The sequence below is a fragment of the Hylobates moloch genome, unplaced genomic scaffold (assembly GCF_009828535.3).
Source record: "Hylobates moloch isolate HMO894 unplaced genomic scaffold, HMol_V3 SCAFFOLD_12, whole genome shotgun sequence".
Classification (NCBI taxonomy): Eukaryota; Metazoa; Chordata; class Mammalia; order Primates; family Hylobatidae; genus Hylobates; species Hylobates moloch.
Genome location: NW_026652287.1, coordinates 100398441 through 100470529, shown reverse-complemented (window position 1 = coordinate 100470529; position 72089 = coordinate 100398441). Strand labels below are relative to the sequence as shown.

Here is a 72089-nt window from a genome sequence, read left to right as displayed (position 1 = left end):
TTTAACCATCTGTACACCCTCCTTGTCAAAACTAGATATACCTACATTTTACAAATTATAAGAATGTTTTAAACTATGAAGCACATTCTCTGAAATTTCTGCAATCAAAGTCCTTAAGATCAAACAAGATATTCAAGTAGAAATCAGAAAGTGCGAAGAAAATACAGGTAAAGCCCTTTCATGTCCAAACTGATGAGCAAAGCAAAACCTGGGGTCAGGGGAGATGTCTTTGTCTAAATGACCACAGTGCTGGGGAAACTAGAGCATAGGAGAGTGAGGGCGACACCATTTAGAAATCAACTCCTTCTTAAAACTAGCAAGGCACAGTCCTGGCCGGTCACCACCCTGGTTCTAAGATGTTTGTGGCTGAGGAAGCAGCTTAGCAATGCTTGCAAGACAGACTCCTATGAAAGCAAAATGTCCAGATGCCCAATATCCAAAGCAATAGATGCCTTCAAGATAATGATAGCTATGCTTTCCTGAGCTACACACTAGAATGTCAAGGAGAGTTTTCTTTAAATCAACAGAACACTAAACATTGTCATGCTGTCAGCCCACCACATGTAGACACAGCTTAGTTAAATCTTCACATGGAAAAGACTCTATATCAGAACCACTTAAAAAAAAAAAAGATGGTGCATTTTCCGGTCACATTCTGAGGTCGCCCTACTCTGTAATGTAGTAGCTCTCAGTAAAATCTCTCTTCTCACTGTTCTCTGCAACTGGCCTGGAGTTCCTTCCTGTGTGAGAACAAAGAACCCTCTCCTGGGGTCTCCATCGGGCCTTTTTTTTTTTTTTTTTTTTTGCCACAATAACATGATTGAAAAAAGATAAAATGTGGGGGAAGTGCTCAGGTCCATGGAGACAGCTTAGAGACAGAACAACATGAGATTACAAAAATGAAAAGATGGAAACGATAAATCAAACAATAAGTTGCAGCAGATGAAAAAATAAATAGAATCCAACAGGAAAACGTGTTCTTTATTTGAAAGCAGTAGTAGGATACATTACCATGGGTGCCCATAGAAAGATAATAAAATGTATCTTCATAGATCATATTAGGAAAAAGAGAAGACAATACCGCCATGAAAATACAAAAAAAAAAAAAAATGATCAGGGAATGCTACGTTGGGGACAAACACATTCAAAAATCTAGAATAAAGTGTGCTTTCCTCTTCAAAATGCAAATCACCAAAATCGAGAGGTAAAGAAACATTTTTAACTACGTATTTAAGTAGAACCATACTTTATACCACCATTATAGATTGGCTGCTCACAGCCTAAGTCTTGCTTGGCTTAATCTATGTATAGAGGCTCAGGGCCCTGAATTTTTACTAGCTCCTAGCAAAGGTCAATGAGTATACGATACAAAAGATAAGTGAAGAAATCTCTTATTTAAAAGCCCTCCGTCAAAGGCACCAGGTCTCCATAACTGCTCATCCAGCACCCACACAATTCAGGGTGCTGGGTGAGCATTCCTTGCAAACGTTGACCTTTATATGATCATTAAAATCTTGTTTTTAATATTTTTCGTTTTATTTTCTGTTTTTCTTCTTTTTGTTTTTTTAATATATATTTTTTCCATCATTACAATTTCTGAAATGTTTTTTGAATCAGGCTCTGTCTTAAGAAACACTATTAAATTAAGTAATCTTTACCTCGACATCTAAAACCACCCACTACAGAGTTTTCTCACTCTTCTATTTCTCCTGTTGGAATAAACCAAGGCCCAAAATTGTAATGGACCCACCTGTTGTCTTCCTTCCCTCCAGCGGTCACTCAGATAAGTGCACACCCTCTGCAAACACTACTCCTCACAGTGGAGCTTCCGCGATGAAGACAGCAAAGACCACTGAGGGGAAGATCCATTCTCCTGTTGGCATTTATACTGCCCCAGAGCCCCACAGTCACTCCCCCTGGCTAACCTAATCATGATGTAATCACATCTCATCTAATTGCCTCTCCCTCTTTCTCCATTTCTTAGTTATTCTGTTCCTAGCACTTTCATTTTATCACACATGTGTATATCTGAAACAAATAATATAATTTGCTGTTTGCCCTTCCCATAATTTTTTAACTTAACCTAGAACTATATATTTTGAACAACATACACTATTTTCTGCATGTTTAAAATGTTCATGCATAAGCCCAGGCTGTCTCATTCTGTATCTCGAAAGGGGATGGGCAGCTCAGTCTCCCATGGCAGGGAGCTCAGTGGAAACCAGGACTGGAGATTCTGGCCTTTGTGGGGCCAAGGATAAATGAGGTCTAAGAACAGCCTGGCTCACTGTGAGTCCAGGAATGGACTAGAGTATGCGGTGTGGCTATGGGGGATGGGTCACCCAAACTCTCCACGTATCCATGGAATTTTTAAAAGCCTACCTCAGATGGGGAGAACTGCAAGAAGCCAACTCTCAGTTCCAGGGACAGCTCCTGGAAAGAGTCAGTGGCTCTGATGGGAACAGGAAGGCAGGCACAGCTCCAGGGTGTGGACAGGAGCTCAGCAACTCACCAGGATTTAAAGATCCTGAGGTCTGGGCAGCATTTGGGGATTGGAGATGGAGTGTAGACTCGCCTCTCTGCAGAGACGAGATGGGAGTTGATATAGTTTGGATGTGTGTCCCCGACCAAGTCTCCTATTGAACTGTCATCCCCAGTGTTTGACCTGGGGCCTGGTGGGAGATGATTGGATCATGGGGGCGGTTTTCTCATGAATGGTTTAGCCTCCTCCCCCGTGGTTGTGTCCTTTCCAGAGTGAGTGAGTTCTCATGGGATCTGGTCATTTAACAGTGTCCAGCACCTGCCTCCACACTCTCTTGTCCCTGCTTTTGCCATGTGAAATGCCTAATCCTCTTTGCCTTCCACCATGAGTAAAAGCTCCCTGAGGTCTCCCTAGAGAAAGATGCTGCAATATTTCCCGTACGGCCTGCAGAACCATGAGCATATTCTTTCTCTTTTCTTTAATGTGACCCAGCCTCAGGTATTTGTTTATAGCAATGCATGGAAGGGCCTGATAAAGGAGTGTTCCCAAGAATTCTCACAGAGATATCAGGGTGTGGGGTCTGTCTGGCCTATTCGGGTGGGTTTCTCACCCACAGGCTTCCTGAACCTCTCCTGTGACAAAGGACAGAGGGAGAGGTTGCCCTTTCTACATTTCAAGTTCCTTCTGCCCGTGGGTGCAGTGGTGGTGTGGGGAAGAGAAAACGAAGTTAAAAAGGCATATTCTCAAAATTCACATGGGATTTCCCAAGATAATCTTATCTGAGGAAGAAGCCCTGGGAATGAGGGAGAGCAAGAGAAGGATTAGGAGATAGGAAAGGCGTGTTCTCAGGTAAATGTCCTGTCCTGGGTCAATTGCTGTGTTCTGTCTCTGAAAACATCATGGTTTTGTTTTGTTTTGCCATCAATAAGAAATTCACTTGCTTTCAAAAAATCCAAATGCTCATATTGTCAGAAAACTGAAACAGGTTAAATTACCATTTTTATGAAGGAGAACTGCTAAAACTTCTTCCCTGAAACGTCTTTGCTTGCATTAATCCTTTGACCGCCACTGCATTTATCTTAAAAATTCATGCACAGTGAGAAAGGAGGAATAATTTTTTAAGATCTATGGCACCGGATGATGACCATAGTTCATAATAATGCATATTGTAAATATACACAATTACTAAGAGAGTGAATTTCAAATGTTCTTGCCAAAAAAGTGATACCTATGTCAATAATGGATATAAAACTGATTGACTTCATCATTCCACAACATATACATATATCAAAGCATCACAATGTACTCCGTAAATATGTACAGTTGTTATTTGTCAATTAAGTTTATGTTTTAAAAAGTCACATACCCTTTTAAAACAAAAAACTACCTGTAGCTGACTTCTGTACCCAATTCCTCCACCCTCAAGTGTGTACTATGTACCTTTTGACCCCATGCAAAAATAAAATCTTAGGTTGAGTAGTTTCAATGATGGAAAAAATAGTTTTTTTCTTAGAAAACGATGTTTCCAATCATACTGCATTATTTTTATTGCAAATGTGTAATAGATTCAAAAAGTTTTGGGGTGCCTGCTATTTATATTTAATTAATTAATTTTTAAATTGACAAATAATAATAGTGCGTACTCATGCATTCTTTTCAATGATAAAATATTATTGATTTCTTTACCCACTTCTTCCTCCCACAATCATATGCTACATACTGTCTGACCCCATGCAAAAATAAAATCTCACGTTCAGCGTTATCAGTTACAGGAAAAAAGTATTTTTTTTTTCAGACAAAGATGTTTCCAATTATAGTGGATTTTTTTTATTGCAAATATTTAATAGATTCAAATAGATTTCTAAGGTGTCTATTACTTATATGTATATTTAATTTATTTTTAATTGACAAATAGTTCTTGTGCATACTCACAGGGTACGTGGCGATCCTAGAATAGGTTTAGCCTAGTGATTAGATCAGGGTGATTAGCATGTGCATCATCTCAAGCCTGCTTCATGTCTGTGTTTGGAGACATTCACTCTCCTCCCTCTAGCTACTGGAAACCCTGCGTTATTGTTAACGATAGCCATCCTGCAGTGCCATGGAGCACAACACAGTGGATTCCTAAGTGCGCTCTCCAACCTGGGCGCGCTGGCGGCATCTCGTGGCAGGACTGAGCCACGTGGGCGTGGACTGCACGGGGTCAGTGGCTTCAAAAGCCTCACCCAGACCCTCTGCTCTTACCCCTTGCAGAGGACCGTCAGCTCTGCTCTGGAAGCGCGTGTCTGCTTAGATGTCCTGAGCAATTTCTTGCACCAGGCGCTGGAAGAGAAGCTTGCAAATGAGTTCAGTGGATTTCCTTCTTTCTTCCTTCCTTCCTTCTCTTTCTTTCTTTCTTTCTCTTTCTTTTCTTCCTTTTTTTTTTTGAGACGGAGTCTCGCAGTGTCGCCCGGGCTGGAGTGCAGTGGCGCTATCTCGGCTCAGTGCAACCTCTGCCTCCCGGGTTCACGCCATTCTCCTGCCTCAGCCTCCCGAGCAGCTGGGACTACAGGCGCCCACCACCACGCCCGGCTAATTTTTTGTATTTTTAGTAGAGACGGGGTTTCACCGTGTTAGCCAGGATGGTCTCGATCTCCTGACCTCGTGATCCGCCCGCCTTGGCCTCCCAAAGTGCTGGGATTATAGGCGTGAGCCACCGCGCCCGGCGAGTTCAGTGGATTTCTAACCAAGTCCCGTTTCACGGAGAGCGCAGTCCCGCGGGGACCAGGAGGTTCCTTCCCGCTCCGGGAGAGGGTGCTCCTGCCCGGCGTTTGTAGCGGCGACTTCCTGGCTGCTTCCCAGCGTGGATTTGCGCCCCGTCGATTTCCTGCGGGTGGGCGGTGCATGACCCTGGTTGGAATCCTTGTTTACCCCTCTTCTCTTTGGGCTGGAATTCCCAGAGCTGGAGGCAGTGCAGCCACGCTGCGAACTCAGCACCAGCACGTTCTTAGAACTGGAAAATCCTTTCTTTAATGTTCATGCCTGAGTTTTTAAAAACTACTGTTTTTAAAAAAAATTTATTCCAAGTGGCGGGCTCACTTGAAAAGATAGATGTAGATACTTTTTTGTGATTTTATGCATTCATGTGTGAAACGCATTTAGAATGATAATCCAGTGTGCAGTAAATGTTAAAAATTTTTGTGTTTTTCACTCCAATTTGAAACCGTTATTTAAAAAAAATTTCTTGACTCAAAAATCATGCATTGACTATTTCCTCAGCACTTCAGCTCCTCGGGTTGGAGAAGCACGTTGGAAAATGAGTGAGTGTGCTTTCAGCGCTATCTGCATTTCTAGAACAGCATTTACTTTGTACATAAGCATGTAGGTTACAGATACACAGGACGATTTGGGGCGGGACCTCGTGCAGCGCATGCGCTCTGGGAAGTGTTGGCCTAAGGGCTGCAGGTGTGGGCCTGTGTCTTGCACCGATGTGTGGGTGTGCGCGAGAAGCGCCGTTAAAGACAGAACTCATCCTGTTAACTCGTCTCTCTCATCCCCCCCGCAATCTGAGCTTCCCAGATTCCTCAGGTCCCATAATGCCCGAGTTGATGCGCTGAAAGAGCAAGGAGATCAAAAAATGAAAGGTAGGAGAACTGCGCCGCACATTAGTTGGGATATTAGGTTTTACAGCCATTGGCGAAGGCAGTTTAGCAATTATTCAACCATAGAAATAACGTGCAATCACGGTGGAGCAGCAACACATGTGTCAGAACCACCCAATAATCTGCATGTTCGCACATCAGTGTATTCAGCCACCTACACTCCCTGCAGCGTTTCACAGCAGGAGACAGACAAGCACATGCGACTCTGTACAGGGGTAAACAGGAGCGATTCAGTAACATGCTTCATTCATACGCACCAGGAAATAGGATGCAATGTTTCCAAGAAGGCGGTATAGAAACATCTTCCACACTTGTCACTGACTGGGTGAAGCAACACGAACAATAAGTCCAATATGAACATATTTATATGAATTTTGAAGGAAGACAAAATGCCTTAATAATGTATATGTGTATGTATGTATACAAATAGACCTATGTATATGTCCATCTATACAAACATATATGTGTGTCTACATATTTATCTATATTTGTATCTATGTCTATCTCTATAGAGCTATGTCTCTGTAACTCTACATTTAGATATAGATACGAAATATAGATCTATATCTGTCTATATATAAGATCTTCATACATGTATCTCTATATATAGAGAGAGATGTATTTATAGAGCTATCAATATATAAAGGAGGATACATCTCAAACTGATAACAATTGTTATGCCTGGGATCAGCCTTGTATATTTGCTGGGGTATTTATAGCTCATTTTATTTAACTGTTTAAACAATTTGTCATTACATTTGATCCTGTACTTATCAGTTTCCCATGACTTCACCATTACACAAATTCAGCGCCTTACAACAGCACCCATTTATTTTTTCCCCATAGGTCAGAAGCCCACAGTGCTTGGCTGTGTCCTCCGCTCAGGGTCTCACAAGGTCTGAATCTCGGGGTCAGCTGCCTGGGCTTTTCTCTGCAAGCTTGGGAGAGAATCTGCTTCCACAGGGGAGAATCTCTGCTTCCATGATCATTTAGGCGGCTGACAAATCCCCTTTTCTTCTCATGATTTCCACCTGCCTATCCTCTTCAGAGCCAGCAATAGCCTGTGAAATCCCCCTCTTCCTTCCAAGCCACGACTTCCTCTTTGGCGGTGTCTCTAACTTCTTTGTCTGCTTTAAGAGCTCAGTTGATTACATTAGACTCGCCTGGATCATCCAGGATAATCTCCTGAGTTCATTTCAGCTGATTGTTAATTACACCCACAGAGTCTCTTTTGCCTACGTGGAACTTAACATAACCACACAATAACACCAGGGGTTGGAGAACCAGCCAATGCATTTTTTGATGATAAAATATTATTGAAAAAATATTCTCAATGTATCAGCAAAATGATTACCACTCTTTACCTCTTGCGATGGTTTCCAGTGACAGAAAAGCCAAAGAAAAGAGTGCTCAAACGTTGAATTCTGTATTTTATTTTCTTAATATGCTATATTTTAATGACATATTAATAATATGCTATTAATATGCGTGTGCTATATTTTGGAAATACCATAATAAACAAAAGAAGCTCATACTTTTGAACTTGGGACACAAAATAAACTCAAGACATCCACAGAGCCAGGAAGGGGCCTTCCAACACCTCTTTCTATCACCAAGCACCAGGTGCCAGGAAACAGCCTCTCCTGCCGGACCCACTGCAGTCACATTCTGTACCTGGTGTCCTGAAGGAGAAGAGAAAATGCTGTGGCCTATTGCACATCCCAGATGCTCCCTGTGGCCCTCTGCGGCATGTTAACTTTTAAGCATTCTCGGGGGTGTTTTAGAGAATCATAATTTGCTCTTCATGAACTGAAACTAGAGTCTATCCATGACTCAGTTGTGAGTCCACTGTAAATGAGACAGATGATGAATGCAGAATGAATTAGTGGCCTCCAATCTTCCCCAGAGCCTTCCGCCGCCCCAACCTCCATGTACTTCCTCCCTCCTCCTTCATCTCCCCTGTGGCCTCCCTCTCACCACCATTATGACCCTTGGTCATCACCCGGGCCTCCACATCAATCCGCTCCCCTATCCTCCTGACAGCTTTAGGCTTCTACATTGGACCCCGCCGCTATCTCATGCCCTTCTTGGCCTCCATGCCTCCAGCACCTCTGTACCATCCATTGTGGGGAAGTCAGGCAAGCCCTCCCCACCTCCCACTGCCCCCACACTCTCCACCTTCCATGTCCTCCTTCTCCTAAGCCCTAAATCAATCCACATTCCAATGATCTCAGCCCATATTCCATAATCTCTGTGCCCTTCTCCTTCAAATGTCCCAGCAATCAACCTCCTGATGTCCTCAGCTTCCCCAGCCCTCCAACCCTTCTCCCAGAACTCTCTAGTCCCTTCCCTCTTCCCCCAAACCCATTGGCTGCTCATCCCCATGACCCTTCCAGCTCCTCTCAACACCCTGCTCTCATTTTCCTCCCAGGCCTACGACATATACGTAGTTCCTTCCACCATTCCCATCCCCATCTCCACTTTGGGTCACTGACCACTCCCAGGACCTCTGCACCCCACCTGTTACTTTCCTTCCCCTCATTTTCTTTAACCTTGCATTGACGTTAAGTCGCCGGTGCCTTGAACCCTCTCCTGCTGTTTACCCACTTTCCCTCATTATCTCTACCTCCCCATCATCTGCTTTCATTCCATGACCCTGGCACCCCTTGTCCCCACAGCACCTAGTATCCCCCATATGCTTAGCTCCTTGTATGCTTTTCCCCTGTGCACCCTTAAAACCTGCGGCGTCCTCTACTGTCTGGAAATTAACCTCCTTGTCCCTTTTAAGCCTCTGTGCTCTGTCTCCTGTCCACTATCAATCTCCTACATTTACAGGTGCTCTGGTTCAATAGCGTCCTTTCCATGAGCCCCCAGATTTACCCTATGTCACAAACTTGTGCAATGTCACACTTTCTGTCACACACCCACGCAATATCAGACCCTCTGTCATACACCCGTGCAATATTGACCCCGCTACTCCAACTTTTCTACTTAATGCCTTGGACCAAAGTAGCAATCTGCACATCGTTTTATACATTGCACATGGTGATGTCATCATCATGAGTGGTGCAAAGTGGGAAGAAGTCTAAAGGCTGAATCACAATAAAGGCATGACTGCCGCTGTTCTCCAGATAGGAACCTGGTGTCAAGATACAAATGCGTGTGCTGACTCTGCGAGCGTGGTGTTTAAAGGTGAGTGGGACTGTGTGAGTCTGTGTGAGTGCTGGGCATAGTGAGCCTATTTGAATATGAGTGTGGGTTTGTGGTGGGTGTGTGGGTGGGTGTGAGCCTGTGGTGGAATGTGTATGTGAGGGTGAGTGTCCAGTTGTGTGTATGTATGTGATGTTCCTTTGATTTGTGCTGCTGTGCATGTAGGCATGTGTTTGCATCTGTGTGTGTACATCTGTGTCTGTGTGTATGGTAGGGGTTGTTCACCTTATGGCTCTAATCCCTGACATGGAAACTGAGATGCATGGAATGGAGGGCCTGAATAAAATGAACATTTGTTTGTAGGAAAAACCAAAAGATTAACTTGAATTCACATTTTATATTTCTTAATTTATTACAAGAGCAACCAGTGATCATTACTGAACATTCAGAAACACACACACACACACACAAATGTAGAGGACTGTGGCAACCATCCATTGCTCTTGAATCGAGTAAGCAGTATTCGCTTCCCTGGATTGATCAAAGAGTGACTTTTTAGCCACCTGATCCACATCATCTAGATTCCAAATTAATTGGCATTGAGCGGTTGGCATCCTGTTGGTCCTTTTACTCGTATCCCTTTGAAAATCCTTCTCAGGCACTCTGTCTGGGTTCATTTCCCTGCACATAATCTAATGATGCTGCAGCTGAGTGGCATGAAGATTAGGAAAGAGCTCACTTTTGGGCAGAACTTCCCAGCAAAGCGGAGCATCCGGGGACACTCGTCCCTCACGGTGAGTGTCTCACAGGTCAGAACTCAGCGCTTCCTGCTCCCTCCATGGAAGACCGTGTCTCTCCAGGGGATGGAGACGAAAGAGCTTCTCCCAAACACTCCTCATAGTCTCTGAAGAGATGCTGGCCAGAAACTTGTCATTGCTTTTGGTGATTAGCCATTGGGAAGAAAAGTTGTTCTGAAACGTTCTCAGCTCCCCAAGGCTGCACTGTCGTTGCCACTGCAGGTGAAAAGATAATTGCAGTTCTGAGGGGAGGGGAGGTCACAGAACCACAAAACCAGATCTCAGGGTCTGGCGGCTTCCCTCCCACACGATCCTGGCTGTGGCAACCTTTTATGTAAGTCCTTTAACTTTCATCTTGGCAATATTAGCACATTAAAACACTAACCTATTTACCATCTCCCAGTTCTCTAAATTGTAAGATATGTGCACAGCTCTATGAAATTTTAAAACCTGAACGCATCTCCTGTGCATCTTCTAGATGAAAAAACAGGCTATTCCTGGAACCCAAGGTGTCCCTATACACTCCTTCCTGTCACAACTCCCAAGGATTCAGCACTATTCAGACATCTCATAGCATCGATCACTTTAATCTGTTTTGCACTTCCTGTAAATGGAATCATACAAAATAACCTATTCTGTATCTGGCATCTTGTATTGTATATGTTGTTTGTGAATATATCTGTATTTTTGCAGGTGGTTGTGGATCATTCACTAGCATTGCTGCATAGAATTCCATTGTGTAAATATCTGTTAACTTAATCATTCCATTCTTGATGTACATGTGAGTAGTTCTCAATTTGGGGCTATTATGAATAATGCTGGTATATAAATTCTAGAACTTGTGTTTTGGTGACACATGTCTGAATTTGTTTGAGATATATATATATATATATATCTTGTGGTTTGGTGACACATGTATGAATATATTTCAGATATATATATATATGTATATACAGTAGTAGAATTGTTAAGTAATAATTTTGTATCTGTTAAGCTGTTTCAGACACTGACAAATAGTTTTCCAACAGGTTTATACCAATTTTCACAACCCTCAGCAGTGTGAGATCATTCGTTTATCCACATCACGGTCAACCCTTGGTATATTCTGTCATTTTCATTTTAGCCTTCTGGTTAGTGTATTTGGGTACTAGTTAGTAGTTTTATGTGTATTTCCCTGAATACTAAGGCAATTGAGCATATTTTCTTTATTAGACATTTGGTAACCCCTTTTTTCACTAAGTTTTAATTTGTAATTGACACATAGTAATAGTACATATTTATGGGGTATTATGTCATGTGTCGATACATGTATACATTGTATAATAATCATATGGTGGTAATTACCATATTAATTGCTTTAAACATTTATCATTTCTTTGTAGTGTTGGGAATGCAAATTAGTGAAGCCATTATGGAAAGCAGTTTGGAGATTCTTCAAAAAATTAAAAATAGAACTACCATGTAATCCAGCAACCTTCTTACTGGATATATGTGCAAAGGAAATGAAATCAGTATGTCAAAGAGATATCTACACTCCCATGTTTATTGCAGCACTATTCACAATATTCCAGATATGAAATCAACCTAAATGCTCATACGAAGATGAACAAATAAAGAAATGTGGTATATATACACAATGAAATACTATTAGGCCATAAAACAAAATAAAATCCTGTCATTTGTGGCAACATACATGAACTTGGAGGACATTATGTTAACTGAAATAAGCCAGACATAGAAAGACAAATACTGCATGATCTCACTCATGTGAAATCTAAAAAAGTTGATTTCATAGAAGTAGAGGGTAGAATAGTGGTTACCAGAGGCCCGGGAGGGAAGGGGTGAGGGGACTGGTGCTGGGAGGTGTTCATCAATTGGTACAAAATTAGACAAGAAGAATAGGTTCTACTACACAGTGAGGTGACTATAGCAAATCACAATGTCATGTATGTTTCAAGATAGCTAGAAGAGAAGACTTTGAGTGATAACCTCTTTTTTGAAGACTTTATTAGCTTACTTTGCAATTTTATTTCCTATTATGTGGTTTGTCCCTCACCAGAAAGCTCCCCCAAGCCTTCATGTCTGAATTTTTTATCAGGCTTTAATTACCTAGGCATGGTTGATTAATTCAATGGCCATGAGCTTGAACGCAATCTCTAGCCTCTTCCCTTCCCAGTGGTCTGGTGGCTGAAAGTACTTCTAATTACATAGTTGGTCTTTCTGGTGACCAGCTGTCATTTTAAAGCTATGTAGGGACCCGTACCATGAGTCACCTCGTGAATATGACAAAGGCATTCATCACTCAGGAAATTCAAAAAGATTATGAAGCTCTGGGCCAGTCACGGTGGCTCACACCTGTAATCCCAGCACTTCGGGAGGCCATGGCAGGTGGATCGTCGGAGGTCCAGAGTTTAAGACCAGGCTGGCCAACATGGCAAAACCCCGTCTCTACTAAAAATACAAAAATTAGCCAGGTGTGGTGCTGTGCACCTGTAATCCCAGCTACTTGGGAGGCTGAGGCAGGGGAATTGCTTGAACCTGGAAGGTGGAGGTTGCAGTGAGCCGAGATCACGCCACGGCACTCCAGCCTGGGCAACAGAGCAAAACTCCGTCTCAAAAAAGAAAAAAAAAAAAAAAAAGATTTCGAAGCTCTGTAACAGCAACCAGGATGAAGACCAGATATATATTTTTTATTATTCCACAACTCCCAGTGACCAAAGCTGCAAAAACTTAAGTAACAAAATTAATTCCTTAGCATTGAATTATATAACAAAATATAAATATCAATGAGTTCATGTTGATATGAATAAATAATTGAACAAACAAATAAATGAAGGAGAAAAGACATATCTTCCTTACAGAAGGATGGCAAATAATCTATGTGGATACCTCCCAGCAGGTGAAGGTTAATTCAATGCCCCTTCCACACAAACAGACATACTCACTTTAAGTGTGTGTGATGGGCTCAGAAACTCCCTTCCAAAGACTAGAGTGTGGAAAGGAAAACACAGTAACCATATAGTGAAGAAACTTGACAAACACTATCTTAACTAACTGATCAAGATTAACATCACCAGAGATAACTCATCCAAATTTCCTTAGATTTCTGACAGTATATGACGTGACAAGTGTGCTCTTCTTCCCCAAAACCCATAAAACTAGTCTATCCATGAGAAAAACAACAGACAAATTCAATTTTAGTGACATTCTAAAAGTAAAACAATGCTCTTCAAATTTGTCAATATCATGAAAAAGAAATACAGAGCAAAACAGGCTGGGGAGGCAAGATGACTAAAGATAATGTGATGTCCTGGACTGGACCCTGAAAGAGAAAAAAGACTGTGTTAAAACGGGTGAAATATAAATAAAGTCAGTTAAGAGGAATGAACCAACATTCGTTTCCTAGTCTTGACAAATGTTTCATGGCTACATGTTTACATGAGGGACAGTGGGTGATGGATATTTCAGAACTCTCTGTGTTATACTTGCAAATTTTCTCCAGATCTAAAATTATTCTAAAATAAAATGTTTAATTTAAAAAATTATAACCATTTATAATTTACAGAGGATCATATTAAAATATTTCCTATGTTTGAATTAATATCCTTTTTCTTTTTTTTTTTTTGAGACAGAGTCTCGCTCTGTCGCCCAGGCTGGAGTGCAGTGGCACAATCTCGGCTCACTGCAAGCTCCACCTCCTGGGTTCACGCCATTCTCCTGCCTCAGCCTCTCCGAGTAGCTGGGACTACAGGCGCCCGCCACCACGCCCGGCTAATTTTTTGTATTTTTAGTAGAGACGGGGTTTCACCGTGGTCTCGATCTCCTGACCTCGTGATCCGCCCGCCTCGGCCTCCCAAAGTGCTGGGATTACAAGCGTGAGCCACCGCGCCCGGCCTAATATCCTTTTTCTTTCTTTCTTTTTTTTTTTTTTGAGAGAGAGTCTCGCTCTGTCGCCCAGGCTAGAGTGCAGTGGCGCGATCTCTGCTCACTGCAAGCTCTGCCTCCCGGGTTCACACCATTCTCCTGTCTCAGCCTCCGCAGTAGCTGGGACTACAAGCGCCCGCCACCATGCCTGGCTAATTTTTTTGTATTTTTAGCAGAGACTAGGTTTCACCGTGTTAGCCAGGATGGTCTCAACGTCCTGACCTTGTGCTCCACCCGCTTGGCCTCCCAAAGTGCTGGGATTACAGGCGTGAGCCACTGCGCTTGGCCTTATCCTTTTTATTTCTTTTGAAGGTGTTCATTTTGCTTTCTTGGTGACTTTAAAATCAATATAAAACTCTGCATTAGGCCAGACACAGTGGCTCACACCCGTAATCCCAGCACTTTGGGAGGCCTTGGCGGGTAGATCACCTGAGGTCAGGAGTTCGAGACCAGCCTGGCCAACATGGTGAAACTCTGTCTCTACTAAAAATACAAAAATTAGCCAGGCATGGTGGCGTGCACCTGTAATCCCAGCTATTCGGGAGGCCGAGGCAAGAGAATCACTTGAACTCAGGAGGCTGAGGTTGCCTGCCTCAGTGAGCTGATATCGTGCCACTATACTCCAGCCTGGGTAACAGGGAGACTCTGTCTCAAAAAAAAAAAAAAAAGTTCTGCATTAAAGAAAACAAATTCACGTATTTTGTCTCCAAATTGGTATTTATCTGCTGCTCCAAGGCTGATGAAGTTTATTCCAAAAGCTTATCTAAAGTTGGAAATGAAAAAGTCCATCCTGAAACCTACTTCTTGCCACTATAGCCAGCTCTATCAAGGCTTACCCAGAACAATCTACCTTTTGAATATCTCAAAAATCCATTCAATTTCTTTCCCACCTGCCAAATCTCTATTTACTTGTTGTCTCCTATGTGCACCCTTTGCTTGTTTTTGAGACAGTCTCAGTCTGTCACCCAGGCTGGGATGCAGTGGTATGATCTTGGCTCACTGCAACCTCCACCTCCTGGGTTCAAGTGACTCTCCTGCCTTAGCCTTGTGAGTAGCTGGGGTTACAGGTGCGTGCCATCATGCCAGGCTAAATTTTGTATTTTAGTAAAGACGGGGTTTCACCATGTTGGCCAGGCTGGTCTTGAACTCCTGACCTCAGGTGATCCGCCCACCTCAGCCTCCCAAAGTGCTGGGATTACATACAGGTGTGAGCCACCATGCCCGGCCCCATCTGCACCCTTTGTAAAAGTGAGCTGACACAGCTCCCTATATTCCTTTTTGTCTCTTATGGATCATTCTTCAAATGTTTACCTGGAAATATTTTAATATACTAATCTTTATCAATAAACATTATCGTATTTCAAATGTCCACAGTTTTTTCTGGGATGTAAGGCATAATTTCAAAATGAGATTTCAAGAGGTCAAATACCCAAACCATAACAACCACCCACATGCTATGCCCATTTAGGCAACTGCTATGCTCATTTATACAATTCCAAGCTCTAGTACATCTTAGGAAAATTTAATATTTCAGATTGGACGTTACACATTCAAAGATGTTTTCAGTATCTATACATTATTTCAGGACTATTTTATGGAATCTGAAGTTCTTCACTGCAATCATTAATAAAAAATACAACTATATAAGTACTCACATGTTAATTACATAAGATTTCATTTACTATGGCTGTTATTTAGTATTTCACATTGGATAAGTATCTGTCTTATTCACCCCTCTCTCTGCAGTGAAATTGGCTGATAATCATTCTTAAGATCCCTTGAGGTCTGAGTGCATCAGTGGCCGAACATAAACCGACAGCCAATTCACATTTTCCTGAAATCATGAAAGAATCATCTATTTCTTCTGCAGCAGATACTGCAGAGCCTGGATCTGCTGGGGTCACGGCACATGAGAACAAAAGGGCTAATAGTTGGAAAACAGGCAGTGATTAGTGCAGCAATGTTCACTAGCCACCAACTGGAATTATCAAAGAGAGCTAAATAAACGTAGGTGATGAAGGAAAGGGCATAACATGATACAAAGATGCTCACCAATGCAAGGATGCTTTGGATGGCTCTGTTCTCAGGAGAAGAGATGGGGTAGAGATTGTTCCTATGGATGTGTAGTACCCACTGTTTGTGCCTGTACAAGACCAAAGCGATGGAGCTGCTGACCCAGAGCATGAGCCCCAGACACAAAACATCATGGAAGGATGTCAATGCTGCATATACTGACTTTGTGACTTCATCACTAAGTGGGGCGGAACAATATCCCAAATCTCCTTTCTTTGTGATGATATTGCTCCATTTGCCAGTTGTATAAATAGGAAAAATGGCATTTACCAGCATGTGGAAGGCCCAGCACAGGATATTGGAGAGGCCGATGTATGTTGGGGCTTTTACCTTCATCTCTGCCCACCTGGAGTTCCTAGGGTTGATGGTGATCACCTGGAAGACACTCAAGAGGCAGGTGCTTCCAATGGACACACCCCTGCCTACCCTGTGTGCATAGAAAAGAACTTTGCATTCAAAATAATTGTCAAAATGTTTCAACCCAAAAGTTGCCATGGTCTCTGGGATTCCTCTAGAGAGGATAACCAAGGAGTCAGCTATAGTCAGGTGCCTAAGAATCAAATCTGTGGATCTTGGCTTGTATCTCCTAAAGGAACATATAATAATATAAGAGTGAAAAATTCCCCAGGATTCCAACAACTACCTGGAATAGTGTAGGGTCCAGCCCCACAGGGTCGATGGGTTTCTCCCCCTGTGCAGAGACGAGAGCGTGTAGAAATAAAGACACAAGACAAAGAGATAAAAGACAGCTGGGTCTGGGGGACCACTACCACCAAGACGTGGAGACTGGTAGTGGCCCCGAATGCCAGGCTGCACTGATATTTATTGGATACAAAGCAAAAGGGGCAGGGTAAAGAGTGTGAGTCATCTCCAATGACAGGTAAGGTCACATAGGTCACGTGTCCACTGGACAGGGGGCCCTTCCCTGCCTGGCAGCCAAGGCAGAGAGAGAGAGGGAGAGAGACAGACAGCTTACACCATTATTTCTGCATATCAGAGACTTTTAGTACTTTCACTAATTTGCTACTGCTAACTAAACGGCAGAGCCAGGTGTACAGGATGGAACATGAAGGCGGACTAGGAGTGTGACCACTGAAGCACAGCATCACAGGGAGACGGTTAGGCCTCCGGATAACTGTGGGAAAGCCTGACTGGTGTCAGGCCCTCCACAAGAGGTGGAGGAGCAGAGTCTTCTCTAAACTCCCCCGGGGAGAGGGAGACTCCCTTTCCCGGTCTGCTAAGTAGTGGGTGTTTTTCCTTGACACTAATGCTACCACTAGACCACGGTCCACTTGGCAACGGGCATCTTCCCAGACTCTGGCAGTACCGCTAGACCAAGGAGCCCTCTGGTGGCCCTGTCTGGGCATAACAGAAGGCTCACACTCTTGTCTTCTGGTCACTTTTCACTATGTCTCCTCAGCTCCTATCTATGTATGGCCTGGCTTTTCCTAGGTTATGATTATAGAGTGAGGATTATTATAATATTGGAATAAAGAGTGATTGCTACCAACTAATGATTAATGATATTCATATATAATCATGTCTATGATCTAGATGTAGTATAACTCTTGTTGTTTTATATATTTTATTATCCTGGAACAGCTCGTGCCCTCGGTTTCTTGCCTCGGCACCTGGGTGGCTTGCTGCCCGCAAATAGGAAGATCATTCCAATTTTCAGATCCACAGAGGCCATTCTGTCATTTTCCAGCACTCAGTATTCAGTAAGCAGAAGGTTCTGCATGGCAGCATGAGTTGTGGGCCACATTTTCATGGAAAATAACCTTTCACTTATGATGATTTCTTCCCCCTGAATATTAAAAGTGAAATATATAGAGAGATATATTGTTAAGAAATTTCCCAAGTTTCGTGTATTTCTTTTTACAGCACCTACAATGTATGAGTGACTTTTATAAATGCTGTACCTATTCTAACATTTAATATTCACAACTCCATGAGTTAGGAATCCATATTATTCTCCTTTCACCAACTCTAAAAGAGTTTAAGCACAAGAAGGTTAGGTGACTCATTTAAATACCAGAAGAGTGAAGATTTGAACGTGAGTAGCCTGGTTGCAGTAACATTGGTGTTCGCTACGACGCTATACTATAATAGTTGCCTAGTTGTGTTCTTTATATATCTATACACAGATATATATACATACATACACACATACATACACACACCTACATATGTATAAATATTTGTCATGTTCACTTTATAAATTTGGTTTGATAATTTCCTATTTTTGTCAAAGTATTTATTCTACATATCAATATAACTTATGAGTGAATATTCGTAGGTCTTAATAAGTTATAATAAGCACTAAATAATTTTATATGACCCAATGTATTTAATGTGGGTAGATGTTGGATACCAGCAGAAAAACTCATTTCATTGTCTGCAAAGACTAAAAATACTATGGCACCCATCACGGAAATTAATGTACAAAATTAGGTAGGTTGTGCACTAAAATATGAGACATGAAACATAAAAGGTGATAAAGCATTTTAGGCTAGAAAACAAATTAATCATTTTAAAGATTATGTAACTATATATTTATTGTTTTAAAACAACTAACTGAAACGTGAATTAATATTTGATTTGGGAAACCTATGAAAATATAATAATTCTGCAAAATGGAATTTGAAAGTATGGAATCTTGTGCATTTAATACATTGAAAAGAGAAAGAGGCTGGGCGCTGTGGCTCACACCTATTAATCCCAGCACTTTGGGAGGCCAAGATGGGTGGATCACAAGGTCAAAAGATCGAGACCATCCTAGCTAATACGGTGAAACCCCGTCTGTATGGGTGAGACTCCGTCTCAAAAAAAAATTTTTTTTAAATACATATATGTATTTTTATATGTAAAATAAATAGAATTTTTATATGTGTATGTTTATATGTAAATAACATATACATATTTTTATGCTAAAATGCACTCTCATTTTTTTTCACCCTTCACCTGTTATCAGATGTAATTCCCAGTTACGAAAACAGAGACCCAAAGAGACAGCGGATAGACCTTGGTTTACTCAGATACCCCCATATGGGCTCATCTTCTCTTGGGGAGCCTCCAGTCAATAAGTTTCCTCTCTGGGCCCAAGAGAAATCAATTCAGTTGGCCAGGAGAATTGCCAAGCACATATTATGTTAAAAATACTCTTCCAAATAACTGAGAATAAAGACTTTACAGACTAAAGGCCAGGAGCGGTGGCTCACGCCTATAACCCCAGCACTTCATGAGGACCAGGTGGGCGGATCACATGAGCTCAGGAGTCCCAGACCAGCCTGGCTAACATGGTGAAACTCCGTCTCTATTAAAAATGCAAAAATTAGCCAGGCATGGTGGCACACGCCTGTAGTCCCAGATACTCGGGAGGCTGAGGCAGGAAAATCGCTTGACCCAGGAGGCGCAGGTTGCCGTGAGCTGACATCGCGCCACTACAATCCAGCCTGGGAAACTGAGACTCCATCTCAAAATAATAATAAAAATAATAATAACGATAGTATGTTAGTAATTAATAACCTAGGCAAAACACAAGATACCAACTCCAATAAATCCAGCACTTGGATTTGTAATTTATCTCAAGAAGTGTGCATTAGGATAATAAAGAAAGGAAAATAAATTTAGATAGATACAAGCAGAACTTTTTGTTCTTTTAAAGCCAAGCCTCAGCCTTCCACCCCCCACAGCCCAGGGTCTGACCCCATAAATTCTCTGGAACTCAGCCCATGGTGCATCTCTGCCTCCTGGGTGACTGGGGAGCAGAAATAAAAATTATGTTCCAGTGAAAGTCAATATGAAATTGTACACTCCGCACGGACACAAAAATGCACCTCATTCCAGTTTCCATCACCTACGCAGACAACTCCAGCTTTCGCTTAATTAAATAAAAATTTTAATCGTCCGGATCTCAGAAGTTCCTGGATCCAAGCGCCCCCTTATACCGTCGTCCTCTCCCATCCACCAGGTCCCAGCGCTCCCCCCGCCTCATCGCAGGACGCGCCTCCATCGCTCGCAGAAACGTTTTCACGCAAACCTTTCCCAACTTAAGCTCCGATTCCAACATAAGGGGCCCACAGGTCTCTAATTTTTTACTTAGCTAGGCTCCAAAGGACACCATAGAGATTCAAGGGAATCCAAAAGTAAAGAATCGAGTACTGCTGGGCGACAAACAGACCTAAAAAAGTCGCTGGAACGCGCCGAGGTGAGGTCCGGCAGTCCGACCCCTAGGCCCCGCCCCCGCCATTGTACCCGCCCATCCCGCCATTGTCCCCGCCCACCCCGCCATTGTCCCCGCCCATCCCCGCCATTTGCCCGCCCATCCCCACAGTTGTCTGCGCCGCCCTGCCCCTGCCCTTGCCCCTTGCGCCGCCCCAGTGCACTCGCGTACGCGCAGTTTCCTGCCGACCCGGAAGCGGATCTCGCGGGGCTACTGGCGCTCTCGGGTGAGTGAGTCTCCGTCTTTCGGGTTCAAGCCTGCGCCTCGCCGGCCACAGGTTCCCACGCTCCGCTGTCGGGTTTTGGGGTCGCCCTGTAGGTTAAAACCCCGAACCTGCTCATTCCTCTCGCGGCGTGGCCCTAAGACGTTCCCAGTCCCGTCGCTCCGAGAGGGTCTAGAGATCTGCGTCCATTTCGGATTAAAATCGTTCTGAAGTGGGTACTGGCCCCGACCTTTTTGCTTTAGGTCAGTGTGGACACCGACCGCCCGCTGCGTCGTTTCTCTGCTTAAAACTCTTCTCTGACTCCCTCTTCCCTCCCCCTGGTAAAGCCCTCACTCGGGGTGGATACACACCCTTCGCCCTCCTCCAGGGAGAACAGAGGGGAGGCAGAAATGGAGGATAAAGAGGGAGAAATGCGCGAAATTAGACAGCCATCAGAAACAATAGCAGGGACTGAAAAAAAGGATGCTACCAGGATGGGGCCAAACACTCTGTCAGAGAAGGAGAGGAAGGGAAGCAAAATGAGCAGAAAGGGACAGGAAAACGCCGAAATGGGAAAAAGAAAAGGACAGAAACAGAAGGTGGAAGAGAGACGTTTACAGAGAGGGGGGAAAAATCACATAATGGTGGAGAAAGGGGGGGCACCCAGATCCGAGTGTGGAGTTGATTTAATATGGAGCATTAAGTTGTGAAGTACTGATGTATGGCTCTATAATTAATTTAAAATTTGTTTCATTGTTTGTGCAGAAGAGAATGCAAATTGCAAAACTAGGGTGTGAGGCTTCTGCGTTTTCTAATTATTACATCAGAAGCAACCTTTATTCAGCCATAGGGTTAACTGACTTAGCTCAGTTAATTCCAGCTCACCCTCTTCCCTTTCTCTGATCTTGAGGAGAGTCAAGAAATGGGAAGAAACTGTGACACCGTATGCTGCTTTTGCAAACAGACATTAACAATATTATTCCCTCCTTTTTTGTGTGTGGCTTGTGTCATTTTCTAAATTTGACGTGTATTCAACTTGTCTTAAATGTAATTCCAGAATTTATTGGATTTAAAAAAATTTTTCAAATTATTTTCTCTTAAATGTATTTTTCAGCTTATGAGGTTTGAATGCTTTCTTTTTCTTTCTTTTTTTTTTTTTTGAACTTTGAACTTTTTGAAGACATGGGTGGAATAACTCACTTCTTAGTCTCTGTTTAGGAGTTTATTTTTTTCATGAGTTTATTTTCACTCTTGTTGCAGTTGGAAGCTAAGGACCATCTTTTTTCTGTATCAAGCCTCTTCCTGTGTGTGTGTGGTAGAGGAAGGGGATGTATTGGTTTTAAGCATTAAACAACATATTTTTGACCTACAGACTGATCTTACCTGAGAAAGAAACTCAGAGGAAGAGGAAAGAAAGAAGAAGAGGGAATGGCTCTTTCTCAGGTAAAAGTTATATTCTTGGTTGATTGTTTTGTCCTCTCCTTCCTGAAATGCCATATTTTGGACTTGCCAATTTTATCTGACTCTGAAGTGTCCTGACTAACATGTATATTCACACCTAGGGCTTTCCCTCAATTCCATCTCCACGTAAATTCCATCTCACTGTGACCCAGTAACATGGAACTTTGGAAAAGGTTCCATTTAGATGATTGTTCTGGGAAGGGTTTTATGCCTCTGGATTGGGTATGGGGGGCAGGCTTCATGGTGTCAGTGAGGTTGGGTGGTAGTGACTGTTTAGAGACTTCATTTGGATGCCCTTTCAGCTCTTTATAAACCAGGATTAAAGAAGCTGCATACGTAAGTGATATATTAATGTGCACAAATACCTGGAAAACTTTGGAAAAGAAGACTGATGCGGGAAACTTGCTTAGCTTGAGTTTATAATACATTCGTAGCTAAACAATTGAATCAGTGTGTTTCTGGCTCTAAAATATTAATTTGGAATAGAATGGGAAGTTCAGAAGTAGACATTGGGGATGGAGAAGGTAGTCTTTTCATAATTGGTTTTAAAATATTAAATCAACATAATTGTCTTAACAGCAGGAGGTTCTTGAAATTCTTCACAGTGCATCCATCTCATGAAGACTCTGCTGTTCATTTAGGAATTCTCATGCAGTGGGTGTTTAGATAAAAATGTCTATAATTTACTATTTTTCTTAATTTAACTTTAAGTACAGGGGTAGGTTTGTTATATAGCTAAACTTGTGTCATGGGGGTTTGTTGTACAGATGATTTCATCATCCGGATATTAGACCTCGTACCCATTAGTTATTTTTCCTGATCCTCTCCCTCCTCCACCCCTTGATAGGCCCCAGTGAGTGTTGTTGCCTTCTATGCGTCCATGTGTTCTCATCACTTAGCTCCCACTTGTGAGAACATGCAGCATTTAGTTTTCTGTTCCTGTGTTAGTTTGCTAAAGATAATGGGCTCCAGATCCGTCCATGTTCCTGCAAAGGACATGATCTCTTTTTTTTTTTATGGCTACATAGTATTCTGTGGTGTATGTGTACCACATTTTCTTTATTCAGTCCACCGTTGGTGGGCATATAGGTTGATTCCATGTCTTTGCTATTGTGAATAGTGCTGCAGTGAACATATGCACGTATGTGTATGTTCGTGCACGCATGATGGGATTGCTGGGTTGAATGGTAATTCTGTTTTTAGATCTTTGAGGAATCACCACACTGTCTTCCAGGATGGTTGAACTAATTTACACTTCCACCGACAGTGTGTAAGTGTTCCTTTTTCTCCACAACCTCAGCAGCATCTGTTATTTTTTTGACTTTTTAATCATAGCCAAAAGGGGCCGAGTGTGGTGGCTCACACCTGTAATCCCAGCACTTTGGGAGGCTGAGGCGGGTGGATCACCTGAGGTCAGGAGTTCGAGACCAGCCTGACCACCATGGTGAAATCCCATCTCTACTAAAAATACAAAATTAGCTGGGCATGGTGGCAGGTACCTGTAATCCCAGCTACTCGAGAAGCTAAGGCAGGAGAATCGCTTGAACCCAGGAGGCAGAGGTTGCAGTGAGCCAAGATCATGCCATTGCACTCCAGCCTGGGCAACAAGAGCAAAACTCCATCTCAAAAAAAAATAATAATAATAATTAAAAAAAAAATACCCAAACGATGGCTATAATATAGCTAAGAACTGTGAGCAGAACTTTCTGTCATCAGAGAGGCAGGAGCCAAATTCTGATCACACTACTTGCTGTTAAATACTCCATTTCTTTTGTAGTAAACATCACGTGATATATATAAATATATTTTATGATAAAATGTCATGCAGTGATGCTTAGGGACTAAGAAGTAAAACATTATGTTTTCCAGTCCACCATCACTCACTGTCTCCATCAGGAACTACTGTTCATTCTTTTCAATGGAAGAGAAGTCATAAAAATCATAATTTAATTTTAGAAAATGTTTAGTGAATATTTTGTTGTGATATTCTGTTTTGCAAATTTGTATATTTGTATACTGTACGTCTTCGTTTTGTTTTTATGCTGGTAAACGGAGATAACTTGAGTTTTTACTTTCTCATTGGAGCGTTCTCTTACTGAAGACACATGGGTTGTTTACAGTTTTTCTCCGTTATAAAGAACCCGCATTGGCTGCCTCTGAGCAGGCCAACTGTACTACAGCTGTATGAGGATTCCTCCAGGTTGGGCAATTTGAAGCATGATTACTGGCCTAATAATGATGTTTCTGAGGAAGCTCAGACATTACACTTACTAAAAAATACTTTAAATCAACTATCTTAACCACGCTCAGAGAGCTGAAGTAAACGTTAGACAAAGAACTAAAGGAAAGTAGGACAACAGTGTTTCAACGAATATCAGTAAAGACATAGAAATTATTAAAAAGAAAAATAGAAGTTTTGGAGCTGGAAAGTATAACATGAAAATTTCAACTATAAAGTTTCAAGAGTAGATTGACAGAATATAGAATCAGCTAACTTAAACTTCAGGTTAATTGAAATTATTTAATCTGAGCAGAAGAAAGCGAAGAAAAATAAAATGTAAGAAAGCTTTGGGACACCATGAAGCATATGCATGTATGCTTAATAAGAATTTTTGAAGAAAAGGAGAAAGCAAAAGGCAGAAAGAACATTTGAAGAAATAAGAACTGAAACCTCCCAAATATATAAAGAACATGAATCTGTATACCTAGGAAACTTAGTGAACTGTAATTGTGATAAACTTATAGAGATCCACAGCAAGACACATAAACTGTGGAAGGAAAAGAGAATCATGACAGTAGCAACATAGAAATGATTTGTACAGTGATCTTCAAAAAGATTAACAGCCAAATTCTCATCAGAAACTATGGAGGCTAGAAATTAGTGGAATGACATATTCAAAGTTTGAAATGAAAGGACTATCCAGCAGGAATTCAATATCAGGTAAATTATCCTTCAGAATTGACAGTGAAATTGAGATCCCCAGATAAACAAGAGCTGAGGGAGTTTGCATTAGTGGACTTAACCCTGCATGAAATGTTAAACAGTCTTTTAGGCTGAAATAAAAGGACACCAGCAGTACCTTAAAGCCATAAGAACAAATTAATACGGGTAAAATACCTACATAGGTATAAATATAAAAGCCAATATTACTGGTTTTTTAAAAACTTTTTTTCTGTATGATTTAAAAGACATATATAAAACAATAATTGTAAATCTGTTACTGGCTATAAAATGCATAGAGAAGTAATTTTTGACAGTGTAAAGAGAACCAGCCAGAGCTATATAGAAACAGAAGTTGTTATGCAATTGAAGCCAACTTAACATCAATTGAAACTTAATTATTATCAGCTTCTGATGTAAATTTTAATCCCCAGGGCAACCATTAAGAAAATAACAAAAATGTAGAGGAGGGAACCGAAATGATATTCACACACAAGCTTATACACACAAAGAAGGAAGTAAGGGAATAATTACAAAACAAAAAAGATAGGCATATAAAAAACAAGTAGCAAAATGGTAAAAGTAGTTCTTTTATCAGTAGTTACTTTAAATGTAAGTGGATTAAATTCTCCATTAAAAGGCACTTATTGGAGGAATAATTTTTTAAAACTATGATTTCACTATATTTATAAAAGACTTCCTTTAGAGCTAAAGACACAAATAGGCTGGAAAGTATAATAAAAGGATGTAAAAAGGTATTTCATGCAAATATTAAACCTAGCTGGATAGCTATACAGATAGCAGACCAAATAAACTTTAAATGAAAAATTGATACCAGAGGTGTTGAAGGACAGTAAATATTGGGGTTAATCCATCAAGAACATGTAACTGCTATAAAAAATATGGATCAAATATCAAAGCCCCAAATATTTTGGAGCAAAAATTACGAGGAGATACAGTCCTACCATAATAGTTGGAGAATTCAATGCTCTCTTTTTAATAATGGATAGAACAACCAGACAGAAGATTAGCAAGGAAATAAAGGGCTTGAGCAACACTTTAAACCAAGAATATCTGACCCATGGACCACGGACTGCATGTGGCTCAGGGTGGCTTTGAATGTGACACAACACAAATTTGTAAACTTTCTTAAAACATGAGATTTTGCGTGTGTGTGTGTGTGTGTGTGTGTGTGTTTAAAGCTCATCAGCTGTCATTAGTGTTAGTGTATTTTATGTGTGGCCCAAGACAATTCTTCTTCTTCCAATGTGGCCCAGGGAAGCCAAAATATTGGACGCCGCTGCTGTAAACTACACCAAACAAGCATGGAAAGAAAACTGCACTCAGCAAAAACAGAATCTGCACTCTTGTCAAGTGCACATAGCATATTCTCCAGGATAGACCACATGTCAGGCCACAGAACAAGTCTCAATACATTTTAAAAAGCTAGAACTCATAAAACTGTATTCTCACACCACAATTGAGTGAAATTGGAAATCAATAAAAGGAAAACGGAAAAATTCAGTTTTAAATGAATTTTAACTTCCTTATTGAGGTATGATTGACATAAAAAAGCTATACATATGTAATGTATACAATCTGATGAGTTTGGAGATAAGTATACACCTCTGACACCACCACTACAATCTGTCATAAACATATCCATTGCCCCAGAAAGTTTTTTTCCTGCTGTCTTTATTGTTTCATATTTTTATAAGAATACAACCTAAGAACTGCTGTCTTAACACATTTTTAAGTATACAATACAGAATTAACTATAAGCACTGTGTTACTCAGTAGATCTCTAGGACTTTTTCATCTTGTGTAACTGAAACTGATTACTACCTCACCATTTCCCCACTCAGCACCTAGCAACCACCATTCTATTCTCTGTTTCTATGAGTTTTACTGTTTTCAGTTCCTTATATAAGTGGAATCATGTATTTGTTCTCTGTGTGGCCTATTTCACTTGTGTAACATACTCCAGTTTCATTCAGGTAGTCTATAGCAAATAGCAGGGTTTTCTTCTTTTTTAAGGCTGAATAATATTCGTGTGTGTGTGTGTGTGTGTGTGTGTGTGTACCACATTTTCTTTATCCAGTCATTCCTCCATGGACATTTAGCCATGGCTTGGCTATTAAGAATAAAGCTGCAATAAATATGGAAGTACCTATCCCTCTTCAAGATCCTGATTTTAATTCTTTTGGATATATACCCAGAAGTGGAATTACTAGATCATGGTCGTTTTATTTTTATTATTTTTTTGTGAGACGGAGTCTCGCTCTGTCACCCAGGCTGGAGTGCAGTAGCACGATCTCGGCTCACTGCAAGCTCCGCCTCCCGGGTTCACGCCATTCTCCTGCTTCAGCCTCCCGAGTAGCTGGGACTACAGGCACCCGCCACCAAGCCTGGCTAATTTTTTGTATTTTTAGTAGAGACGGGGTTTCACCATGTTAGCCAGGATGGTCTCGATCTCCTGATCTCGTGATCTGCCTGCCTAGGCCTCCCAAAGCGCTGGGATTACATGCGTGAGCCACTGCGCCCAGCCGGTCATTTTATTTTTATTTTTTCCTGAGATGGAATCTTCCTCTGTTGCCCAGGCTGGAATGCAGTGGCACGATCTCGGCTCACTGCAACTGCTGCTTCCCCGGTTCAAGCGATTCTCCTGCCTCAGCCTCCTGAGTAGCTGGGATTACAGGCGCCCACCACCACGCCTGGCTAATTTTTATGTTTTTTAATAGAGATGGGGTTTCACCATGTTGGTCAGGCTGGTCTTGAACTTCTGATCTTGTGATCCGCCCACCTAGGCCTCCCAAAGTGCTGGGATTACAGGTGTGAGTCACCACACCCAGCCTATTTTTAATTTTTGAGGAACCTCCATACTGTTTCCATAGTGGCTGCACTAATTCATATTCTGACCAACACTGTACAACAGTTCCCTTTTCTCCATATCCTAGACATCGCTTGTCCTTTTTTTTCTTTAATGGTCATCCTAATAGATGTGAGATCATATTATGTTGTCGATTTGCATTTTCCTGGTGGTTAGTGATATTGAGCACCTTTTAATGTACCTAATGGCCATTTTTATATTCTCTTTGGAAAAAATGTCTGTTCAGCTCTTTTGCCCATTTTTTATTGGGTAATTAGTTTTTTTGGCTCTTGAGTTGTAGGAGTTCCTTCAATTTTTTGGATATTAACCCTTTCTCAGATAAATAGTTTGCAAATATTTTCCCATTCCATAAGTTGCCTTTTTGTTTTGTTGGTTGTTTCTTTTGGTGTGCACAAGTTTTTTGGTTTGATGTAGTCCCACTGGTCTATTTTTGCTTTTCTTGCCTGCGCTTTTGGTGTGATATCCAAGAAATCATTGCCAAGATAATGTCAAGAACATTTTCCCCTATGTTTTCTTCTAGGAGTTTTACAATTTCAGGTGAAACTAAAGACACAAGGTAAATTGAGTAAATTTACCTTGAGTCTTTAGTCAGTTTTGAGTTTATTTTTATTTATGGCATAAAATAAGCATCCAGTTTCATTCTTTTGCATTTGGATGTACAGATTTCCCAGCACTATTTACTGAAGAGAGCATCTTTTCTCCATTATATATTCTTGACACACTTGTCAAAGATTAGTTGATTGTATATGTGTAAGTTTATTTCTGGGCTTTGTATTCTAGTCCTTTTGTTTTGTGTGTCTATTTTATGCCAGTACCATACTGTTTTGATTACCATACCTTTGTAATATGCTTTGAAATCAGGAAGTGTGATACTTCAGCTTTGATATTCTTGCTCAAAATTGCTTTGGCTCTTTTGGGTCTTTACAGTTCTATATGAATTTTAGGATTATTTCGTATATTTTTGTAAAAAGTGCTACTGTGATTTTGATAGGGATTGCATTGACTCTGTAGATTGCTTTGGATAATATGGACATTTTCATAGTATTAATTTCCTAAGTTCTCAAACATAGAATATCTTTCCATTTGTTTTGTCTGCTTTAATTTCCTTCATTAGCATTTTATAGTTTGCAGCATGCAAGTCATTTACCTATTTGGTTAAGTTTATTTCATGTTAAAGTCACATGGGGAGTGACTGCTTAATGGGTATGGCATTTCTTTTGGAGTTGATAAAAATGTTTTTGAACTAGACAGAGGTGGTGGTGTATAACTTTGTGAATGTACTAAATGCCACTGAACTGTACTTTAAAATGGCTAATTTATTTTATTTTGAGGTAAAGTCTTGCTCTGTCTCCCAGACTGGGGTGCAGTGGCATGATCACTGCTCAGTGCAGTCTCCACCTTCCAGGTGCAAGTGATCCTCCCACCTCAGCCTCCTGAGTAGCTGGGACCACAGGCCCATGCCACTGTGCCCAGCTAATTTTTAAAATTTTTTTATAGAGATGGAGTCTCACTTTGTTGCCCAGACTGGTCTCAAACTCCTGAGCTCAAGCAGTCCTCCTGCCTCAGCCTCTCAAAGTGCTGAAATTCCAGGTGTGAGCCACTGCACCCAGCCTGAAATAGCTAATTTTATGTTATGTAATTTCATCTCAGTTTTAAAAAATAAAATTAGAGATATATAAGTTGCTCGCATTGACTCACATAAATCAGTGAATATGTACACCTCTTTTCTGTCGTTTTGTGTGAAAATAAGAAATTTTCCTGTGTCCACTTGGTGAAGTGTGTTTTTATTTCAGGGACTGTTTACATTCAAGGATGTGGCCGTAGAATTCTCTCAAGAGGAGTGGGAGTGCCTGGACCCTGCCCAGAGGGCCTTGTACAGGGACGTGATGTTGGAGAACTACAGGAACCTGCTCTCTCTCGATGAGGATAACATCCCTCCAGAAAACGGTAACCACTCTTGTACATCTTTGCATTTTTCCTTGTGAGCCTCTCGGGAGGCCTCGATATGCTTGTCTGAATCCAATCCCTGTTCTAAAAGGGGAGATTGAAACTTTCTGATTGAGAGTGGAAAGGCTGCATGATGTAGCATATAGACTTTAAACTTCCCCTTTCTTCAGAAGTTCTGCACGTAATCAGGTTTGATGAGTGGTGGTTCCAGAACATCAGTGCTTACAAAACCTTATGGAAAACGTTTTTAAGTATCTGGTATCATGGTTTTATCCCTGTGCCTTTGATTCAGTAGTTTTTTCAGAGTCTGCATATTTAAAATAATCCCTAAGCATTCAGAAGAAGGCAGTCCGTTGAGTAATTTATGAAATCGTTTTGGGAAATAGTTTTGCAGACCCATCTGTAATGTCCTCTCTTCATAGCTGAACAAAAGGCTGGGAATGTATCCAGGAAAAGCAGCATACCATGTAACTTTTTTCTTTATAAGTTGAAATCTTTCCTGAACTGAATATTATGTTCATTTTGGAGCATAGGAAAGAGTCCTAGACTATGGGAAGTGAAGTGAAAATAGGGAAAAAAATCAGGTAAGTTGGAATGTGAGCACAAATAAGCGCTCAGATGGCCACAGAGTAAGCTACTCCATTGAGTATTGTTTGGGAAACTCTGCAAATGGGAAAGATCAGTGGGAAAACAAAAGTTTATTTCTTATGAGCTCTCAAAGCAAAGTCCACACCCCCTCCCACTGTCCCCCAACACAGTTACTCAAATGTGTAAAAGGTTGAACTCCCACTCTCCCATGATGCCCCAACTCTTGCAGACACAAAAGCAAAGGTGCTATCGTGACCTACAATACTCTGTTTGGCCCCTCTAACCATTTTGGTCTCTTGGTTTTGAGAGGGACCTAGATGGCTGTTTTTAAGGACTCTTTTTGTGTATATAATTTCATCTGATGTGTGGTTTTCAGTCTGTACAGATCAGAGCTGGGGCCTTTGTAGCCCTGGCTCAGAACCTATTCAATTTCTATTCCCATTTCTTATACCCGCAAGAACTTTTCAGGAAAATGGGAAAACAGTGGCTCCCCCCAAATGTATCTGGGGTTTCCTGAAATTTCAAAGACTGTCAGTCTCTCTACTTGTTCAAGCCCCTTGGCCGTTCCTTCAGTTCTGCTTTGCCACATGTGTCTAAAGGGGAATGGGCAGGCTTTTGAGATTGTTACTCAGCAGTAATATAAAGACTTGACAGAGAGATCCTCTTTTTGACTGCCATTCCAAAATGGGAATATATCTCATTCTTTTAGGTTCTCACCTTGCAGCTGTGGACAGAGCATACTGACTTTTCTTAAGAATCCTACAAAATCCGACCCTTTTATTTTACTCCCATATCTTTTATTTCTCTCCCTTTTCTAGCTTTCTACCCTGTCCAGGAACTTAAGAGAGACCTTGGTCTTCCTGATTTTATATTCTTCTAAGATTTGCCTCTGAAGGTTGCTTTTGAAATACACATTCCGGATGGGCATGGTGGCTCACGCCTATAATCCCAGCACTTTGGGAGGCTGAGGTGGGCGGATCACCTGAGGTCGGGAGTTCGAGACCAGCCTGACCAACATGGAGAAACCCCGTCTCTACTAAAAATACAAAAATTAGCTGGGTGTGGTGGCGCATGCCTGTAATCCCAGCTACTCGGGAGGCTGAGGCAGGAGAATCGCTTGAACTTGAGAGGCAGAGGTTGTGGTGGGCCGAGATCGCGCCATTGCACTCCAGCCTGGGCAACAAGAGCGAAACTCCATCTCAAAAAAAAGAAAAAGAAAAATATACATTCCTAGAGTCTGAAATTTCCTCTCTTTCTGCTGTGATAACCCACCAATGGGAATGGACAACTTTTGGTGGACTCTCCCATGGAAGAGGTTTCTTTGGTAACAGAATATTCTTGAAAGAGAACATTAATTAATCTGTTACAGTATCATTCTGCTACATAGAGGTGCCTCCTGAAGCCCCTGAGTAGAGTAGCCATCACGTCCCAGTATGCTGAGAGAGAATCAGGAGAGCCTGAGGGATAAGTGCTTCTGACCTTCTGGTTTTTGTGGAGTTTACAGGGCAGTGTGACGATGCTGATAGATATATAATGATCATCGCCTTGGAGCCAGCAATACAAGGTGTAGGAGTTTATCCTAGGAAGAACAATGTCCAAGTTCTCAACCTCGTATCTGCGAAAATGTTGACCAAACTGTTGTTCATACCACATTGTTCATCCCATATGCGCAGTTGTACATTTTTCTTCAGTATGATTTTTATGCCTTTATTGAGGGAGCTTATAAAGTTGAATTAGGCATACATTTTTAAAGTTCAGTATAATTTGTTTAAGCCACTGACACTTTCATTTTGCCAATGTCATTGGTATAAATGAACTTGTATTTATTTAATCACCAGTTACATGTTTTTATGACACTCTTAGTGTTTTTTGTTTTATATCTACAGTGTGTGGGGCCATGAGATGAATGAATATTGTTTTATTATATATATTTTTTCTGCTTCATATACTCTCATGATGTTTTATATATTTTACCAGAAGCTTTCTTCCTTGCGTGTTTATGTCTGAGTATTAGTTTCCTCAAAACATATATAACCTCCAAAACTTTGTTAAAGGATAGTATTAGTTATTCCCTTTACTTCTGTTTCCTGTAACTTTATATCAACTCTTAGCTTATACTTTTTAAAAATAGACTTTTTGTTTTTTAGCAATTTTATGTTCACAGCAAACTTGATGGAAGGTACTAGATTTCCCATATACTCTGTGCCCCCACACATGCACAGCGTCTTCCCCCGTTATCACCATCCCCCATCACAGTGCTACATTTGTTACAACTGAGAAACCTACATTGAGACATGATTATCACCCAAAGTCCATAGTCGACGTTGGGGTTCACTCTATGTATATGCTTTGGGTTTGGGCAAATATATAATAGACATATATCCTCCATAATAGTATCTTTTTTTTTCTAATAATTGATGATATATTGGTCTTAAAAAAATCATTTTACTGATGCAAAATAGTCATCAAAAGAAATTAGTTTACAAAAAGACTTCTAAAAATATTTTGAGAGGTGGGGCCTGTCTATTATATAAAACCCTTAATTTCTTTTTTTTCTTTTCTTTTTTTTTTTTTTTTTTTTTTGAGATGGAGTCTTTCTCTGTCCCCCAGGCTGGAGTGCAGTGGCGCGATCTCGGCTCACTGCAAGCTCCGCCTCCCGGGTTCACGCCATTCTCCTGCCTCAGCCTCCCGAGTAGCTGGGACTACAGGCGCCCGCCAACATGCCCAGCTAATTTTTTTTTTGTATTTTTAGTAGAAACGGGGTTTCACCGTGTTAGCCAGGATGGTCTCGATCTCCCGACCTCGTGATCCGCCCGCCTCGGCCTCCCAAAGTGCTGGGATTACAGGCTTGAGCCACCGCGCCCGGCCAACCCTTAATTTCTTTAATTTCCACTAGTTTATCATTTTTTTCCAGAACAGTAGTATTCACTTGGTATTTCAAACACATGTTAAGAAGGAAATTACAGGTTTCCTCCACCCACATTTGGGCTGTCACTGATATGCCCAAGGGCAGTCCTGGCAGCACCACACGGCTGTTACTGTCATTGTACCATACTGTATTCAGCATGCACTAGAAACAGGGTATAGGTGATAGTATCAACAGCAATAGCACTACAGGTAAATGATAAAACAAAACAGAAACAAAACCAATCCCACAATCTCCAAGTTCACCTGGACTGTAACTTCTCTTGCAACTCCTTCAAAATAAAGGACAACAGCAACAACAACCAGACCTCTAGGGTGTTTAAAAAGATGAAGTGGCGCTGCAGAGCTGGGCTCTGCTCAAAGGTGGCGGTGCCATCTTGTACACACCACCATCCATTACAACCGCCTTCCATCACTGGAATTGTGTCTTATGTAACCAACTAGCATGCAGCATTGTAATCTTACAACTGATCACGTGGACAGTGAACAGCGGTCAACTTAGTCTTAAAAAAAAAAAAAAATCCCGAAAGACCACAGAGTCCTGAAAATTTCCCAGCAGCACTCTCAGTCATCAGTATCTCAGGAACTGAACTTTTGAACAAAATAGAGATTCAAAAATCCACTTTGCTACTTCTCTGAGCACAACGTTTCAGGGTAAACTGGTGGTATTTCCCAATGGCATGCCCACTTGACAACATGCCCGTTCAATCATTTCCTTTCCTTATCCACCACTTGGCCTCTGGCCTGAGAAAGCGGCCAGCAATAAGGAATGACAGACAGTAAGGCCATCTTACAATGTCAGAAAATGTATTTGGCTTTTTTTTTCTTTTTAAAATAAGTGCATACAAATACAGCTAGAAGCATTTCTGATTTGCCAAGTGCTCTAAAAAAGCAGTGCAAGTCACAGCCTGCATAGAACGGTAACTATCACCAGGATAATAAAGCACAAAGATATGCTAATAACGTTAACAAAAGAAAAAAATGCCTTTATAAGTACATACCTTTTGTCGTCAAAAAAATATAGAAACACAATGTATTCAAAAAATCAAAATTATACAGCCATGTTTATGAAGTCTACATTTCCCTTGTCTTGGATATGTATATATATGGAGATATATATACAATTCAAGCAGTTTTAATTAAGGGTAATCATTGGGTTTTTCTGAAACCGGAAAGTCACGAGTCTCTCTCTTTTTTCACTTTCACATCTCCAGCAAGGATGGTTGCAATTTCCCCTTGCATAAAGGCCCAGGGGACATTGGAGCCCACAAGAGGGCATTTTTCCCCACTAGGACAATAGACCTCTCCACCAGCTCCCTGCTGTTTGATGCTTTGTCTGGAGCAAGGGAAGCAGAACTTGTGCGAAGGGACGGATGGGCATTGCACAAAATGGGTGTCCTCCAGCTGCTCGTGGCAGAGGGTGCAGCACAGCGGGGCACTGGCTGCCAGAGAGGAGACTGGGAGGCTGGCAGGGTGCACTGGCTCCGGTCCTCCTGTGTTGCCTGCTCCCTGGCCCCCCACCTCTCTGGGGCCCAGCCTTCTTTGGTTCATAGAGGATGGAGAGGGCGGACTGTTGCTATTCCTCCTGGTAGTGGAGTGAACCTGGATGGCATCTTTTGAGGCATGACTGCCCCCTGCATTGTCTGCTACTAAGATCAGGGCTGCCATGGGGGACTGGCCATTCTGGGCCGCTTCAGGCGGTGTGGTCCGGTTGGAATGAGGTGAGGCAGTGGGTGGTGGCGGAGACAGAAAAGAGGATGTAGGAGTCATGGGGATCTTGAGCCCTTCTGTGGATGTGGACAGCCACGGCTGGGCCTCTCCACTGATCTTAGGGGGCCCGACTTCACCTTCTGGTTCTGGAGAGGGCTTCCTTTTCCTTGCTGTTCTTGCAACTGCTTTAGACCCGTTGGCCTCGAAACCCAACAACCTGCCTGCAGTCAGGGCTGTCTCCTTCTTAAACTTGATCTCGAAGGGCCGCGAGTGGCCGTGCTGGTGCAGCGCCAGCAGCGTGTCGCGCACAGTCTTGGGCCTGTTGACCCAGTCCTGCTCTCCAGACCCGCGGCTCTTGCCCGCACCTTCCGTGCTCAGCTCAGCGCATAATATTATCTTACAGAATAATTACACTGCCCTAAAAAATCTGTGCTCTGCCTGTTCACCTCTCCCTCTCCCCAGCACCTGGCAACCACGGATCTCTTTACTGTCTCCATAGATTTGCCTTTTCCAGAATGTCATATAGATGGAACCATATAGTATATGGCCTTTTCAGATTGGCTTCTTTCACTTAATAATATGCATTTAAATTTCTAGGGCTGGGCGCGGTGGCTTATGCCTGTAATCCCACTACTTTGGGAGGCCAAGGTGGGCGGATCACAAGGTCAGGAAATCGAGACCATCCTGGCTAACACGGTGAAACCCCGTCTCTACTAAAAATACAAAAAATTAGCCAGGCGTGGTGGCGGGTGCCTGTAGTTCCAGCTACTCAGGAGGCTGAGGCAGGAGAATGGCATGAACCTGGGAGGCACAGGTTGCAGTGAGCCGAGACCGCACCACTGCACTCCAGCCTGGGCGACAGAGCGAGACTCCATCTCAAAACATAAATAAAATAAATTTCTTCCATGTCTTTTTATAGCTTGACAGCTCATTTCTTTTTAGCACAGAATAACATCCCTTCATTGCACACACTGTGTAAAGAATGACTCCTACTTATACACAGGACAGCTTACTCAGGACAGCAGCATGATCTGGTCACTGTCTAAACAACTTGTGTAAGATAAGATGACTTAAATGCTATCTGAGAGCAGTGGTGCTGTCACACTATAGGTGACACAGCTCAGGTCCCATATCTGCCTTGAAACATTTCTTCCTACACTCCTCGTATTTGCCGTGATTTGTAATCTGTACTGCCCTGGGTGGCCAGTGGTGCTTAATGCTGTGAATATGGCATCTTAGCCTGCACACACAGGTTCAGATTCTGGCTTTTAAAGTTGCTTTCTCTGTGAGTTAGGGATAGATATGTAAACCTCTTCAGCCCTTTGTTTTGATATGAAAAGGTGTAATAATTTACCTCAAGAGGATTTAAATCAATTAATGCTGTTAGAGACCTTAGTAACTTGCATATTATTTAGTATGGTTTGAAAAGTTACCTTTGTGAATAAGATATGTCACGTGTCTGTCATGTTTCTTATGAGATTGACCTTTGCCTGCATTATATCTTACATATTTTCTTTTTTGTAGTTTTTTTTTTTTTTCATATCAACATTTTCTCTGACTCTACATAATAAAATGTTAAAGCACACAGCTTTCATTATACGTATTTTTTGGCCATAGAGCTGGAAAACTAGATGACATTTCCTAGTCAGGGAGTTTCTCTATATACTGCTGTCATATAACTGCAGGCATGAAATTATTTCAGACCCCCCTCCTAATTCTTCATCTTTATAATAATGTGCATTTACCTGAAGCTGATATTTCAAAATTTAGTGATTCTCAATGTATTATTTTTCCTATTGTGTGTCCCTTCTGTTTTTTCTGTAGTTCATAAGCAATAATTCTTTAGAATTTCACTGACAATTTTGTGTAATTGTGGTTGTTTATTAACTTGCCTGTTAGATTTTCACAGGTTACTAAAGTGTTTTATTTATTTTTATAATGATTTACAGATGATGGTTTTTCAGTATATATTATGCAATATAACCACCATGCACAAATTGTTAATGCTGCAAAATGCACATTCTACGTAGGTATAGGTATTTTTATAACAAGTACTCATATTTGCAATTTGTAAATATTCAAAATTTTATTAAATTCTTTCTAATTTTTCCTTGCAGTGTTTTTTTTGCAATTATGAATTGTCATTTTTAAATATTTTTTATTAGATAAACTTGATCTGTGCCTTACCTTTTATTTGTGTGTAATAATTGTATACTAAATAATGCATTAGTATTTGTTTATCTTCAAATAGGAGACTACCATATAGCTATGCCAATTTACGTGTTCCTTGGAGTGGTAGTGGAAAAATACTTCTTCTTTCAGAGTTTATGTGGATTTACATAGTATGAGTGTTTTAGCTATAGGGTGTTTTAAACTGTGCTTAAAATAATTCGTTACATGTTTTGTTACTATGTTACTTTATTGAGGACAGCTAGTCCCTTTGTGTTCTTAAATGTTTAAAGACAGTTGAGAAGCTTCATAACTCTGTTCATTGTAAATCTTAGTTTTCTTGTAATATGTATTTTAATAAAATATTTACCTTGCAACTCTATTTGATGGAAAGCCTGTGGTTTTTTTAAATATCTTTCAGATATTTCTGTTGGATTTACAAGCAAGGGATTATCACCAAAGGAAAATAATAAAGAGGAATTATACCATCTGGTGATATTAGAAAGAAAGGAAAGCCATGGCATCAACAATTTTGACCTCAAGGAAGTCTGGGAAAATATGCCTAAGTTTGACAGCCTGTGGGACTATGATGCAAAAAGTTACAAAGGAACGCCTTTGACCTGTAACAAAAATCTCACTCACAGAAAAGATCAGCAACATCATAAATCCTCAATACATTTCTCTTTAAAGCAGAGTGTTTCTATAAGAGATAGTGCATACCAATATTTCATACATGACAAGCCATTTATAAGGAATTTGTTAAAACTGAAAAATAACATAAGGTATGCTGGAAACAAATACGTGAAGTGTTTTGAAAATAGAATTGGATTAAGCTTACAGGCACAGCTGGCTGAACTACAGAGATTTCAAACTGGGGAGAAAATGTATGAATGTAATCCAGTTGAGAAGTCTATCAATAGTTCCTCAGTTTCACCACTTCCTCCTTGTGTCAAAAACATTTATAATAAATATAGAAAGATTTTGAAATACCCTTTGTTACATACACAGTATGGGAGAACACACATTAGAGAAAAATCATACAAATGTAATGACTGTGGAAAGGCTTTTAGCAAAAGTTCGAACCTCACTAATCATCAGAGAATTCACTCTGGACAGAGACCTTACAAATGTAACGTGTGTGGCAAAGCCTTTAACCAGTGTTCGAACCTCACTAGGCATCAGAGAGTCCATACAGGAGAGAAACCATATCAATGTAATGTATGTGGCAAGGTCTGTAGTCAAAATTCAAATCTTGCAAGTCATCAGAGAATGCATACTGGAGAGAAACCTTACAAATGTAATGAATGTGGTAAGGCATTTATCCAGCGTTCACACCTTTGGGGTCATGAAAGAATTCATACTGGAGAGAAACCTTACAAATGTAATGAATGTGACAAAGCCTTTGCTGAGCGTTCAAGCCTTACCCAACATAAGAGAATCCATACTGGAGAGAAGCCTTACATATGTAATGAGTGTGGCAAAGCTTTTAAGCAGTGCTCACATCTCACTAGGCATCAGAATATACATCCTGGAGAGAAACCACACAAATGTAATGTGTGTGGCAGGGCTTTTATCCAAAGTTCAAGTCTTGTGGAACATCAGAGAATTCACACTGGAGAAAAACCTTACAAATGTAAAAAATGTGATAAAGCTTTTATCAAACGTTCACACCTTTGGGGTCATCAGAGAACTCATACTGGAGAGAAACCTTACAAATGTCCTGAATGTGGCAAAGCCTTTACTGAACGTTCAAATCTTACTCAGCATAAGAAAATCCATACTGGAGAGAAACCTTACAAATGTACTGAATGTGGCAAAGCTTTTACCCAATTTGCAAACCTCACTAGACATCAGAAAATACACATTGAAAAGAAACATTGTAAACATAATATACATGGTAATACTTTATTCCAAAGTTCAAACCTTGGAGATCATCAAAAAAGTTATAATAGAGAAAAACATATCAAATATAATGAGACAAAAATTAAATAATATTCAAGCTGTACTTAGCATCAGGGGGCTCCATTGTGAAAAGAAATCATATAAAATGAAAATGTGGTAAAGCCTTTAGCTATGGCTTATACCTCACTTGATACCAGAATATACATCTTTGAGATAAACCACACAAAGATAACATGTATGGCAAGGCTTATCCAAAGTTCAAGGCTTGTGGAACATCATAGAATTCTTACTGTAGAGAAGCCTTACAAATATAATGAATGTGAACAGCTTTATAAAAATATTTACCCTATTATGGTTGTAACAGAAGACATTCAGGATGCGAACCATAGAAATGTGGCAAGTCCTTTAAGCAATGTTCTGACTTCAGGGTACACCGTTCGTATTGGAGAGAAGCATTACAAATGAAGGTGGTAAATTATTTTAAATTTCTCAATGGAAATTCATCCTTATATGCAAGCATTTTGTCATACAAAAATTCAGGCTAGAAGGAACTAAGTCTTTATTCCTTGAAGATTAAGTGATTGATGTTAAACTCACAGACAATTTTAAAAAGTCACAAACTCATGAGATGGTGTGTGTCAGAGGAGCAAGGACATCTGTGGAAAGATGTAACTTCAGTGTTAAGGATTTTTTATTCCGTTATTTCATATTTTTAAAAGTATGAAATCTGTTGATGTTAAATCTTCATGGCATGCTTTTCATTTATCATGATTGTCTCAAGGAATGGATATAAGATGGAAGAGACTACTTCCTTAGGTGTGGCTTATTTATATTATTGAAACCTGGAAAAAGCAAGAACACTAATTTTTTTTTCTTTTTAGAGACAGAGTCTTGCTCTGTTGCCCAGGCTGGAGTGCAGTGGCACATTCTCAGCTCACTGCAACCTCTGCCTCCCGGGTTCAAGCAATTCTCCTGCCTCATCAGGAGTAGCTAGGATTACAGGCATGCGCCATGATGCCCGGCTAGTTTTTTTTTTTCTTTTTTTTTTTCTTTTTTTTTTATTTTTAGTAGAGACAGGGTTTCGCCATGTTGGCCAGGCTGATCTTGAACTCCTGACCTCAGGTGATCCACCCGCCTTGGCCTCCCAAAGTGCTGGGATTACAGGCACCGTGCCCAGCCAAGGACACTAATATATAATATGCTATAAGAGCATGGGGGTTTGTGACGGAAGAGAGGTAAACTATTGTCTAACGTATATGCTTTATGTGGTCAGGACCCCTTAGAATTGTTGATATGACTGGGGACCTTTGTCAGTTATAGGAGAGATTGGTTATACTACAAGATGACCATGAAACAAGAAGAACAGGGTGGGACATTGAGAGATTTTCATGGAAGTAAAATGGTCGGTTACTAGAGACTGCATATGTGGTAGAAAGAAATGGAGCGGGAAGGATAGTCACCCTCTCTTGAAAGGTAGTAACTGTTGCATATCACAGATTATTGAACATAGGTCTTATTTTTGGAAACTGAAGAGAGAATGGTTACCATAGACGACAGTTCCATCAAAAGAACCAGAGTAGTGTTCTTACAGGGGATTCACATTTGGCCCCTGAGATTGCATTTGATACCATTTTATTTAGAATAGATTATACTTCTCGGCCGGGTGCGGTGGCTCACGCTTGTGATCCCAGCACTTTGGGAGGCCGAGGCGGGCGGATCATGAGGTCAGGAGATCGAGACCACGCTGAAACCCCGTCTCTACTAAAAATACAAAAAAAATTAGCCGGGCGTGGTGGCGGGCGCCTGTAGTCTCAGCTACCAGAGAGGCTGAGGCAGGAGAATGGCGTGAACCCGGGAGGTGGAGCTTGCAGTGAGCCGAGATTGCGCCACTGCACTCCAGCCTGGGCAACAGAGCGAGACTCCGTCTCCCAGGCAAAAAAAAAAAAAAATATATATATATATATGTATATATATATATATATTATACTTCTCATGTCTTAATTAGTAAAATATAATCATTTTTAGTAATCCTGAATGAATCATGTGCCTTCTGTCAACCCAAGCATATCCCACCTTATTGGGACATTTAATATCAAACACTATAATACATTCATCTATAACAATTTCTATCCATGTTATGTTCAAACAGTATACAATTTAAGAAATATATATTCACAATTTGCACTTGAAATATTTTCTCCACACTCTGCCCCAGATGACTTCTATGGCTATAATGAAAATGCCATGCCATAGTGGGACAATATCAGAGTCCCTGAAACCTGCCTTCCCATTCATAAATATGCACCATGCGATTATATTTCTACATGCCTTTTTTCTATATAACTTTATTTCTGCATGCCTTTTACATGAGAGGAAAATACAAATGTAAGCATATGAAAATTATTAGTAAATAAAATTTCTGAAATAATAACACAACTTCTTCTTTTGTACTTGGAGCACTCCGTGAAATAATTTGAAAAAAATCAGTGTTCAGATCACCTCAACTGATCTGCCTGCCTAGGCCTCCCAAAGTGCTGGGATTACAGGTGTGAGCCACCATACCCAGCCTAGTACCTCACCACTTTTTGTTGCTGAATAATATTCTACAGTTTGTCTGTCCATTCATTATTTGATGGAGATTTGAACTCTTTCTACTGTTTGAAATTAGGCTATCATGGGCCGGGTGCAGTGGCTGATGCCTGTAATCCCAGCACTTTGGGAGACCGAGAGGGGTGGATCACAAGGTCAGGAGATTGAGACCATCCTGACTAACATGGTAAAACCCCGTCTCTACTAAAAATACAAAAAATTGGCTGGGCGCGGTGGCTCACGCTTGTAATCCCAGCACTTTGGGAGGCCGAGGTGGGCGGATCACGAGGTCAGGAGATCAAGACCACGATGAAACCCCGTCTCTACTTAAAAAAAAAAATTAGCCAGGCGTGGTGGCAGGCGCCCGTAGTCCCAGCTACTCGGAGAGGCTGAGGCAGGAGAATGGCGTGAACCCGGGAGGCGGAGCTTGCAGTGAGCCGAGATCGCGCCACTGCACTCCAACCTGGGTGACAGAGCGAGACTCCGCCTCAAAAAAAAAAAAAATACAAAAAATTAGCTGGCCTGGTGGTGGGCACCTGTAGTCTCAGCTACTCAGAAGGCTGAGGTAGGAGAATGGCATGAACCCGGGAGGCGGAGCTTGCAGTGAGCCCAGATCACGTCACTGCACTCCAGCCTGGGTGACAGAGCGAGACTCTGTCTCAAAAAAAAAAAAAAAAAGAAAAAAAAGAAATCAGGCTATTATGGAAAATGCTGCTTTGAACAACTTTTTACAAGATGTTTTTGCAGATACATGTTTTCACTTCTCGAGTATGTCTGTAAACATGGAATTTCTGGGTCATATAGTAATTATCAGTGATTATCTTTTTGTGGATCTGCCGAACTGTTTTCGAAGGCAGCTGCACCATTTTACTCTTCTACCAGCAATGTTCCAGTGTTCTGTTTTCTGCACTTCCTATCGATTATTGATGTTTGTAGTCGTTGGGTTAGCAGTAGTAGTAGTATATAGCCTTCTAGTCACTTACAAGTGATATTTCATTGTGGTTGGATTTTCTTAATGATGAATGTTGAGCATCTGTTCATATGCTTATTAGCCATGTGTATCTTCATTGGAGAAATGTCTACTCAAAAATTTCTTTTAATATTTAAAAAATTAGATTGTGTATTTTTGGTTGAGTTGTAAGAGTTATTTTATATTCTGAATACTACACCCTTATGAGATTTGCAAATACTTTTTCCACTTCTGTGTACTGTTTTTCCACTGGCAAAGTTGGTGATGTTCTATGGCTCATACCTGTAGTCTCAGCACTTTGGGAGGCTCAGGAGAGAGGATTACCTGTGTCCAGGAGTTCGAGACTAGCCTGGGCAACATAGTGAGACCTCATCTCTACAAAAAAATAAAAAATTAGCTGGGTGTCATGGCATGCACCTGTAGTCCCAGCTACGCGGGAGGTTGAAGTGAAAGGATCGCTTGAGACAGGGAGGTTGAGGCTGCAGTGAGCCATGACTGACACTGCACTCAGCCTGCGTGACAGAGTGAGACTCAGGACCAATACAGTAATGCAGATTGTGATGAATAAACTTTGAAAACATGGAATTAGCTTTATTTTGGATGATTGTATTAGTCTGTGTTCAGGAAAACATATACAATTATTTCAAGAATAAGAATAGTTATATAAGTTAAGAATTGTTGCCGGGTGCGGTGGCTCATGCCTGTAATCCCAGCACTTTGGGAGGCCGAGGGGGCGGATCACGAGGTCAAGAGATTGAGACCATCCTGGCTAACATGGTGAAACCTCGTCTCTACTAAAAATACAAAAAATTATCGGGGCGTGGTAGCAGGGGGCCTGTAGTCCCAGCTACTCGGAAGGCCGAGGCAGGAGAATGGCGTGAACCCAGGAGGCAGAGCTTGCAGTGAACTGAGATCACGCCACTGCACTCCAGCCTGGGAGACAGAGCGAGACTCCATCTCAAAAAAAAAAAAAAAAAGAATTTTGGAGGTGCTTGAGCAGAGCAGTGAAAGGTGTGGAAGACTCCAGCAGGAATATCAAAGAAAAAGAGTCACTGGCAGCTTCAGTGAGAAACCAGAGCTCGTGGAGCTGTCTTAGAAGTTACTGCTTCTGGCTGCCTGATTGGGATTAGAGATGGTGAGGTCTGTGCAGTATTCATCTGAGACTGATGGCTTAGTGCTTCACTTCGGCCTTTCCTATTCCATTCAGGTTTTTCTTTTTTTTAAATAACATTTTAAATTTTATTTTTAATTTATTATCTATTTATTTATTTTGAGACTGGGTTAAGAGATGGGCTAATCTTTGTATTTTTGGTAGAGACAGGTTTTCGACATATTGCCCAGGCTAGTTTTGAACTCCTGACCTCAAGCAGTCCACCCACCTCAGCCTCTCATAGTGCTGGGATTACAGTTGTGAGCCACTGCGCCCAGCCTATTCAGGTTTTTCTCATTGGCAAAGTTTAGCAAGAACCATACAGGAAAAGCCTTCTGGAAAACAGTTCTGAGCACCAGATTGCAGTGGTGGTAGTGTTAAGTGGACAAAGGACATTGCAGTATAGAAAAGTAGCTGAGACATACTGACCTCAAAACTGGAGATGGTTTTAGAAACTTTGAGAGGAAATGCAAATGGTGCCTAATGTCTTTGTTCAGTTATTTTCGGTAGCTGCAGTATTATTCTTTTAGAAAATGGTGACTGGTTGCCATGTTTGAATGTATTCCCCAAAAGTTCATGTTGGAAATTGAATCCTCAAATCCATACGTTGATGGTATTTAGAGGTGGGAGCCTTTGGGAGGTAATTAGGGACAGATGAAGTTCTGGGGGTGGGTCCCTATGTTGGGATTAGTAGCCTTATAAGAAGAGGAAAAGAGAGCTGAGCTGGCATGCTTCCTGTCTCTCACCATGTGATGACTTCTGTTATGATGCAGCAAGAAGGCCCTCACCACATGTGGCCCCTCAGCCTTGGACTTCCCAGCCTCCAGAACTGGAAGAAATAAATTATATATATACACATACATAAATTATATACATACATTTAAATTACCCAGGTCAGGTTTTCTGTTACAGCAACAAAAAATGGACTAAGACACAGGATAGGTTGGGGTTTGGGGGATGTATTGTGAATATCTAGAAAAATTGGCAGTGGAAACACGACACAGTGATTTATAGCAATTGAGCATCATTGAGAAGCAAATGATGTAGAAAGACAGACTTTATTGTCCTTTCCTTGCCCTTCAGGCCTAGATCTCTAAGTTTGTCAAGAAAGAGGGTATTGCTAAAGCTGTCTAGGCTTTGCTTTAAAAGTCTCGTAAGGAATGGCACGTCCTGTGGTGCCTGGAGATACAAAACCTTTTTTGTTAAATCCCGGAAGCTTACAGTATAAAATGAGTCTTTTCTGTCGGTTGCACCACTGGGATAGTTGACCGTGTAGGGCAACTGATGCTTATGTGGTAACTCAGAGATGGAGGTGGCTCCATATTATGGTTTCTCCATCTCAAAAATGGGCCTCTGATTATTGCAAAGGAAACAAGCAAGAAGGTCACACTTAGTTTTAAGTGGTTTGGCCTGAAAGTGATACATTACACTTACACCCTGTTTGGCAAAACCGATCTCATGGTTTTAACTTGAGGCAAGGTGGCTGAGAAATTAGGGGAATGTTTGCTGTGTATGTGAAGCTGTTAAAAGAATGAGGAAAGTCAGGGCTGTGTGCAGTGGCTCAAGCCTGTAATCCCAGCACTTTGGGAGGCAGAAGTGGGCAGATCACAAGGTCAGAAGTTCGAGACCAACCTGACCAACATGGTGAAACCCCATCTCTACTAAAAATAGAAAAATTAGCTGGGCATGGTGGCACACACCTGTAATCTCAGCTACTCTGGAGGGTGAGGCAGGAGAATCGCTTGCACCCGGAAGGCAGAGGTTGCAGTGAGCCGAGATCGCGCCACTGCACTCCAGCCTGGGCAACAGAGCAAGACTCCATCTCAAAAAAAAAAAAAAAAAAAGAATGAGGAAAGTCATATTGGAGTGATTGCCACCATACCTAAAAAACAAGGTATAGAATATCATATATGGTATTCTCTTTGTGATTAAAAAAATCTGAAGTTAATACCTATCAAGAAACCTATTTAAGAAAATAAAAAGTTTGAGAAGGCAAAACCGAACAGGGATTTTCATATATTTGGAATATAATTTTGACTTTAGAGACAAAAATATTTTACATGTGGAAAAACAACGAATAAAAAAGGAAATTAAACAAATTGAAAACTAAAACGAGATGGGATTATTCATTTTTTGGAACAAATATAGCCTTAAACATTTTAAATGTTCACCCTCAATTGAGTATATTCTATATATGCGAGGAAATCCTGTGACGGTCTTTAATGCTTCATTGGAAATACAGGCTCCCTCTGAAAATTCCCGAGTTATGATATAACAGTTAGATTACCTTTAAGTTATAGTCTAATATGAAAATACATTTGTAAGTGTATACATCTCTCACTTTAAGGTAAGAGGGCATGAATTTTTTTTTAAATCTCAAATTCATTTTCCTACCTTGATAGTGGAATTAGAATATATTAAAACTTGGAGAAATATTTTCATTTAGATACAAATAGAGCTCAATAGAAGTAAATCTGTAAGTTAAAAAAAACACTAAGGACAGTTTAATAATTTTTGTCTTTCTTTTTGAACACCCAAAAAGACAGGCCATAGGTTACATAGAATATTACACTCTCAGGATAAAGAACAAAGTCAGTTGATGTAATCTGGCTCTTCCCAAAATTATGGTGACCATGTTGTCATTAATATAATTGGTAACAGGTATTTGGTCTGCAGCATGTTTGTGGGTTTTGTTGTTGTTGTTTGAGAAAGGGTGTCCCTCTGTCCAGCCCAGGCTGCAGTGCAGTAGTGTGATCACAGCTTGTTGTAGCCTCAACCTCCTGGGCTCAAACGATCCTCCCACCTCAGCCTCCCGAATACCTGGGACCACAGGTGTGTGCTGCTACACCTGGCTAACTTTTTAATTTTTTTGTAGAGATGAGGTCTCACTATGTTGCTCAGGCTGGTCTTGAACTCCTGTGCTCAAGCTCAAACGATCCTCCAACCTCAGCCTCCCAAAGTGCTGGGATTACAGGCATGAGCCACTGTTCCTGGCTTTCTAACTTAATTGTTTCTTTCTCTTCCTCTGTTTTTGATGTGTGAATATGAAATTTGAAAATCCCCGTTCTTCATTATAATTATAGTAGCCATTTAACAGAATTAATATTCTTTGGAAAAAAAATGGAAATACTGCTTTCAGGTAAACAAGACAAAGCCTCAAAATGAAAATGGTTTTGCCCCTTATCCTATACCCTTCTCAGTCATACACCAGCCATCTGCATTCTCCTCAAGGAGAAGGAAGGCTGAGTGCTGATGGAGGTAGGGTAGGCAGAATGGACTTCTCAGGGGACCTGCCACATCCCAAACTGCAGCTTCTGGACTTGCTATTATGTGAGAAAGATAAACTTCCTACTTGTTTTTTAGTCCCTGGTTTTCAGATTGTCGTTACAAAAATTTTTCTACCTGACAAATAAGGTTGTTATTTTTCATTGGGAATAGAATGGAGTATTTGAAAGTGAATCTTCCATTTTCATGGCTTAGAAAAACTTCATGAAAAACCTTTTTCCACTGCTGAGGTGGATCTATTTAGCTCATGTTGCCTGAGACACAAAATGTGGGAATAAAAGTAGAATCTATGACCTCCTAATCTATGAGTCTATGCATTGCAGTAACTTTCTTCTTTGCATAGAAAAAAGTGCATTCATTCATTTATTCATTCATTCATTCATTCAACACAAACGCACAGAGTTCCTGCTCTCAGGGATTATTCTAATCATTGATGATCTAGCAAGAAACTAAACCAATTCCCTGCTCTCAAGTAACTTATATTGTGTACGGGTAAGTCAGCAATAATTATAATATGAGGATAAGTTCAACAAAGTGTATATGTAGTGACAGAATGACAGGATGTCCTAATTTAAACTGTTCAGGAAATGCCCATAGGATAAGATGATATTTGAGCAAAATCAGTAATTGGACTCTGTCATATAGATACAAATGGGGAAAAATAATTGGGCAGAGGAAATGGAGAAAATTGTCAGGATGGGAACATATTTATAATGATTGAGGAATATCCACAGTCAGCGTGTGGCTTGGTGAGGTGTGTGATCATATCTGTTGGAGACATTTAAAATTTGAGACTTCTTATGGTTCACAATTTTTTTATTTCGGGGGACTAAAAGTCAAAACACCTATATAAACTGTGTATATTTTTGCATGTTGATTCTTCTAACAACAATTATTTTCCTAGAAGGGTTAAGATACAAGTGTGATCGAGACCACGGTGAAACCCCGTCTCTACTAAAAATACAAAAAATTAGCCGGGCGTGGTGGCGGGCGCCTGTAGTCCCAGCTACTCGGAGAGGCTGAGGCAGGAGAATGGCGTGAACCCAGGAGGTGGAGCTTGCAGTGAGCCGAGATTGCGCCACTGCACTCCATCCTGGGCGACAGAGCAAGACTCCGTCTCAAAAAAAAAAAAAAAAAAAAGATACAAGTGTGGATCCAGAATCATGATGACCTATTTGTGGAATGCACAGACAAATTTATTTACAGGAGCCTCGCAGCTACTGGGAAGACGTGGGGGTAGGGTGAGGTAATGAGTTAATGAAAAGATAGTAAATACCATTTGTCAAAACTGTCTGAGAGATTTGATGGTGCCAGTTCTGCAAAGACTTGTTAGGATACACACCTCTGTTATCTACCCCTGGGGCCACTTAGGGGTATATTGCTACTTCCACTTATGAATGCGTGTCAAGTAAAATTAGTGGAGTTTTTAAGCCCCAGTTTATATCTTTACTGTCAATGTCATCAAAAATTAATTTTCACATAAAATACCATAGTTTCTTTTCTTTCTTTTTTTTTTTGAGATGGAGTTTCGCTCTCGTTGCCCATGCTGGAGTGCAATGGGGCGATTTCTGCTCACCGCAACCTCCGCCTCCCGGGTTCAAGCAATTCTCTGAGTAGCTGGGGTTACAAGCATGCACCACCATGCCTGGCTAGTTTTTGGTATTTTTAGTAGAAACAGGGTTTCTCCATGTTGGTTGGTCTGGTCTCAAACTCCTGACCTCAGGTGATCCACCTGCCTCGGCCTCCCAAAGTGCCAGGATTACAGGCCTGAGCCACTGCGCCCAGCCATTACTGTAGTTTCAAATCAAATAGAAACACAATCACATATTTCCTATGTTTTCCCTGGTATAAGGGAAAAGACCTACCAGTTATTCTTTTCCAATTAGGAGAAATCTTGTGTCCCCCTAGCACTGGACTACAAAACTGACTGTATACTTTATTTCCCCAACTTTATTGTAATTCAGATATGTGATGAAGATATGACTCTCAGCCAGGGGCGGTGGCTCACGCCTGCAATCCCAGCACTTTGGGAGGCCGAGGCGGGTGGATTACCTGAGGTCAGGAGTTCGAGACTAGCCTGGCCAACATAGTGAAACCCCATGTCTACTAAAAATACAAAAATTAGCCGGGCGTGGTGGCGAGCACCCGTAATCCCAGCTACTCGGGAGGCTGAGGCAGGAGAATCACTTGAACCTGGGAGATGGAGGTTGCAGTGAGCCCAGATCACACCACTGCACTCCAGTCTGGGCGACAAAAGCAAGACTTGGTCTCAAAAGAAAAAAGAGAATATGACGCTACATGAGAAATCGACAAACTTTAAAGGGCCAAGTGGTATTTTATTCTTTGCAGGCCATACGGTTGCAAATACCCTACTCTGCCTTTAATGGATCAATAGTACCTACACGTGGGTTTGGCCATGTTCCAAGTAAACATTATTTAAAAACAGATGGTGATGATGCAGGGCAGGTGAGCCCCCAAACTGGGGATTCGCTCAGGAAATAATTCAAGGGTGAACTTGTAGTGGGTAGCACCCTTTTTTTTTCTTTTCCGAGACGGAGTTTTGCTCTTGTTGCCCAGCCTGGAGTGCAATGGCGCTACCTCAGCTCACTGCAACCTCCGCCTTCTGGGTTCAGGCGATTCTCCTGCCTCAGCCTCCTGAGTAGCTGGGATTACAGGCTTGTGCCACCACGCCCAGCTAATTTTTGCATTTTTAGTAGAGATGGGGGCGGGCCTTCACCATGTTGGTCAGGCTGGTCTCAAACTCCTGACCTCAGGTGATCCACCTGCCCCAGCCTCCCAAAGTGGGGTAGCAACTTTTATCGGAGCGGCGGCAACAGCAGCAGCAGATGAACAGCTCCTTGCAGAGCACGGCTACCCGAAAAGGAGTGTGCCCAGAGTAGCAGCTCAGAGGTCTGCAGTCATATTTATGCCCACTTTTAATTACATGCAAACTAAGGGGCAGGTTATTCAGAAATTTCTAGAAAGGGTGTGGTCACTTCCAGGTCATTGCAGTGGAAAGGGGTGGTCACTTCCAGGTGTTGCGATGGCAATGGTAAACTGACATGGCAATGGAGGGCGTGTCTTATGGAGAGGTGCTTTTGCCTCTTCCCTGTTTCAGCTAGTTTTCAATCTGGTCTGGAGTCCAAGCCCTGCCTCCTCTCTCAGTAATTCATATTTGACTTGTGTTTCATAACACGTGATCTACACAAAAGAATGAGGAGTGCCAGAAATAGTAACCTCATGGGTAATTTTTTTGTTTGTTTTTCGTTTTTTGTTTTTGAGACGGAGTTTCCCTTTTGCTGCCCAGGCTAGAATGGAATGGTGCCATCTCGGCTCACTGCAACCTCCGCCTCCTGGGTTCGAGTGATTCTCCTGCCTCAGCCTCCCAAGTAGCTGGGATTACAGGCCTGCGCCAGCATGCCTGGCTAATTTTGTATTTTTAGTAGAGACGGGGTTTCTCCTTATTGGTCAGGCTGGTCTCAAACTCCTGACCTCACGTGATCCACCCGCCTCGGCCTCCCAAAGTGCTGGGATTACAGGCGTGAACCACCACGCCTGGCCCCACGTGGGTAATTTTTAAATGCATTTCTTCCGTTTAAATTTCTTTAAAATGTAACTGTTTAGAAAATAATCTGCCTCGGGAGCATGATCCATGAGTTGCTGCCCTGGAGCCGCTTGTAGGTTATCTGGAAGTTAGATGTACGATAATGACAGCACACACACCAACAGTTGTGAAATGAAAGTATACATGGGTCAGGATCTGATGCTCTACATGAAGTCGTATGGAATTACTGGAAGGTAGGCTGTGATAAGCTGTATAGTATAACCCCTAAAGCAAATGCTAAAAATTTGGTTATAGTTAACACTAAAACCAAAAAAGGAATTGAAAGAGAGCCACTTAAAAACCCAAAGGAAACGAAAGAAAAGAGAACAACAAAGCCAACAACATAAAACCAATACCAAGATAGTTTAACCGTATAATAATCACTTTAAAAGGAAGTGGTCTAAACACCCTAGTTGGAAGAAATTTTCCATTACCGTATGACAAATTGGGAAACAGCACCCTTAGATGAACGTCGGCAATTTTATTTTAACTCAAATTTAACACAAAGCCCCTAAGCCTAGAGGTTTTTTTAAAATTTGTTTGTTTGCTTGCGCTTTTTTTTTTTTTTTTTTTTTTTTTTGTCATCAGTGTGAACTTCCTGGTTGTAAGGGGACCATAGTCAGTAACTGAGCATATCTGATTCTGAGGATTAGTAAGGTGAAGGAGGCAGAGTGAAAGAGGGCAAGTTTCTTGAAGATATTTACAAATATCTGATGATGATAAACCAATTGGGTAAAGTTATAAGTGAGAGAACAAATAGTTCATTGAGGGTGGTCACATAATAAAAGGTAATATATTTCTAGATGAATTAAAAATAAATGGTTATTCTTTTTTTTTTTTTTTTTTTGAGACAGAGTTGCGCTCTGTCACCCAGGCTGGAGTGCAGTGGTGCAATCTTGGCTCACTGCAACCTCTGCCTCCTGGGTTCAAACGATTCTTCTGCCCCAGCCTCCGGAGTAGCTGGGATTATAGGCGCGCGCCACCACGCCCAGCTGATTTTTTGTATCTTTAATAGAGACAGGGTTTCACCATGTTGGCCAGGCTGGTCTCGAACTCCTGACCTTGTAATCCGCCCGCCTCAGCCTCCCAAAGTGCTGGGATTACAGGTGTGAGCCACCGTGCCCGGCCTAAAATAAATGGTTATTCTAATGGAAGTAGAGCATATAAAATGGAAGGGAAGAAACTAATAATATGAAGAGAATTCTCAAATGCAGATTTCAAAGTTGCTACAATTAGTGGAGATAATGAGCTACTATCTGTAACTGTGGATTTGGAAGGTTAAGGTGAGTAAAGAAAAAAACAGGTCATTGAAAGTGTACTTTCGGCTTTCTGGAAGTTGTAATGTGGCAGCAAGTATCTTTGAATTCTCAGAGGCCTGCAAGAACAAACATTTATTTCTTCCTCAGAACTATCATTATTCACCTCTTAGTTCCACAATGTGATGCTGGGATTCAGGGTAAAATTCAGTCTCTTATCAGGACATACCATATTAGTAGCAGAGAAAAGAGAGGGTTAGAAGAAGCAAATGAAGCCTCTTCTAGCTTCCATTTAAATTCAAACCTGCAAGTTTCTCTCACCGAGCCTCGGGAGCACGATCCACGAGTTGCTGCCCTGGAGCCGCACAATTTTGTAGCTTTCTTGGCAGAACCAGGTACTCAAAGGGTTGCGCGCAGCAGGGAGTAGAGATGACTCTTGAGTTTGCCCTGCCTAAGGATGGATGCACAGAGCTGAGGGGTCCCAGCTCTCTGGGTAGAGCCTGCCCCCTGAGCAAGTGGGGCCCCAAGCTGACCCCACCCTCAATATGTGCAGCCTTTTATAGCACAGTCATGGGTCACCTAATGATGAGGATGTGTGCTGAGAAATTTGTTGATTTCATCATTGTGCTAACATCATAGGGTGTACTTACACAAACCTAAATGGGATAGCCTAGTACACACCTAGGCTAAACCATATAGACTTTTTACAGTAATTTACAATAGACTCGGCTCGCTGCAACCTCCACTGCCCAGGTTCGATTCTCCTGCCTCAGCTTCCCAAGCAGCTGGGACTACAGGCACGCACCACCATGCCCGACTAATTTTTGTATTTTTAGTACAGACAGGGTTTCACCATATAGACTGTTGATCCTAGGCTACAAATGGGGACAGCATGCTATCATAGGCAATTGTAACGCCATGGTATTTGTGTATCTAAGCATGGAAATGGTATGGTAAAAATACAGTATGCTAATGGGACCACCGTTGTATATGCAGTCCTTTACTGACCAAAACATTGTTCTGCAGTGCATAACTATGTATCAACTGCACCTCAGTAAAACTGTTGAAAACAAAAGCACTGTCCAGATGAATTCAGCTGGGCCTAATGCGGCCTGGGAATCTGCATGTTACCCTGATTTCCAAGTCATTTGAGAACCCTTGTGAGTCAACTGCCCTTGGGGGAGTTTTAGTTATTTTCTCTGAGCAGAGAAGGATTTTATATCATTCCTGCATTTCTATATTCCTAAGAATAAAGAAAAAAGCTACAAGAATGACATTGAGCTACTTGAGGAAGGTGGCTTTTATCAACCAAAGGACATACCCATGATAATTTTTTAAGGAGCTGAAAATAGTCTAAATGATTATAAATTAATTCGAGAAAATGACGGGGCAATCAACAAATAAGTTGACAGTTTCTCCAACTTATTGACAGTTTCTCATTTAAAAAAAATAAAAAAATTTAAAAATTTAAACAAGTCGTCTCTATTCACACCAAATTGGCCAAGCAACACACAAAGCCAAGCCTATCATAAATTGGGCAAGGAATTTCAATCCTTGACTTGAAGCGTTGCCTCAAGTCAAGGGCCATGCCTGATATCAAAGGGCAGAGATGTGTAATTTCGTAGGAGGGCGATAATTAATTGGGAATAATGGACAGTATAGGACAGAGAGCTGCCAAATATGTGAAACAAGTGATAGAACTGAAAGAAGGAAGACAATCTAGGTGGAGCACAGAGGATTCTGAGGACAGTAAAAGTACCTTGTGTGACACCATGATGGTGAATACATGTCATCATACATTTGTCCAAACTCAGACTATACAACACAAAAGTGAACCTTTATGTAAACTATGAACTTTGGGTGATAATGATACGTCAATGTAGATTCACTGATTGTAACAAATGTACCACTCTGGTGGGTTGTTAATAATGGGGAAGGCTGTCCTTGTGTGGGGGTACAGTGTATATGGGAAATCTCTACCTTCCACTCAATTTTGTTGTAAACCTAAAACTGCTGTTTAAAAAGTCTATTGAAAATGAATTAGAAAAAGGCAAAAACATTAAGAACATTTCACTGAAGCAGATACACAAACCCAATAGGCAAATACAAAGATTTTCCGCATTACTGGCTGTCAAGTGTTCAGACCTCAGCATTTTCTGCTTCCTCCATAAGAGCCACAGTCTGTCTTCATGGATCTTGGAAATAGAATGGCCTCTACAAAACACTCCAAATACCTCTTTGGTGATGTTCATTAGGAACTTGAAGTTGTTTCTGGTAATTGGTAATGAAAACAGTTTTTCAGAAGTATTGTCACCTCACCAAGCATGCACTCATGGTGAATCGACCATTGTGGTTCTATGAAAAGATGGTATCTCAGAGTGACAAACTCATACCTCAGAGACCGGCTGGCTCCCTCCCCACACACACCCTAGGACATCACACTAAGCCCAAAGTCCTGGCAGTAAGAAGAAATCAGATGAGTATTTTCTATTTTAGAAGGTGAGGCAGTCTTTAGGTAAAGGAAACAGGAGTATGCTGGGTCTCTTGAGTGCTCACATCTGAAAAAGGAGATTCCTCTGGAGTAGAAACTATTCCTGTGGCGAAGATACAAAAGTAGGAGAAATAATTTCTGAGATACAGACTAGAGGTCCTGTCCCTACACCATTCCCTGATGGTGATTATTGGTATTGTATCTATGTAGCATTCAGTGTGAGATGAAACTTTTCTATGGTTTTAAACTCTGATTTACCTGCCATACAAGAGTCCCTGATATTATCTTCAGGATAATAGAGTAATTATTGTAAAACCTCTATGCATACAATGACGTTAAAAATAGAATACAGTGATCTCATTATTACAGAAACTATGTGTCTGGGTGAACGTGGCTAGAATATGCGTCTTTTCTCCAATGCTGGCCTTACCATGTGCTAAACGGAGACAATAATTGCATTTAAACAGGACATCTCTATTGTCTGGTGACTACAGTGAGAGTAACTTCCCTCTGGAGTTCACAAAAGAAACATTTTAGAAACCGTTAATGTCACCAATGTGGCTTTCATACCAATATAACTTAGGCGGTTTACATATTCAAATATATCATGTGATATTTTTCTTTTTTTTGTTAAAAATTTCTTGGGGGCAGCTGATAGAAATGTTCTAAGATTTGAATGTGGGGATGGTTTCACAACTTATAGCAAGTGTATTAAAAGTCATTGAATTATATACTTAAAATGAAACAATTTTATGGATATAAATTAGATCTCAACAAACCTGTTTTTTTAAATTCCAGTGTTAACTCTGAACTCACTACAAATCTAACTATATCAATTTACTTAATGAACACATTTCCATACCTTCCAGGTACAATTTTACATCTTTTGAGTATATTTCAATTATTACATTAATTATAAGTTGCTGTTAGTAGCCATCCATTAATGAACAAATAATTATATTATCTAAAATCAATAATTTAGTCTGTATGCTAACATTTTTTTTTTTTATTTTTTACTTATTTATTTTTTGAGATGGAGTCTCACTCTGTTGCCCAGGCTGGAGTGCAGTGGCACAATCTTGGCTCATTGCAAACTCCGCCTCCCAGATTCAAGCGATTCTCCCACCTCGGCCTCGTGAATAGCTGGGACTACAGGCATGTGCCACCATGCCCAGCTAATTTTTTGTATTTTTAGTAGAGAGGGGGTTTCACCGTGTTAGCCAGGATGGTCTCGATCTCCTGACCTCGTGATCCACCCGCCTCGGCCTCCCAAAGTGCTGGGATTGCAGGCTTGAGCCACCACACCTGGCCAATGTTTTATGTCTTACGTTTCAGGTTCAATAGCTTAGCTCACCGCAATATAGTGCAATTATTTCAACAGCTGGTATCATTTGAATCTTGTTCCTTGCTTGAGGAAAATCGCTCTCCATCATAAATAGTGAACCATTCTTGGGTCAATAAATGCAATTTCATCTTGGACAATCTTTCTTCTGGGATTATGTGGTAATCAGTGTATTTACATCTTATTTAAATATGTATTTATAGTAATTTGGCACATGAAATAAAAATATAGACATAATACTTACTACAGTCACAATTATGTGTGAAGATAAACCACTATGACAAAAGATACTAATAAAATTAAGTCGAGATATTGAGTACATGAAAGATAGAAATAACTAGCCATGCTGGGCATGGTGGCTCACGCCTGTAATCCCAGCACTTTGGGAGGCCGAGGCGAGTGGATCATCTGAGATCAGGAGTTCAAGACCAGCTTGACCAACATGGTGAAACCCTGTCTCTATTAAAAATACAAAATTAGCCAGGCTTGGTGGTGCACACCTGTAATCCCAGCTACTCGGGAGGCTGAGGCAGGAGAATCCCTTGAACCCGGGAGGCAGAGGTTGCAGTGAGCCAAGATGGCGCCATTGCACTCCAGCCTGGGCAACAAGAGCGAAACTCCATCTCAAAAAAAAAAAAAAATAAAAAATAACTAGTCATGTTAGTGAAGTGCCATGGTTAAGACATTCATTGTATTGGTCCATTCTTGCAGTGCTATGAAGAAATACCTGATATCGGGTAAATACCTGATACTGGGTAATTTATGAAGAAAAGAGGTTTAATTGGCTCACAGTTCTGCATGCTGTACAGGAAGTATGATGCTGGCATCTGCTCAGCTTCTGAGTAGGCCTCAGGAAACTTATAATGATTGGGGAAGGCAAAGTGGGAGCAGGCACTTCACATGACCAGAGCAGGAGGAAGAGAGACAGGGGGAGGTGCCACACACTTTTAAACAACCAGATCTCATGAGAACTCACCTACTATCACAAGAACAGCACCACAGGGGAATCTGCCCCCATGATGCAATCACCTCCCATCACGCCCCACCTCCAACACTGGGGATTACAATTTGACAGGAAATCCGGGCAGGGACACAGATCCAAACTATATCACTCATCTTTGCAGCCAAATGTGAATCCTGATTCACCCACTTACAGGGATGTGGATGAGTCCTTAAACCATCTTGGCCTTAAGTTTCCTCATTTGTGATATGTGAATAACATCAGTACTTATCTCACAGGTTGTTGTTACACATAAAGCACTAATAACAGTGACCTTACTTAAAGTGTAATGTAAAGGAAAAAATAAGTGCAAACTTGAAAAATCACTTATTAAAGAAAAATAGATGGATTAGTTTTGGATGGGAACAAATTAAAGGGGAGGATAGTGGATGTCAGTTGCCACAGTTAAAGCACAAACCTCATGTTTCCCTGCAAGACTCCTTCAACCTAGAGATCCTAGTGGTGTATTATCTGTTATGAAATACCCAGCTGAGGTGAGATAAAACTGTGGTGGCAGAAGAAACATGATTCATTAAAAGTTATGATTAAATTTTATTAATTAAAGCATAAAACTTGTGATACATTCTGAATAAAACAGTAGCAAAACATAATGCCAGTTGTGAAATGTCTATGTACACGTGCACATGCTATTCAGGTTCTTTTGTTTGGTTTTGTTTTTGTTTGAGGCAGAGTCTCACTCTGTTGCCCAGGCTGGTGAGCAGTGGTGCGATCTCAGCTCACTGCAACCTCTGTCTCCCGGGTTCAAGCGATTCTCCCCCCAGCCTCCCCAATATCTGAGATTACAGGCATCCACCACGATGTCCGGCTAATTTTTGTATTTTTTGTAGAGACGGGGTTTTGCCATGTTGGTCAGGCTGGTCTCGAACTCCTGGCCTCAAGAGATCTGTCTGCCTTGGCCTCCCAAAATGCAGGCACTACAGAACATGAGCCACCACACCCAGCCCTGGTTCTTTTACTTGAACTACCCTCTTTGATAACTATTCTTTCTTCAATTTACAAGAATAACTCATTTTTCATTAGTCATTGATATACAACAGCTATTGCTTTTTTAAAAAGATGATCACCATTTCCCCTACATTACTTCTACCACATAATGAGGTCCTAGTAATCTATCACTCTCATAAAAAGCCCAGTGTCGGCCAGGCACAGTGGTTCACGCCTGTAATCCCAACACTTTGGGAGGCCGAGGCAGGTGGATCACGAGGTCAAGAGATTGAGAACATCCTGGCCAACATGGTGAAACCCTGTCTCTACTAAAAATGTAAAAGTTAGCTGCGGGTAGTGGCACACACCTGTAGTCCCAGCTACTCGGGAGGCTGAGGCAGGAGAATCACTTGAACCTGGGAGGTGGAGGTTGCAGCGAGCCGAGATCACACCACTGTACTCCAGCCTGGCAAGACAGCGAGACTCCATCTCAAAAAAAACAAAAACAAAAACAAACAAAAAAAAACTCCAGTGTCTTAGTGTCCTGGCATGCCATCTCATGGTCAACTGGTAGGGCAGCAATCCTTTCCTATAAGCCAGCGGCCCTCTGGAGAAGGGCACACTGAGCACAATAAGCATGACTTTTAGTTTTGTATTATTCGCCACCTCTCCCTGACGCTAATTCATACAATATTAAATTTCAAAATTCAGCCTTCTTGTTCTTCCAGGGAGCATGAATAGGAATGAACCACACCTAATGAAGTAGGCCCTATCATTTTATTGATTCCTTCCCAAAGATCATAATGAAAGGCCTGTAAAAAAAGCATAAAATCAACAGATCTCAAACATCAAGACGGAAACTAGTAATAGTAGTGTAGCCTTTCCAAGAAACTTCACATAAACGAATATTTTATACACCGAAGATAATGTGTCATTTTCCACATGTCCTTTTTTCCTTTGATATACATCATGTTATGAATTTAGCATATTTTGGCCTGGAATTATTCTGCAGTTTGTAATATTTCCAGTTAACTTTGGAAAATTAGAGACTTTGTGATTCCTGGTATGAATTCTATGGTGTGTAGGCTGTTGTGGGAGTTCGTTTAAAAAACTACCACCTTCATTACATCACTGTTGCTTAAAGGTCTTTCCATGTTTCGTACATTTTTAATAGATTCTGTATGAATTTTCTCATGACCCCAAAGACAAGCACATTTGATAAAAAGCCTTACCACTTTCATTGCATTTGTGAGGTTGCTCTCCAGTATAAATCCTGTGATGTGCCAGTTTTGACCACTGGGTAAAAGACTTAGCATGGGCCGGGCGCAAGGGCTCACGCCTGTAATCCCAGCACTTTGGGAGGCCTAGGCAGGTGGATCACGAGATCAGGAGTTCGAGACCAGCCTGGCCAATATGGTGAAACCCCATATCTACTAAAAAATACAAAAATTAACTGGGTGTGGTGGCGTGCGCCTGTAGTCCCAGTTACTTGGGAGGCTGAGGTAGAATTGCTGGAATCCAGGAGGCAGAGGTTGTGGTGAGCCGAGATCAGGCCACTGCACTCCAGCCTGGGCAATAGCGTGAGACTCCATCTCAAAAAAAAAAAAAAAAAAAACTTAGCATGCATGTAACTTTTTTATGATTTCTCTAAAAGATGTATACTCTGTTTTTGTGTTTTGTTTTGTTTTGTTGAGATGGAGTCTTGTTCTGTCGCCCAGGCTGGCATGCAGTGGTGCGATCTCAGCTCACTGCAACCTCCGCCTCCTGGGTTCAAGCAATTCTCGTGCCTCAGCCTCCTGAGTAGCTGGGATTACAGGCACCTACCACCATGCCCAGCTAATTTTCATATTTGTAATAGAGACAGGGTTTCGCCATGTCAGCCAGTGTAGTTTCAAACTCCTGACCTCAGGCGATCCTCCCACCTCAGCCTCCCAAATATTTGTAATAGAGACAGGGTTTCGCCATGTCGGCCAGTGTGGTTTCAAACTCCTGACCTCAGGCGATCCTCCCACCTCAGCCTCCCAAAAGTGCTGGGATTACAGGTGTGAGCCACCGTGCCTGGCAAAAGATGTATACTCTGATGTCCAGTGCACTGTGAAGCCTGAATAGAGCATCTGCCACATACCTTATATTTACATGGTTTCTCTTCAATATGAATTCTCTGATGTCATGTAGTACTTGAACTCATGGTAAAGTTTTTCCCATGCTCATTGGATTTCTAAGGTTTCTCCCCAGTATGAATTATTCTGTTCCCCAACTTCTGATCCTCAGATAAAATCCTTGTCACACACATTACATTTGTGTGCCTTTGCCCCAAGATATATTAGATACTGTTATCTAACGAGTAGTGAGCACTACTTGAAAACACTGCTACATTCATTGCATTTACAATTATGATCTATTTGGTGAGTCCTGAGTTTAGGGCCATGCTTAAAAGCCTTGCTACATTCAGTACATTTGGAAAGTTCTCTCCAGTATGAACTATCTGCTGATTAATGAAGCGTGAGCCTCGAGTAAAGGCTTTGCCACGCTCATGACATCTGTAGGATTTCTCTCCAGTGTGAATTCTCAGACGAGTTACAAGGTGTGAATTTTGACTGAAGACCTTGCCACACACATTTGTAAGGCTTCTCTCCAGTACAAATCCTACGATAACTTTCGAAATGTGAATTTTGACTGAAGACTTTGCCATATATGTATCATATTCATATGGTTTCTCTCCAGTATGGATGATCTGATGTATAGTGAGGTGAGAGGCCTGGGTAAAGGCTTTTCCACACTCATCATACTTGTAAGGTTTCTCTCCAGCATAGATTTTTTGGTGAATCCTGATGTCCGCCCGTTGTCTAAAGGCCTTGCCGCATTTGGTACACTTGTATGGCTTCTCTCCAGTATGAATACTCTCATGGTGTCTAAGGTGGGACCACTTCATATAAGCCTTTCCACACTCATTACATTTGTAAGGTTTCTCTCCAGTATGAATTACCTGATGGTTAGTTAGGCTTGAATGCCCAATAAAGGTTTTACCACACTCATTACATTTGTAAGGTTTCTCTCCAGTGTGAGTTCTCTGATGGTCCACCAGACTTGAATTTTGAATAAATGCCTTACCACATTCATTACATTTGTTTTGTTTCTCTCCATAATGAATCCTGTGATGTTTTACAATTTGAACTCTGAAAAAAAAGCCTTGCCCTGCTCATTACATTTATAAGGTCTCTCTCCAGTATGGATGACCTGATGTTTAGTTAGGTTTGAGTGCACGCTAAAGGCTTTGCCACACCAATTACACTTGTAAGGTTTCTCTCCAGTGTGAATTCTCTGATGATTTTCAAGGTATGAATTTTGACTGAAACTTTTGCCACATATATCACATTTATATGGTTTCTGTCCAGTATGGATTCTCTGATGTCTAGTAAGGTGGAACATCCTATTAAAGGTCTTGCCACACTCATTACATCTGTAAGGTTTCTCTCCAGTATGAATTCTATGATGGCTCGCTAGGTTTCCAATTTGCCTGAAACCTTTGCCACATATATCACATTTATATGTTTTCTGTGCAGTATGGATTCTCTGATGTGTAGTAAGGTTGATCATCTTATTAAAGGTCTTGCCACATTCATTACATCTGTAAGATTTCTCTCTAGTGTGAATTCTCTGATGATTTTCAAGGTATGAATTTTGACTGAAATCTTTGCCACATATATCACATTTATACGGTTTCTGTCCAGTATGGATTCTCTGATGTCTTGTAAGATGGGACCTGTAATTAAAGGTCTTGCCACAATCACTACATTTGTAAGGTTTCTCTCCAGTATGAATTCTGTGATGACTTGCTAGGTTTGCAATTTGCCTGAAACCTTTGCCACATATATCACATTTATATGGTTTCTGTCCAGTATGGATTCTCTGATGTCTAGTAAGGTGGAACATCCTATTAAAGGTCTTGCCACACTCGTTACATCTGTAAGGTTTCTCTCCAGTATGAATTATATGATGACTTGCTAGGTTTCCAATTTGCCTGAAACCTTTGCCACATATATCACATTTATATGGTTTCTGTCCAGTATGGATTCTCTGATGTGTAGTAAGGTTGAACATCTGATTGAAGGTCTTGCCACACTCATTACATTTGTAAGGTTTCTCTCCAGTATGAATTCTATGATGACTTGCTAGGTTTGCAATTCGCCTGAAACCTTTGCCACATATGTCACATTTATGTGGTTTCTGTCCAGTATGGATTCTCTGATGTGTAGTAAGGTTGGACCTCTGATTAAAGGCCTTGCCACAATCACTACATTTGTAAGGTTTTTCCCTAATGTATGCTTTCTGGTCTTGTGTGAGTAATGAAGGATGCATAAAATCATTCCTATATATATTAGAAATGCTGGTATTGACACGAGGAAGATTTGTTTGAAGTAATGAAACTGAGGACCCACTGGTGACAGACTTCTCAATTTGATTACATTCATAAATTTTCCTTTCAATTTGAAATCCCTGCAGTTCAGCCAGATGTGACCAAAAGCTTAGTTCAAGCTGATTTTCAACTGGCTTATTTCCTGCATTCCTTCCATCACCTTGATCTCTTCTTCCAGCAATGTTTTTAATTTTAATTGCAGGTATTTCTCTGTAATTTCTTTCATCATTGTGACACTGACACTCAAAGTCATGAATATTTTGCTGCATTTCCCTGAAGTAAAAATCTTTGATGTCATGGATTTCATGTCTTTCCAACATCACTGCTTGGAATACTTTTCCTGTGCTATTGTTCTCTTTTGGTGGTAATTCCTTGATCATATGTGTAGGAGAGACATCTACAAGATATTTAAAAAACAGGTTTTCTATTAACTACAGTTGGCAAATCAATAGTTCACATTGAAAAAGATATTGGCTGGGCACAGTGGCTCACGCCTGTAATCCCAGCACTTTGGGAGGCCAAGGCAGGCAGATCACCTGAGGTTAGGAGTTCCAGACTAGGTGGCCAACATGGTGAAACCTCATCTCCATTAAAAATACAAAAATAAGGGATTTGCTGGCAAGATGGCCAAATAGGAACAGCTCTGGCCTGCAGCTCCCAGCGAGACTGACAGAGAAGACAGGTGATTTCTGCATTTCCAACTGAGGTACCCACTTCATCTCACTGGAAGTGGCTGGACAGTGGGTGCAGCCTACAGAGGGCAAGCCAAAGCAGGGTGGAGTGTCACCTCACCAGGGAAGTGCAAGGGGTTGGGGGATTTCCCTCCCTAGTCAAGGGAAGCTGTGAGGGACTGTGCCGTGAGGAATGGTGCACTCCGGCCCAGATACTGTGCTTTTCCCACAGTCTTCACAACCAGCAGACCAGGAGATTCCCTCCAGTGCCTAGGCCACCAGGGCCCTGGGTTTCAAGCACAAAACTGGGTGGACGTTTAGGCAGACACTGAGCTAGCTGCAGGAGTTTTTTTTTCATACCCCAGTGGCACCTGGAACACCAGTGAGACAGAACTGTTCACTCCCCTGGAAAGGGGGCTGAAGCCAGGGAGCCAAGTGGTCTGGCTTGGGGGGGTCCCACCCCCACGGAGCCCACCAAGCTAAGATCCATGGACTTGAAATTCTTGCTGCCAGCACAGCAGTCTGAGGTCGACCTGGGACACTTGAGCTTGGTGCGGGAAGGGGCATCTGCCATTGCTGAGGCTTGAGTAGGCGGTTTTACCCTCACAGTGTAAACAAAGCCACCGGAAAGTCTGAACTGGGCAGAGCCCACCACAGCTCAGCAAGGCCACTGCAGCCAGACTGCCTCACTAGATTCCTCCTCTCTAGGCTGGGCATCTCTGAAAAAAAGGCAGCAGCCCCAGTCAGGGACTTATAGATAAAATCCCCATCTCCCTGGGAAAGAGCATCTGGGGGAAGGGGTGGCTGTGGGAGCAGCTTCAGCAGACTTAACCGTCCCTGCCTGACAGCTCTGAAGAGAGCGGTGGATCTCCCAGTACAGTGTTCGAGCTCTGATAAAGGACAGACTGCCTCCTCAAGTGGGTCTTTGGCCCCCCATGTATCCTCACTGGGAGATACCTCCCAGTTGGGGGCCGACAGACACCTCATACAGGAGAGCTCTGGCTGGCACCTGGAGGGTGCCCCTCTGGGATGAAGCTTCCAGAGGAAGGAACAGGCAGCAATCTTTGCTGTTCTGCAGCCTCCACTGGTGATACCCAGGCAAAAAGGATCTGGAGTAGACCCCCAGCAAACTCCAGCAAACGTGGAGCAGAGGATCCTGACTGTTAGAAGGAAAACTAACAAACAGGAGTAGTATCAACATCAACTAAAAGGACATCCACTCAGAGATCCCATCTGAAGGTCACCAACATCAAAGACCAAAGGTAGATAAATTCACAAAGATGGGGAGAAACCAGCACAAAAAGAACCAGAACGCCTCTTCTGTTCCAAAGAATCACAACTCGTCGCCAGCAAGGGAACAAAACTAGGAGAATGAGTTTGACGAATTGACAGAAGTAGGCTTCAGAAGGTGGATAATAACAAACTCCTCTGAGCTAAAGGAGCACGTTCTAACCCAATGCAAGGAAGAAAAGAACCTTTAAAAAAGGTTAAATGAATTGCTAACTAGAATAACCACTTTAGAGAAGAATATAAACAACCTGATGGAGCTGAAAAACACAGCATGAGAACTCTGTGAAGCATACATAAGTATCAATAACTGAATCGATCAAGCAGAAGAAAGGATATCAGAGATTGAAGATCAACTTAATGAAATAAAGTGGGAAGACAAGATTAGAGAAAAAAGAGTGAAAAGAAATGAACAAAGCCTCCAAGATATATGGAACTATGTGAAAAGACCAAATCTACATTTGATCAGTGTACCTGAAAGTGACAGGGAGAATGGAACCAAGTTGGAAAATACTCTTCAGGGTATTATTACAGGAGAACTTACCCAACCTAGCAAGACAGGCCAACATTTGAATTCAGGAAATAGAGAGAACACCACAAAGATACTCCTCGAGGAGAGCAACCCCAAGCCACATAATCGTCAGATTCACCAAGGTTGAAATGAAGGAAAAAATGTTAAGGGCAGCCAGAGAGAAAGGTCAGGTTACCCACAAAGGGAAGCCCATAAGACTAACAGCAGATCTCTCGGCAGAAACTCTACAAGCCAGAAGAGAGTGGGGGCCAACATTCAACATTCTTAAAGAATTTTCAACCCAGAGTTTCATATCCAGCCAAACTAAGCTTCATAAGTGAAGGAGAAATAAAATCCTTTACAGACAAGCTAATGCTGAGATATTTTGTCACCACCAGGCCTGCCTTATAAGGAAGGAAGCACTAAACATGGAAAGGAACAACTGATACCAGCCACTGCAAAAAACATACCAAATTGTAAAAACCATCGACACTGAAGAAACTGCATCAACTAACGAGCAAAATAACCAGCTAGCATCATAATGACAGGATCAAATTCACACATAACAATATTAACCTTAAATGTAAACGGGCTAAATGCCCCAATTAAAAGACAAAAACTGGTAAATTGGATAAAGAATCAAGACCCATCAGTGTGCTGTATTCAGGAGACCCATCTCACGTGCAAAGACACACATATACTCAAAATAAAGGGATGGAGGAATATCTACCAAGCAAATGGAAAGCAAAAAAAGCAGGGGTTGCAATCCTAGTCTCTGATAAAACAGACTTTAAGCCAACAAAGATCAAAAGAGACAAAGAGGGGCATTACATGATGGTAAAGGATCAATGCAACAAGAAGAGCTAACTATCCTAAATATATATGCACCCAATACAGGAGCACCCAGATTCATAAAGCAAGTTCTTGGAGACTGATGAAGAGACTTAGACTCCCACACAATAATAGTGGGAGACTGTAACACCCCACTGTCAGTATTAGACAGATCAATGAGACAGAAAATTAACAAGGATATCCAGGACTTGAACTCAACTCTGGACCAAACTGGCCTAATAGACATCTGCAGAACTCTCCACCCCAAATCAACAGAATATACATTCTTCTCAGCACCACATCACACTTATTCTAAAATTGACCACACAATTGGAATTAAAACACTTCTCAGCAAATGCAAAAGAACGGAAATCATAACAAACCATCTCTCAGACCACATTGCAATCAAATTAGAGCTCAGGATTAAGAACTCATTCAAAACCGCACAACTACATGGAAACCGAACAACCTTCTCCTGAATGACTACTGGGTAAATAACGAAATGAAGGCAGAAATAAAGATGTTCTTTGAAACCAATGAGAACAAAGACGCAACGTACCAGAATCTCTGGGACACATTTAAAGCGTGTGTAGAGGGAAATTTATAGCACTAAATGTCCACAAGAGAAAGCGTGAAAGATCTAAAATCAACACCCTAACATCACAATTAAAGAACTAGAGAAGCAAGAGCAAATAAATTCAAAAGCTAGCAGAAGACAAGAAATAACTAAGATCAGAGCAGAAGTGAAGGAGATAGAGACACGAAAAATCCTTAAAAAAATAGACGAATCCAGGATCTGGTTTTCTGAAAAGATCAACAAACCAGATAGACCACTAGCCAGACTAATACAGAAGAAAAGAGAGAAGAATCAAATAGATGCAATAAAAAATGATAAAGGGGATATCACCACCAATCCCACAGAAATACAGGCTACCATCAGAGAATACTATAAACACCTCTACGCAGATAAACTAGAAAATCCAGAAGAAATGGATAAATTCCTGGACACATACACCCTTCCAAGACTAAACCAGGAAGAAGTCGAATCCCTGAATAGACCAATAACAAGTTCTGAAATTGAGGCGGTAATTAATAGCCTACAAACCAAAAAAAGTCCAGGACCAGACAGATTCACAGCTGAATTCTACCAGAGGTACAAAGAGGAACTGGTACCATTCTTTCTAAAACTATTCCAAACAGAAAAAGAGGAATCCTCCCTAACTCATTTTAATGAGGCCAGCATCGTGCTGGTACCAAAACCTGGCAGAGACACAACAAAAAAAGAAAATTTCAGGCCAATATCCCTCATGAACATCGATGTGAAAATCCTCCATAAAATACTGGCAAACTGAATCCAGCAGCACATCAAAAAGCCTATCCACCACGATCATGTCAACTTCATCCCTGGGATGCATGGCTGGTTCAACATACGCAAATCAACAAATGTAATCCATCACATAAACAGAACCAATGACAAAAATCACATGATTATCTCAATAGATGCAGAAAAGGCCTTCAACAAAATTCAACAGCCTTCATGCTAACAACTCTCAATAAACTAGGTATTGATGGAATGTATCTCAAAATAATAAGAGCTATTTATGACAAACCCATAGCCACTATCATACTGAATGGGCAAAAACTGGAAGCATTCCCTTTGAAAACAGGCACAAGACAAGGATGCCCTTTCTCACCACTCCTATTCAACACAGTATTGGAAGTTCTGGCCAGGGCAATCAGGCAAGAGAAAGAAATAAAGGGTATTCAATTAAGAAAAGAGGAAGTCAAATTGTCTCTGTTTGCAGATGACATGATTGTATATTTAGAAAACCCCATTGTCTCAGCCCAAAATATCCTTAAGCTGATAAGCAACTTCAGCTAAGTCTCAGGATACAAAATCAATATGCAGAAATCACAAGCATTCCTATACACCAATAACAGGCAAACACAGAGCCAAATCATGAGTGAACTCGCATTCACAATTGCTACAAAGAGAATAAAATACCTAGGAATACAACTTACAAGGGACGTGAAGGACCTCTTCAAGGAGAACTACAAACCACTGCTCAAGGAAATAAGAGAGGACACAAGCAAATGGAAAAACATTCCATGCTCATGAATAGGAAGAATCAATATTGTGAAAATGGCCATACTGCCCAAAGTAATTTATAGATTCAATGCTATCCCCATCAAGCTACCATTGACTTTCTTCACAGAATTGGAAAAAACTATTTTAAATTTCATATGGAACCAAAAAAGAGCCCATATAGCCATGACAATCCTAAGCAAAAAGAACAAAGCTGGAGGCATCACGCTACCTGACTTCAAAGTATACTACAAGGCTACAGTAACCAAAACAGCATGGTACTGGCACCAAAACAGATATATAGACCAATGGAACAGAACAGAGGCCTCAGAAATAATGCCACACATCTACAACCATCTGATCTTTGACAAACCTGACAAAAACAAGCAATGGGGAAAGGATTCCCTATTTAATAAATGGTGTTGGGAAAACTGGCTAGCCATATGCAGAAAGCTGAAACTGGATCCCTTCATTACATCTTATACAAAAATTAACTCAAGATAGATTAAAGTCTTAAACATAAGACCTAAAACCATAAAAACCCTAGAAGAAAACTAGGCTATACCATTCACAACATAGGCATGGGCAAAGACTTCATGACTAAAATATCAAAAGCAATGGCAACAAAAGCCAAAATTGACAAATGGGATCTAATTAAACTGAAGAACTTCTGCACAGCAAAAGAAACTATCATCAGAGTGAACAGGCAGCCTACAGAATGGAAGAACATTTTTGCAATCTATCCATCTGACAAACAGCTAATATCTAGAATCTACGAAGAACTTAAACAAATTTACAAGAAAAAAACAACCCCATCGAAAAGTGGGCGAAGGATATGAACAGACACTTTTCAGAAGAAGACACTTATGTGGCCAAAAAACATCTGAAAAAAAAGCTCATCATCACTGGTCATTACAGAAACGCAAATCAAAACCACAATGAGAAACCATCTCATGCCAGTTAGAATGCTGATTGTTAAAAAGCAGGAAACAACAGATGCTGAGAGGATGTGGAGAAATAAGAATGCTTTTACACTGTTGGTGGGAGTGTAAATTAGTTTAACCATTGTGGAGGACAGTGTGGCAATTCCTCAAGGATCTAGAACTAGAAATACCATTTGACCCAGCAATCCCATTACTGGGTATATACCCAAAGGATTATAAATCATTCTACTGTAAAGACACATGCACACGTATGTTTATTGTGGCACTGTTCACAATAGCAAAGACTTGGAACCAACCCAAATGCCCATCAATGATAGACTGGATAATGAAAATGTGGCACATATACACCATGGAATACTATGCAGGCATAAAAAAGGATGGGTCCATGTCCTTTGCAGGGACATGGATGAAGCTGGAAACCATCATTCTCAGCAAACTAACACAACAGAAAACCAAACACTGCATGTTCTCACTCATAAGTGGGAGTTGAACAATGAGAACACATGGACACAGGGAGGGGAACATCACATACCAGGGCCTGTCAAGGGGATGGGGAGCTAGGGGAGGGATACCATTAGGAGAAATACCAAATATAGATGACGGGTTGATAGGTGCAGCAAACCGCCATGGCACATGTATACCTATGTAACAAACCTGCACGTTCTGCACATGTACGCCAAAACTTAAAACTTAAACCTTTAAGTTAGCTTTAAATTAGCCAGGTGTGGTGACATGCACCTGTAGTTCCAGCTACTCAGGAGGCTGAGGCAAGAGAATTACTTGAACCTGGGAGGCAGAGGTTCCAGTGAGTTGAGATTTCGCCACTGCATCACAGCCTGGGCAAGAAAGCCAGATTGTCTCAAAAAAAAAAAAAAAAAAAAAGAGGACCTCTCTGTCTAGTGCCATTCCAGACCTGAGTAAACAATCTAAGAAAACCCAAATGTACTTCCCTGTAGCACACGCTGCAATCTGTGGCAAAAGCAGAACAGAAGAAATGACCGAGGCTGAAAGACTTTGACAGACAGAGAGGGCTGGAGACAGCACCCTGAGGTTTCCGGAGCCCCAGATGCAAAGGAGGAGCTGCCAATGTTCTCCCATCCCTGATTAGGTCTCCCAAGTACAGGAAATGGGGCAAAACCTGAACAGGTCGAGGGGGCAGGTCTATGGAGGCCTCAGCTCTGATCTGTATAGACAGAGAACTGAGCATCAGATGCAATCAGGTACAGGAGAGATCACAGGAGACCTCTTGGACACAACCCTCCCTGTGCCCCTCAGAGTGAAGAAACCAAAGAGGTCACAGAAGCCACATGACACGGTGTTGTCCATCATGATAAAGACGTTGACTTTGTCATTGTTTGAGCTGCAGCACCATGGGAGAGTGAAAGGATAAACTACTACATGTCAGAAGAGCAGAGGGATAAATGAGGGCAAAGAAGGGTTTCCATTGAGAGCTCACAGGATTTAAACCCTTTTTGCCCCATAGAACTCTTCAACTCGGAAAGAGTTACCCGAATACTAACGGTGCAGCTTCCTCTCTGTCCATTTGAGCTCTTATCTGTGTTCACACCCTTGATGCATTCCCAACCATTTGATGTTTTTGTTATTTTCACTTCACTCTCCACAGTCCAGGGCTCTTTCCCTTGCCCCAACATGGAGGTAATACTCATTTCAGAAAGAGAGATTCCTGCTTAGAAAAAGAAAGGAATATAATGTGCTGTGGCTTTGACAGAATCCCAGCCCTTTGTTTAGAGGAGGAAAGAGGACATTACAAATGGATCTAGAAAAATATTTCACAAATTCACCCACTGAATGCCTCCTTCTGAATGTTTAGGGAACTTGGTAAGATATGGACATTGAGCTGGCCTCTAAGAAGTACTGAATCACAAGCAAAGGGGGAGAAAACAGCAAAGTGGGTTTTTTTCTCTTTTTCTTTTTTTGAGATGGAGTTTCACTTTTGTTGCCCAGGCTGGAGTGCAGTGGCACATTCTTGGTTCACTGCAACCTCTGCCTCCTGGGTTCAAGTGATTCTCCTGCCTTGGCCTCCCAAGTAGCTGGGATTACAGGAGCTCAGCACCATGCCTAATTTTTTGTATTTTTAGTAGAGATGGGGTTTCACCATGTTGGCCAGGCTAGTCTCAAACTCCTGACCTCAGGTGATCCACCTGCCTTGGCCTCCCAAAGTGCTGGGATTACAGGCGTGAGCCACCGCGCCCAGCCCAAAGTAGATTTTTTTTTTTTTTTTTGAGACGGAGTCTTCCTCTGTTGCCCAGCTGGAGTGCAGTGGTGAGATCTCGGCTCACTGCAAGCTCTGCTTCCCGGATTCACGCCATTCTCCTGCCTCAGCCTCCTGAGTAGCTGGGACTACAGGTGCCTGCCACCATGCCCGGCTAACTTTTTTGTATTTTTAGTAGAGATGGGGTTTCACCGTGTTAGCCAGGATGGTCTCGATCTCCTGATCTCGTGATCCGCCCGCCTCGGCCTCCCAAAGTGCTGGGATTATAGGCATGAGCCACTGCGCCCGGATCAAAGTAGATATTTTTAAAGTCTACCATAGGATTTATTTCTACTTAAGCTCTGGAACCACCAATGATGTATCTTGAAGGGGGTAGATCATTTGAAAACAGGATAATTAAACAAGGCCAGATGCTGTACTATTAAGCTTTTCATCTGAGAATTAACATAGCTTCAATCTTAATTGAGCAATGCAGGGGCTCCCAAGAGGCACACAAAAGAACATGCAGAGATACAGCAGAGCAGATCCCAGCTTCTGGAGGGGCATTATCCTCACCCAGGGAGACCAGGTTCCTGTAGTTCTCCAACATCACGTCCCTGTACAAAGCCCTCTGAGCAGGGTCCAGGCATTTCCACTCCTCCTGAGAGAATTCGATGGCCACATCCCTGAATGTCAACCTTCCCTGACATGAAAAAACACATTTCACCAAGAAGTCATGGGGAGAGCTGTTATCTTCACACAAAAAGACAAAAAGAGAGGTATAAGTCAATTTAGTTTAAATGAACATTTTGGGAAATCCATGGAAAGGTATTTTCAGGCAAACTGTGTCTGAAAAACACATTTTACCAAGCGCACAGGGGGAGAGTTATCATCTTTACATAACATGAGAAAAAGAATTGTATTGATTTACTGAAGGGAGAGTTCTGGCAGATCCATGCTAAGGTATTTTGGGGCATTTAGGGATGTTAGGAAGAACATTAGGTATGTTTCCCTAATTGCATTTTATTATACTCTTCTGTAAGAGCTTATGATATCTTCTAAATAAGTGTGGATTTCTCTTTCTGTAGACAATGGAAGAAACGTAGAAATAAAAAATCAACACACAGCTATCTCTATAGAAGTGCTAGATGTTATGTTTGACACACAAAGTGATATTCAGTATCTGGATGAGCCAGAAGAAGTGTGTTGTCTTCAGAGATGACAATGTCCATGGTGGCTTTAAAGAAAGAAAGGTCAGAATCTAAAAAGTGTGGCCGGGCATGGTGGCTCACGTCTGTAATCCTAGCACATTGGGAGGCCAAGGCTGGCGATCACGAGGTCAAGAGATTGAGATCATACTGGCCAACATGGTGAAACCCCGTCTCTACTAAAAATACAAAAATCAGCTGGGCATGGTGGTGCATGCCTGTAATCTCAGCTACTCGGGAGGCTGAGGCAGGAGAATCACTTG

At 41.4% G+C, this 72089-nt stretch overlaps 5 protein-coding genes across 15 annotated transcripts in view; 1 reads left to right on the top strand and 4 right to left on the bottom strand.

Annotated features, from left to right (window-relative positions):
• Nucleotides 1-15818: 15818 nt before the first annotated feature.
• LOC116479159 (vomeronasal type-1 receptor 2) lies at nucleotides 15819-20297 on the bottom strand. Its single transcript, XM_032171043.2, is given in 5 exon segments — nucleotides 15819-16659; nucleotides 16661-16807; nucleotides 16809-16848; nucleotides 16851-17874; nucleotides 20251-20297. Coding segments are annotated over 4 exon segments (1113 nt in total). The 5' UTR covers nucleotides 16936-17874; nucleotides 20251-20297.
• Nucleotides 20298-20394: 97 nt separating this feature from the next.
• Nucleotides 20395-39880, top strand: ZNF677 (zinc finger protein 677). Of its 8 annotated transcripts, none has more exons than XM_032171042.2 (4): nucleotides 20395-20518; nucleotides 21867-21937; nucleotides 29580-29733; nucleotides 37547-39880. In XM_032171042.2, the coding sequence occupies exons 2-4, from the start codon at nucleotides 21923-21925 to the stop codon at nucleotides 39115-39117; spliced, it is 1740 nt and encodes a 579-aa protein (XP_032026933.1). In that variant the 5' UTR covers nucleotides 20395-20518; nucleotides 21867-21922; the 3' UTR covers nucleotides 39118-39880. The 8 variants fall into 8 exon arrangements, with proteins under 8 accessions (XP_032026933.1, XP_058281949.1, XP_032026932.1 ...); XM_058425966.1 differs by lacking the exon at nucleotides 20395-20518 and adding an exon at nucleotides 20554-20726; XM_032171041.2 differs by lacking the exon at nucleotides 20395-20518 and adding an exon at nucleotides 20554-20757.
• Nucleotides 34308-35453, bottom strand: LOC116479355 (interferon regulatory factor 2-binding protein 2-like). Its single transcript, XM_032761826.2, has 2 exons — nucleotides 35445-35453; nucleotides 34308-35352 (listed from the first exon to the last, which is right to left on the bottom strand). The coding sequence occupies exons 1-2, from the start codon at nucleotides 35451-35453 to the stop codon at nucleotides 34423-34425; spliced, it is 939 nt and encodes a 312-aa protein (XP_032617717.2). The 3' UTR covers nucleotides 34308-34422.
• Nucleotides 39881-59616: 19736 nt separating the features above from the next.
• Nucleotides 59617-60606, bottom strand: LOC116479160 (putative zinc finger protein 818). The gene is given in 2 exon segments (XM_032171044.2): nucleotides 59617-60357; nucleotides 60360-60606. Coding segments are annotated over 2 exon segments (507 nt in total). The 5' UTR covers nucleotides 60567-60606; the 3' UTR covers nucleotides 59617-60057.
• Nucleotides 60607-60809: 203 nt separating this feature from the next.
• LOC116479157 (zinc finger protein 160-like) overlaps nucleotides 60810-72089 on the bottom strand; it is a 17766-nt gene continuing 6486 nt past the window's right edge. For 2 of the 4 annotated variants that reach the window (XM_032171039.2, XM_058425965.1), the window contains exons 3-4: nucleotides 71195-71321; nucleotides 60810-62473 (exon numbers count right to left, since the gene is read on the bottom strand). In XM_032171039.2, coding sequence (XP_032026930.1) covers nucleotides 60822-62473; nucleotides 71195-71321 — 1779 coding nt within the window. In that variant the 3' untranslated portion in view covers nucleotides 60810-60821. The remainder of the gene's footprint in view (nucleotides 62474-71194; nucleotides 71322-72089) is intronic. The other 2 variants (XM_058425963.1, XM_058425964.1) reach the window with 1 other exon arrangement.

Excerpts from the sequence above, each read along its gene's own strand:
- ZNF677 (XM_032171042.2), top strand. Across the intron at positions 29,734-37,546 it reads TAACATCCCTCCAGAAAACG|ATATTTCTGTTGGATTTACA; the intron begins GTAACCACTCTT and ends AATATCTTTCAG.